The following is a 72089-nucleotide window of genomic DNA, read 5'->3' on the forward strand; positions in this document are numbered from 1 at the left end:
TGAATAACGCAAAATACGGCAAAACAATGGAAAATGTCGCTAAGCGAAAAAATATTGTATTAGTAAAATAATATAAAACCCGACAAAATTCGCCAGGCTTTAGGCTACGCATAGCTAGACATGATTTCCAAAGCGTTGAAATATTCGGAACAGATATTGCAGCGATTGAATCGACGCCATCATGTATGATAAACCAATATACATAGGAGTTGCTGTTTTAGAATTATCTAAATGGTTAATGGTTGAATTATATTCTAATTTTCTATTACTAAAATCAAGAACGGAAGTTAACTTCGGCAAGCCAAAGTTTTTATACCCTTGCAGTTAAAAGAAATAATCAACTTTAGTAACACCATGGAAAATTTTTAAGGATTGTTGCTGACTTTAGTGATATAAGACACTAGACGAGTCGATCTAGCCATGTCCGTCTATAATTAAGCTAGAAATCATTCCAGCTTCCTATGAATATAAGAGCTCGAAATGCACCTCTAAATTTACGGAATATTTACGTATTTGGTTTCAAGTGGTGCATACTAGCATTTATAGCAATATAGCACTATAGCACAAAAAAAATATTCACGAGAGAAAATGACAATGCCCACAACTTATCTCATTAATATTAAAAATAAAATAATTGTGTATGGCGGAACTAGATTTGATTTTTCAGGAATCTAGTTTCCAATCAAAAATAAAGGAATTTTAATTTCTAGAAAAATAACAAAGATTTTAGTGTGATGATGACAAAATTATTCGTCCAACGTTCAGAACTAAATGTATTCGGTTAGTTCGAACATAAATATGTGAAAGAAATTATTCATTACGCTTACATTACAAGTGTGAAAAGACTATGCTACTAACAGCATTCCAAAGCCAAATCTGGAGGATATTTTTGTTATAAATGCTTACAGTTTTTCACAGCCAACAACAAGACCCACAACAAACTCGAATACGGAAAAGTAGCTTCTTTTTACCAAAAACTATAACTTCATTTAAGGGCTTTCACCAAAAATTTTCTCCTATGGTGGTGATATATGCCGATATTGAGGCTGTTATTGAAAACTACACAGCATGGCTAAATTCGTCTTCAACTTCATCGATAACAAAAGTGCAGAAGCATGCAGTATGCTTGTATCTTTTGTAGCATATCTTTTTATGTAGCACATAAATATAATTCTGATCTAAACGAATTGTGGACACATGAAGGTATGCCAAAAACAAACAAGAAAATAATTTTTTACTATTTTAAAAACAAATTTTAATTTTGTATATTTTTATAGGCGCTGACTGTATACAAAAGTTCTATAAATCACTCAAGGAAAAAACTACGGGTGCTAGCACAATCCACGGCCATGAACAGGAAGGCAACTGCTGTGCCTTTGAAAAGGAAATCAACCCTGACGACCTGGAAAAATATGTTGATCAATTTTCTGGAAAGCACATGGGTCCTATTTATAACAAATGTAAGCCAAAGTATGAATTAAGCGATCCTTTTTTACCTGTAGTATTTCATAACTTACCCAATATGACATACATTTATTCATTACTGAGTTAGAAGGAGACTAAAGCCCCATACTCTGTACAAAAGAGCTTTATATAGCGCTTACTTAAATAGAATAATATATATCAATTCGATTAGATTTTTAATTTCAAGTTTAGAGAAACTATTCAGCTAGATGGAGACCGAAGATTTTAAAATTCTAAGTACTAAATTTCATGCAGAAAAATGTAAGCAAATGAGTAGGAAAGGTGTTTTTCCTTACGATTAATTATACAGTTAGAAAAATTTGAGAATACCCAGCTTCCTGACATTGATAGTTTTTATAATTCTCTCAGTAAAGAAAAGTGAAGTATAGATGATTACAATTTTGCCCAAAAGGTTTGGAAAGCATTCAATTGTAATTGTAATACCATATTTAACTTTATTTAGAAAGTGACGTATTAATTTTGACCGACGTTTTAGAAAATTTTAGAAAAATTTGTCAGAAAATTTATAAGTTAGACCCTATTAACTATGTTACAGCACCGTCAACATCTTGGGATGCTATGCTTAAGTATACTAATGTACATTTATAACTTATTAGCGACGGAGACATGTACAACTTTTAAAAAGTGCGGTTCGAGGTGGGTTAACTCAATGTACTCACAGAATTTCTATAGCTTATAAAAAATACATAAATAACTTTGATTTAAGTAAGCCCAATAACTTTCTAAGCGATATTGATGCAAATAATTTATAAGGTTGGGCAATGAGTCAATCCTTCCCGCTCTCAGGATTTAAATTTTTTAGAAATAATCAATAAGAATCGTTCGACAGAAATAACTTATAGCTGACTTAACGAATAAGAGCGAATACATTATCCATTTAAAACAGCTTCAACATTGTATTCAGCATAATTTAGTTGCAAAAAAACATAGGGTTTTGTCTTTTACACAATCATGCTGGTTAAAGCCTTATATTGTTTAAAAACTGATCAAAAAAACTAGCCGAAAATGATTTTGAACAAAATTTTCTTAAGTTCATGAATAACGCAAAATACGGCAAAACAATGGAAAATGTCGCTAAGCGAAAAAATATTGTATTAGTAAAATAATATAAAACCCGACAAAATTCGCCAGTCTTTAGGCTAAGCATAGCTAGACATGATTTCCAAAGCGTTGAAATATTCGGAACAGATATTGCAGCGATTGAATCGACGCCATCATGTATGATAAGCCAATATACATAGGAGTTGCTGTTTTAGAATTATCTAAATGGTTAATGGTTGAATTATATTCTAATTTTCTATTACTTAAAAGTCCTTCTTCGAAAATAATTAAAATGGATACAGACTTATTTATTTTATCTTTAGGGGAAGACTTTTACAAAACTTTAAAAGAAAATCCCTTACGATACCTCAAGTAACAAAATAGAAAACCAATTTAATATAGTTCAAGCTAATAATAGGGAGCTTGGAAAAATAAAGGATGAGCATGCAGGTAGGGTTATGACTTCTTTTGCAGGACTTAAAGCTAAAACATACTCTTGTTTAGTTGATAAGGAAAGAAATGAAAACAAATGTATAAAATCAAGAACGGAAGTTAACTTCGGCAAGCCAAAGTTTTTTTACCCTTGCAGTTAAAAGAAATAATCAACTTTAGTAACACCATGGACCATTTTTAAGGATTGTTGTTGACTTTAGTGATATAAGACACTAGACGAGGCGATCTAGCCATGTCCGTCTATAATTAAGCTAGAAATCATTCCAGCTTCCTATGAATATAAGAGCCCGAAATGCACCTCTAAATTTACGGAATACTTACGTATTTTGTTTCAAGTGGTGTATACTAGCATTTATAGCAAAATAGCACTACAGCACAAAAAAAATATTCACGAGAGAAAATGACAAAGCCCACAACTTATCTCATTAATATTAAAAATAAAATAATTGTGTATGGCGGAACTAGATTTGATTTTTCAGGAATCTAGTTTCCAATCAAAAATAAAGGAATTTTAATTTCTAGAAAAATAACAAAGATTTTAGTGTGATGATGACAAAATTATTTGTCCAACGTTCAGAACTAAATGTATTCGAACTAACCACATAAATATGTGAAAGAAAGTATTCATTAAGCTAACATTACAAGTGTGAAAAGACTATGCTACTAACAGCATTCCAAAGCCAAATCTGGAGGATATTTTTGTTATAAATGCTTACAGTTTTTCACAGCCAACAATAAGACCCACAACAAAATCGAATACGGAAAAGTAGCTTCTTTATACCAAAAACTATATCTTCATTTAAGGGCTTTCACCAAAAATTTTCTCCTATGGTGGTGATATATGCCGATATTGAGGCTGTTATTGAAAACTACACAGCATGGCTAAATTCGTCTTCAACTTCATCGATAACAAAAGTGCAGAAGCATGCAGTATATTTCTGATCTAAACGAATTGTGGACACATGAAGGTATGCCAAAAACAAACAAGAAAATAATCTTTTTACTATTTTAAAAACAAATTTTAATTTTGTATATTTTTATAGGCGCTGACTGTATACAAAAGTTCTATAAATCACTCAAGGAAAAAACTACGGGTGCTAGCACAATCCACGGCCATGAACAGGAAGGCAACTGCTGTGCCTTTGAAAAGGAAATCAACCCTGACGACCTGGAAAAATATGTTGATCAATTTTCTGGAAAACACATGGGTCCTATTTATAAAAAATATAAGCCAAAGTATGAATTAAGCGATCCGTTTTTCCCTGTAGTATTTCATAACTTACCCAATATGACATACATTTATTCATTACTGAATTAGAAGGATACTAAAGCCCCATACTCTGTACAAAAGAGCTTTATATAGTGCTTACTTAAATAGAATAAGATATATCAATTCGATTAGATTTTTAATTTCAAGTTTAAAGAAACTATTCAGCTACATAGAGACCGAAGATTTTAAAATTCTAAGTACTAAATTTCATGCAGAAAAATGTAAGCAAATGTGTTTTCCCTTACGATTAATTATATAGTTAGAAAAATTTGAGGATACCCAGCGCCCTGACAATGATAGTTTTTATAATTCTCTCAGTGAAGAAAAGTGAAGTATAGATGATTACAATTTTGCCCAAAAGGTTTGGAAAGCATTCAATTGTAATACCATAAAAGATTATATTTAACTTTATTTACGACGTTTTAGAAAATTTATAAGTTAGACCCTATTAACTATGTTACAGCACCGTCAACATCTTGGGATGCTATGCTTAAGTATACTAATGTACATTTATAACTTATTACCGACGGAGACATGTAGAACTTTTTAAAAAGTGCGGTTCGACGTGGGTTAACTCAATGTACTCAAAGAATTTCTATAGCTCACAAAAAATACATAAATAACTTTGCTTCAAGTAAGCCCATTCAACTAAGCGATATTAATGCAAATAATTTATACGGTTGGGCAATGAGTCAATCCTTCCCGCTCTCAGGATTTAAATTTTTTATAATAATAAGAATCGTTCGATTATAAAAATACTTCTGTTGTGGGAAGTGTAGGATATATATAAGAAGTGTAGGAATATATTGATTTAGAATACCCTACTGATCGACATGATTTACATAACTACTTGTCTTTCTGTCCAGAAAACAAATTTCCGCTTGGAGGTAAACAGAAAAAACTTATAGCTGACTTAACGAATAAGAGCGAATACATTATCCATTTAAAACAGCTTCAACTTTGTATTCAGCATAATTTAGTTGCAAAAAAACATAGGGTTTTGTCTTTTACACAATTATGCTGGTTAAAGCCTTATATTGTTTAAAACTGATAAAAAAAAAACTAGCCGAAAATGATTTTGAACAAAATTTTCTTAAGTTCATGAATAACGCAAAATACGGCAAAACAATGGAAAAAGTCGCTAAGCGAAGAAATATTGTATTAGTAAAATAATATAAAACCCGACAAAATTCGCCAGGCTTTAGGCTACGCATAGCTAGACATGATTTCCAAAGCGTTGAAATATTCGGAACAGATATTGCAGCGATTGAATCGACGCCATCATGTATGATAAACCAATATACATAGGAGTTGCTGTTTTAGAATTATCTAAATGGTTAATGGTTGAATTATATTCTAATTTTCTATTACTAAAATCAAGAACGGAAGTTAACTTCGGCAAGCCAAAGTTTTTATACCCTTGCAGTTAAAAGAAATAATCAACTTTAGTAACACCATGGAAAATTTTTAAGGATTGTTGCTGACTTTAGTGATATAAGACACTAGACGAGTCGATCTAGCCATGTCCGTCTATAATTAAGCTAGAAATCATTCCAGCTTCCTATGAATATAAGAGCTCGAAATGCAACTCTAAATTTACGGAATACTTACGTAGTTTGTTTCAAGTGGTGCATACTAGCATTTATAGCAAAATAGCACTATAGCACAAAAAAATATTCACGAGAGAAAATGACAATGCCCACAATTTATTACATTAATATTAAAAACAAAATAATTGTGTATGGCGGAACTAGATTTGATTTTTCAGGAATCTAGTTTCCAATCACAAATAAAGGAATTTTAATTTCTAGAAAAATAACAAAGATTTTAGTGTGATGATGACAAAATTATTCGTCCAACGTTCAGAACTAAATGTATTCGGTTAGTTCGAACATAAATATGTGAAAGAAAGTATTCATTACGCTAACATTACAAATATGAAAAGACTATGCTACTAACAGCATTCCAAAGCCAAATCTGGAGGATACTTTTGTTTTAATTCTTACAGTTTTTCACAGCCAACAACAAGACCCACAACAAACTCGAATACCGAAAAGTAGAATTTAAGGGCTTTCACCAAAAAGTTTCTCCTATGGTGGTGATATATGCCGATATTGAGGCTGTTATTGAAAACTACACAGCATGGCTAAATTTTTCTTCAACTTCATCGATAACAAAAGTGCAGAAGCATGCAATATGCTTATATCTTTTGTAGCATATCTTTTTATGTAGCACATAAATATAATTCTGATCTAAACGAATTGTGGACACATGAAGGTATGCCAAAAACAAACAAGAAAATAATTTTGTACTATTTTAAAAACAAATTTTAATTTTGTATATTTTTATAGGCGCTGACTGTATACAAAAGTTCTGTTCTGTTCCATGAACAGGAAGGCAACTGCTGTGCCTTTGAAAAGGAAATCAACCCTGACGACCTGGAAAAATATGTTGATCAATTTTCTGGAAAACACATGGGTCCTATTTATAAAAAATATAAGCCAAAGTATGAATTAAGCGATCCGTTTTTCCCTGTAGTATTTCATAACTTACCCAATATGACATACATTTATTCATTACTGAATTAGAAGGATACTAAAGCCCCATACTCTGTACAAAAGAGCTTTATATAGCGCTTACTTAAATAGAATAAGATATATCAATTCGATTAGATTTTTAATTTCAAGTTTAAAGAAACTATTCAGCTACATAGAGACCGAAGATTTTAAAATTCTAAGTACTAAATTTCATGCAGAAAAATGTAAGCAAATGTGTTTTTCCTTACGATTAATTATATAGTTAGAAAAATTTGAGGATACCCAGCGCCCTGACATTGATAGTTTTTATAATTCTCTCAGTGAAGAAAAGTGAAGTATAGATGATTACAATTTTGCCCAAAAGGTTTGGAAAGCATTCAATTGTAATACCATAAAAGATTATATTTAACTTTATTTACGACGTTTTAGAAAATTTATAAGTTAGACCCTATTAACTATGTTACAGCACCGTCAACATCTTGGGATGCTATGCTTAAGTATACTAATGTACATTTATAACTTATTAGCGACGGAGACATGTAAAACTTTTTAAGAAGTGGGGTTCGAGGTGGGTTATCTCAATGTACTCAAAGAATTTCTATAGCTTATAAAAAATACATAAATAACTTTGATTCAAGTAAGCCCAATAACTTTCTAAGCGATATTGATGCAAATAATTTATACGGTTGGGCAATGAGTCAATCCTTTCCGCTCTGAGGATTTAAATTTTTTAGAAATAATCAATAAGAATCGTTCGATTATAAAAATACTTCTCTTGTGGGAAGTGTAGGATATATATTAGAAGTTGATTTAGAATACCCTACTGATCGACATGATTTACATAACTACTTGTCTTTCTGTCCAGAAAACAAAGTTCCTCCTGGAGGTAAACAGAAAAAACTTATAGCTGACTTAACGAATAAGAGCGAATACATTATCCATTTAAAACAGCTTCAACTTTGTATTCAGCATAATTTAGTTGCAAAAAAACATAGGGTTTTGTCTTTTACACAATCATGCTGGTTAAAGCCTTAAATTGTTTAAAAACTGATAAAAAAAAAACTAGCCGAAAATGATTTTGAACAAAATTTTCTTAAGTTCATAAATAACGCAAAATACGGCAAAACAATGGAAAATGTCGCTAAGCGAAGAAATATTGTATTAGTAAAATAATATAAAACCCGACAAAATTCGCCAGGCTTTAGGCTACGCATATCTAGACATGATTTCCAAAGCGTTGAAATATTCGGAACAGATATTGCAGCGATTGTATCGACGCCATCATGTATGATAAACCAATATACATAGGAGTTGCTGTTTTAGAATTATCTAAATGGTTAATGGTTGAACTATATTCTAATTTTCTATTACTTAAAAGTCCTTCTTCGAAAATAATTAAGATGGATACAAACTTATTTATTTTATATTTAGGGGAAGACTTTTACAAAACTATAAAAGAAAATCCCTTACGATACCTCAAGTAACAAAATAGAAAACCAATTTAATATAGTTCAAGCTAATAATGGGGAGCTTGGAAAAATAAAGGATGAGCATGTAGGTAGGTTTATGACTTCTTTTGCAGGACTTAAAGTTAAGGCATACTCTTGTTTAGTTGATAAGGAAGGAAATGAACACAAATGTATAAAATCAAGAACGGAAGTTAGCTTCGGCAAGCCAAAGTTTTTTTACCCTTGCAGTTAAAAGAAATAATCAACTTTAGTAACACCATGGACCATTTTTAAGGATTGTTGCTGACTTTAGTGATATAAGACACTAGACGAGGCGATCTAGCCATGTCCGTCTATAATTAAGCTAGAAATCATTCCAGCTTCCTATGAATATAAGAGCCCGAAATGCACCTCTAAATTTACGGAATACTTACGTATTTGGTTTCAAGTGGTGCATACTAGCATTTATAGCAAAATAGCACTATAGCACAAAAAAAATATTCACGAGAGAAAATGACAATGCCCACAACTTATCTCATTAATATTAAAAACAAAATAATTGTGTATGGCGGAACTAGATTTGATTTTTCAGGAATCTAGTTTCCAATCACAAATAAAGGAATTTTAATTTCTAGAAAAATAACAAAGATTTTAGTGTGATGATGACAAAATTATTCGTCCAACGTTCAGAACTAAATGTATTCGAACTAACCACATAAATATGTGAAAGAAAGTATTAATTACGCTTACATTACAAGTGTGAAAAGACTATGCTACTAACAGCATTCCAAAGCCAAATCTGGAGGATATTTTTGTTATAAATGCTTACAGTTTTTCACAGGCTTTTCACCATAGTTTAAGGGCTTTCACCAAAAATTGTCTCCTTTGGTGGTGATATATGCCGATATTGAGGCTGTTATTGAAAACTACACAGCATGGCTAAATTTTTCTTCAACTTCATCGATAACAAAAGTGCAGAAGCATGCAATATGCTTATATCTTTTGTAGCATATCTTTTTATGTAGCACATAAATATAATTCTGATCTAAACGAATTGTGGACACATGAAGGTATGCCAAAAACAAACAAGAAAATAAATTTTTACTTTTTTAAAAACAACTTTTAATTTTGTATATTTTTATAGGCGCTGACTGTATACAAAAGTTCTGTTCTGTTCCATGAACAGGAAGACAACTGCTGTGTCTTTGAAAAGGAAATCAACCCTGACGACCTGGAAAAATATGTTGATCAATTTTCTGGAAAACACATGGGTCCTATTTATAAAAAATGTAAGCCAAAGTATGAATGAAGCGATCCGTTTTTCCCTGTAGTATTTCATAGCTTACCCAATATGACATACATTTATTCATTACTGAATTAGAAGGAGACTAAAGCCCCATACTCTGTACAAAAGAGCTTTATATAGCGCTTACTTAAATAGAATAATATATATCAATTCGATTAGATTTTTAATTTCAAGTTTAGAGAAACTATTCAGCTAGATGGAGAACGAAGATTTTAAAATTCTAAGTACTAAATTTCATGCAGAAAAATGTAAGCAAATGGGTTTTTCCTTACGATTAATTATATAGTTAGAAAAATTTGAGGATACCCAGCGCCCTGACATTGATAGTTTTTATAATTCTCTCAGTGAAGAAAAATGAAGTATAGATGATTACAATTTTGCCCAAAAGGTTTGGAAAGCATTCAATTGTAATACCATAAAAGATTATATTTAACTTTATTTAGAAAGTGACGTATTAATTTTGACCGACGTTTTAGAAAATTTTAGAAAAATTTGTCAGAAAATTTATAAGTTAGACCCTATTAACTATGTTACAGCACCGTCAACATCTTGGGATGCTATGCTTAAGTATACTAATGTACATTTTTAACTTATTAGCGACGGAGACATGTAAAACTTTTTAAGAAGTGGGGTTCGAGGTGGGTTATCTCAATGTACTCAAAGAATTTCTATAGCTTATAAAAAATACATAAATAACTTTGATTCAAGTAAGCCCAATAACTTTCTAAGCGATATTGATGCAAATAATTTATACGGTTGGGCAATGAGTCAATCCTTCCCGGTCTCAGGATTTAAATTTTTTAGAAATAATCAATAAGAATCGTTCGATTATAAAAATACTTCTCTTGTGGGAAGTGTAGGATATATATTAGAAGTTGATTTAGAATACCCTACTGATCGACATGATTTACATAACTACTTGTCTATCTGACCAGAAAACAAAGTTCCTCCTGGAGGTAAACAGAAAAAACTTATAGCTGACTTAACGAATAAGAGCGAATACATTATCCAGTTAAAACAGCTTCAACTTTGTATTCAGCATAATTTAGTTGCAAAAAAACATAGGGTTTTGTCTTTTACACAATCCTGCTGGTTAAAGCCTTATATTGTTTAAAAACTGATAAAAAAAACTAGCCGAAAATGATTTTGAACAACATTTTTTTAGGTTCATGAATAACGCAATATACGGCAAAACAATGGAAAAAGTCGCTAAGCGAAGAAATATTGTATTAGTAAAATAATATAAAACCCGACAAAATTCGCCAGGCTTTAGGCTACGCATATCTAGACATGATTTCCAAAGCGTTGAAATATTCGGAACAGATATTGCAGCGATTGTATCGACGCCATCATGTATGATAAACCAATATACATAGGAGTTGCTGTTTTAGAATTATCTAAATGGTTAATGGTTGAATTATATTCTAATTTTCTATTACTTAAAAGTCCTTCTTCGAAAATAATTAAGATGGATACAGACTTATTTATTTAATATTTAGGGGAAGACTTTTACAAAACAATAAAAGAAAATCCCTTACGATACCTCAAGTAACAAAATAGAAAACCAATTTAATATAGTTCAAGCTAATAATAGGGAGCTTGGAAAAATAAAGGATGAGCATGTAGGTAGGGTTATGACTTCTTTTGCAGGACTTAAAGCTAAGGCATACTCTTGTTTAGTTGATAAGGAAGGAAATGAAAACAAATGTATAAAATCAAGAACGGAAGTTAACTTCGGCAAGCCAAAGTTTTTATACCCTTGCAGTTAAAAGAAATAATCAACTCTCAGTTTTCTTGCTATCGCGTTGAAACTTTTCCAAAAGTCTTCTTTCTACCCATATCATCCAACTATGGAACTGACAATTTGCCTGCCCTGCTCTGATACCCTCTCTGCTTTAGTTTCTCCAACTAAAATGAGATGTTTTCGTAAATGTAACTATAATAAACTTAACTATATGATTTCTCATTATAATTTGACAGACTTGTACAATTGTACAGACATTGAAAGTGCCACTGAACTATTCTATTCAGTCTTAAATACGTTTTTAATGAATGCGTACCTGATCGGTTTCTTTCAAGCCTAAACAGACCTCCTTGGTTTACCAATGCGCTTCAAAGACTTAAAAACCTTAAATTTAACACTTATAAAAAGTATAAAAAATCGGGTAGACCAGCAGATTTTTTGAAATATGTTGTGGCTTGAACAGATTTTAATGTTCTCAACAGTCATTGCTACTCTATGTATCTAAGTCGATGTAAATTAGAATTTTCAAACGATCCGAAACAGTTTTAAAATTTTGTTAATGCCAAGCGTAAGGCATCGGCATTGCCTTCATCGGTACGTCTAAACTCAATGGAGGCATCGACGGATTCTGAAATTGCTGTACAATTGTACAGACATTGAAAGTGCCACTGAACTATTCTATACAGTCTTAAATACGTTTTTTAATGAATGCGTACCTGATTGGTTTCTTTCAAACCTAAACAGACCTCCTTGGTTTACCAATGCGCTTCAAAGACTTAAATCTAACACTTATAAAAAGTATAAAAAATCGTGTAGACCAGCAGATTTTTTGAAATATGTGCACAGATTTTAATGTTCTCAACAGTCATTGTTATTCTATGTATCTAAGTCGATGTACATTTGAAATTTCAAACGATCCGAAACAGTTTTACAACTTTGTTAATGCCAAGCGTAAGTCATCGGCATTGCCTTCATCGGTACGTCTAAACTCAATGGAGGCCTCAACGGATTCTGAAATTGCTGATTTCTTTGCTGAGTTTTTCCAAACTACTTATAATTTGACGGCTTGGTCAAATTCTAACTACCCTAATCCCTTAAATAGGGCAAATTGTATTTTCTTTTCTGTAATCACCGAAAGCTCTCTGGTAAGAGGTTTAGCAACAACAACGCCAACTTGTTCTCCCGGTCCAGATGGACTTCCTGGATGTGTCCTTATTGTTTGTGCATCAACCATTTGTAAACCGATTCTTAAACTTTTTAATTTGTCTATTTCATCATCAGTTTTTCCTTCTATCTGGAAGGACTCTTTTATTATTCCAATTTTTAGTAAGGCCTTTGACTCGTTAACCATTCACTTCTTTTATTTAAATTAGATCAGCTTGAGTTTCCTGGTAATCTATTATCTTGGATTTCATGTTACTTGAATGGTAGGACTCAGAGGGTTATATTCAAGAATGCTGTTTCAAAATTGATCTACGTGATATCTGGAGTGCCTCAGGGTAGTCATTTGGGCCCTTTGCTGTTTACTTTGTTTATTAACGATCTTCCCTCAATCATAACACATTCTCGTGTACTAATGTATGCTGATGATGTTAAGCTTTGTTTATCATAAAATGATATAGCGTCGGGATTTAACTTACAGTCGGATATTGATTGTTTTCATGGATGGTGTGAGTACAACCTTTTAAATTTGAACTGCCTAAAATGCAACGTTATTACTTTTTATAGGGGTACTCCTACGTTTATCAGTTACTTTCTTAAAAATACGGCATTTGACCGTATATATTCAGTTATCGATTTCGGTGTTATACTTGACCCTAAACTTAAATTTGACTGCCACATTATGTCCACTGTTAACAAAGCCATGAGTGTTCTTGGGTTTATAAAGCGTTGGTCAAAAGAATTTGATGACCCTTATACGACCAAATTATTATTTATCTCCCTTGTCCGTCCTATTTTGGAATATTGTTCGTCGGTTTGGAGTCCACAATATCAAGTGCACTTCGACCGTATTGAGTCGGTACAAAAAAAATTTCTCTTATTTGCCTGCGTAGTTTTAACTGGAATCAAAACGTAAGGCTTCCTTCCTATGAGAGTAGTTTACAATTGCTTAATTTACCTACACTTGTAAATCGTAGAACAATGCTTGGTACTATTTTTATACAAAATCTTATAAGAGGTGACATTGTTTCTGTTTAACTTTTAAACCGCCTAACATTCGACGTTCCCGTTAGACTAACACGAAATTATTATCCTCTAAATTTGCCACTCTGTACATCAAATTTTTGTCTGCACAATCCCTTTCGCTTTCTATGTAATAACTATAATAAACTTTATCATTTAATTTGCATTTCAATATCTATCCCGGTATTGAAAACTTATATTTTAACTCATTTTCATATTCAATTTAGCGTCGCTTGTGAGCAGCTGTGTTTACTTTTGTGCTCCGAGTTTTTGTCTTTTCCAGTGATTTTTGTGCGAGTGTTCTGTGTGTATTTACTTACAAAGATTAGCCTAACAATTGTGCTAGTAATTCTAAATAGATCTCCCAGTAACGGGTACGTGGTAATAGTTATTTTAACATTTCTATTGGATTTGTTTAATCCCATAGCTTTGTTTTTGTAACTTACGCTCCTAAACTTGCTAAAACTCTTTTACTCTCTCTCAATCTTCCTCGCTCTATTTTATAACTGTAACCTGCTCTCTATGCACCCGCTGAATTTCTAGTAGACTTTTTCGGTGCTATTTTCTGAAACTCTCTCTTCTCTCTCTCTTGCTTGATTCTCTTTGTATTTGTTCGTACTAAAAATTGTTAGTGTCGCACAAGCCACGCTCAGTCGATAGAATATTTTTTCTCTCTCGTGCTCTCTTACGTTTTGATAAATTTTCGCGATCTCGCGCTCTTATTTTTTTTTTTTTTTTGTGTTTTGTGCTTTTGTGACATTTGAATTTGATATTTTATTTTATTTGTTTGTCTTATATTGGCCCTTGTCTGTTCCAAGAAAAACTGCACACTTTCGTCTTCAACGAAAGACCTCGTTATTTTTTGCTGGCTCTGCGATTCGATGATGCACGTCAAATGTGCAGGATTCACCGGCAGAGTTAAAGATTTTATTGATCTTAACTCTGGTCTTATGCGGTCAAGTGGTTCCTGCAAAGAAATGGTGGTTCAGATGAGCGGCTTTATGAAGCAGACTCGAGACAGCCTGTTGAATATCTCGGGTGCTTTTAGGCAACTCAATGAGGGGTTTAATACCGTCTGTGCCCAGTTTAACAATAAAAAATTATTAACCAAGTCGCCTAAACGCAAAAAAGCCAGCTTAAACGCCGTTAATACCACCATGGAATCCAACCCAAATCCGAACTTGGTAGCAGCAGTTCCTGTCGACACAGGGTTAAGCGTACAAACTGTGCGCATGGATACAGCTAGCTCGAGTTTAGCCCATGTTTCCGGACTGAAAGCTTCTGTACTGGCTAAGTCAAAGAAATCGGTGCCGACCGTTCCTATAGGTACTGTGGGTGAGGTTCAGACTGCTGCTGGGGAGCGTAAGAAACTTTCAGTTGTTCCACAAAGGAAGCAATTATTTGTTTCTAGATTCACCCCAGATACCACATCTGAGGATGTTCTGGAATTTATACGTGAAAAATCCGAAGATATTGCAGTTGAACAATTTCGATTTTCATATGCTCGTAGGATATCTTCTTTTAAAATATTTGCTCCGCCTGACATTTTTAATGTTTTACTTTCTGAAAGCTTTTGGCTTAATGATGGTTTAGTAATTAAAGAATTTGTCCCAAATAAACCGAGAACAAATAACAGGCCCTCCACTGTGTCAAAAAACAAAAAGTTTAATGTTGGCGTATCAAAATGTTAGGAGATTCAATATGAAGCTACCCAAGCTTTATGCTGACTCCTCTGCATTTACAGAAGATATTTTAGCTTTTACGGAATCTTGGCTGAAACCAGGGATATCCGACTCTGAAGTTCTGGCTAATAACTTTAATACTTATAGGACCGATCGCCACTCACGTAGGGGGGACGGTGTCCTGATTGCCGTTATCTCTAGCCTAACATCTGAAAGGATTCTCATTCGTATACCTAATGATATTGAATTTCTGAGTGTAAAAGTTTCTTTGCAATCGTTATCTGTTTTTGTTACATGTTTTTATATTCCACCTGGCTCTGACCTAGTAATTTATGAGCACCATCTGTCTGCAATAAAATCTCTTTTATCCCTTCTTTCTATCAGAGACTTTTTGATTGTTTTAAGTGACTTTAACCTACCTGATATTTCATTTGTCGCTATGCCGTTATCCGCCCATGATTTTGTGGATGGCCTTTTAGAATTATCGTTACAGCAAGTAATTTTTATAAAAAATTCCTTAAGAAGACAATTAGATCTTGTGTTTGTTTCAGACCCGTCTGAAATCACAGTATGTAGAATTGACGCTCTTGTTGTACCTGAAGACCCATATCATCCAACTATGGAACTGACAATTTGCCTCCCCTGCTCTGATACCCTCTCTGCTTTAGTTTCTCCAACTAAAATGAGATGTTTTCGTAAATGTAACTATAATAAGCTTGTAAACTAATATAATAAACGATATGATTTCTCATTATATTTGGACAGACTTGTACAATTGTACAGACATTGAAAGTGCCACTGAACTTTTCTATACAGTCCTATATACGTTTTTTAATGAATGCGTACCTGATGGGTTTCTTTCAAACCTTTCAATCTAACACTTATAAAAAGTATATAAAATCGGGTAGACCAGCAGATTTTCGAAATATGTTGTGGCTCGAACAGATTTTAATGTTCTCAACAGTCATTGCTACTCTTGTATCTAAGTCGATGTAAACGATCCGAAACAGTTTTACAATTTTGTTAATGCCAAGCATAAGGCATCGGCATTGCCTTCATCGGTACGTCTAAACTCAATGGAGGCATCGACGGAATCTGAAATTGCTGATTTAATTGCTGAGTTTTTCCAAACTTCTTATAGTTCGACAGCTTGGTCAAATTCTAACTACCCTAATCCCTTAAATAGGGCAAATTGTATTTTCTCCCCTGTAATCACCGAAAGCTCTCTCGTAAGAGATTCAGCAACAACAACGCCAACATGTTGTCCCGGTTCAGATGGATTTCCTGGATGTGTGCTTTAGTTTTGTGCGTCAACCATTTGTAAACCGATTTTTAAACTTTTTAATTTGTATATTTCATCATTAGTTTTTCCTTCTATCTGGAAGGACTCTTTTATTATTCCACTCCATAAAAAAGATGCGAAAGCAGATGCCCAAAAATATAGAGGTATTTCTAAATTGTCGGCAATTCCTAAAGCATTTGAACGTATTATCACTTCTTATTTGCAACATTTATGTTCCTCGCTTATATCACCGTGTCAGCATGGTTTTGTTAAGCGAAGATCGACCACCACCAACTTTCTTGAATTGTCATCTATTGTAATAAATGGGTTTAAAAAAAAATCCAGACTTAGTTAGGCCTTTGACTGCGTTAACCACTCAATTCTTTTATTTAAATTAGATCTGCTTGGGTTTCCTGGTAATCTATTATCTTGGATTTCAAATTACTTGAATGTTAGGACTCAGAGGGTTATATTCAAGAATGCTGTTTCAAAATTGATCTACGTGACATCTGGAGTGCCTCAGGGTAGTCATTTGGGCCCTTTGCTGTTTACTTTGTTTATTAACGATCTTCCCTCAATCATAACACATTCTCGTGTACTAATGTATGCTGATGATGTTAAGCTTTGTTTATCATAAAATGATATAGCGTCGGGATTTAACTTACAGTCGGATATTGATTGTTTTCATGGATGGTGTGAGTACAACCTTTTAAATTTGAACTGCCTAAAATGCAACGTTATTACTTTTTATAGGGGTACTCCTATGTTTATCAGTTACGTTCTTAAAAATACGCCACTTGGCCATATTTATTCAGTAAACGATTTAGGTGTTCTTCTTGACCCTAAACTTAAATTTGACTGCCACATTATGTCCACTGTTAACAAAGCCATGAGTGTTCTTGGGTTTATAAAGCGTTGGTCAAAAGAATTTTATGACCCTTATACGACCAAATTATTATTTACCTCCCTTGTCCGTCCTATTTTGGAATATCGTTCGTCGGGTTGAAGTTTACAATACCAAGGGCAAAGGGACCGTATTGAAAAAAAAATTCTCCTATTTGCCCTGCGTAGTTTGAACTGGGATCAAAACGTAAGGCTACCTTCCTACCAGAGAAGATTACAAATGCTTAATTTACCTACACTTGTAAATCTTAGAACAATGCTTAGTACAATTTTTTATATAATCCTATAGGAGGTGACAATGATTCTGCAGATCTTTTAAATCGTCTAACATTGGATGTTCCTGTTAGACTAATTCGAAATTATTATCCTCTAAATTTCCCACTTTGTACATCAAATTTTTGTCTGCACGAGCCTTTTCGCGTTTTATGTAATAACTATAATAAACTTCATAATTTAATTTGCATTTCAACATCTATCCCGATATTAAAAACTAACATTTTAACTCATTTGCTTAATTCTTAGTTGTGCCTTTTATTTTCATTTGTGCCCCGTCTCTATTTGTTTTATGTATGTATCTTCCTCGCGAACTCGCATTTTTTGCCCAAAAGGGTAAGGATAAGGATAAAAGGGCCCCGCGCGTAACAAGCACGTGCTTGGTGTCGTTGGGTCACTTGTTTGTACTGTTCGAAGTGCATCAACGACCATGCATATAATTTAATTTATTGCAGGTAGTATATAAGTCGGCACCAGCCGGATCGGACAACTATATATTATAACTCCCATTGGAACTATCGTAGAAAAATTTATATACTTTATGGGGTCGAAAACGTCTCCTTCACTGCGTTGCAAACTTCTGAAGTCTGAAGTAGTCAAGAAATCAGTTATGAAAAAACTGAATCTTAACGATTACATAGAATGTATAAAATATAAAAAAAAACATTTTATGGAGCCCAACTGAAATTATAAAAATAAAGTAAATGAAATAAAAAATAGAAATGTTTATATTATAAGAATAACAATTTGTAAATAAATAAATTCAAAATTAAATTTATTATTATTGCGTTTTATTACTTTAGCAGACAAACAAACTCCTTTAGTTTTTAGTTTCCAAATCAGTGTGTTTGGTATTCCACGGATCCCTCCCGATTTATTGCATTTCAAATATTGTGACCCCTCGTTATCTTCTGAGAATGAGCAGGAGAAAGTGAACGTGCGTACCCACGAACCCGAATCTCACCCCCTACCCTCGAGTCCTTGCTCATGACTGCTTGTGCGCGAAGGTGTGAAATTTTAATTTTGTGAGTTTTTTTCAAAATGTGCAGTTTTTATTAACATAACAGAGAAAATTATACCATTGGAAAGGGCTTGAAAAATGCTTTCCAAGTGAGGGGGTATACTATTTTGGTATCGGAGGTCATCGTCGTTATTACATATTATATGCTGGCGTGTAGTTTTTCTAAGCCCGACTTTTATTGAGAGGAGTGAGCAAATCCTTACATCTCCAAAGCTTGCGAATTCAAATAATTTTATCGCACAAAACGCCAGCACTTCGAGTAGTACACCTAAAATAAAACCCCCATCGTCCCGAATATGGGCAGTGGGGGTAGCAACATTTATTTGGGATTTCTTTTACGACTAAAAATTTTAAATATACATCTATACAAGTGATGAATATAAGATTTTTGGCGAAATAAATGTCAATATGCAAACTTTCAAACTCCTTTAGTTTTTGGAATAAGTTAGGCCAAATATAGCCTATTAATTTGTTTATAATTTTTATCAAGCCCTCTGTGTGCTCGACAATGCGTTTCTGTTATTATAAGCGATTTGTCTTCAGCGTTTTCTAAGTCTTAGACAAATATTCTAGTAAATAAAAATTTATTTATAAAATTATCTTTTATTGTTTTTTGAATAACATAAAGGCCTTCCTTTCATTAATTTAATTAATTATAATTAATTGCTTTAATTACTCTATTATATGTCTATTATTTCCGAACACGTTAATCGACTCATGTATTGTATACCTCCACGTTGCAATTAACAATTTTTGCTTAAACTGGTTTAAGGGTTTTCGGGTTTCTTGTATAACATTCTCAAAACTACTCTCTGCTGAATGCTCAGTGTTTTGATCTGAGACCGACTCGATACTTTCTGTTAAGTTATTAATTTATATCTTAGATAATGCATCTGCAACAACATTTGTTGCTCCTGGCTTATAATTAATTTTTGGAGAATAACATTCATTGAAAGAATACCATCTTTTCATTTCGATATTAGGGTTCTTTTGAGAAACTGAAAATAAAAGAGGTTGATGATCTGTGTAGATTTCAATGTTGTTAACTCCATATAAATAATTTAGTAAATTTTTAAAAGCCCAAACTATAGCTAGAAGTTCCTTCTTTTTAAAAGCATATAATTGTTCAGTTTCTGGAAGTTTTCGAAAAACTGCCCTAAACTACTTACAACTTTCTGTCACTATTTACACAGAACTATAAATAGGGATTCGAATGCAATTTGAGTGTTAAAGCAAAGTTCATCCAATTTCTGATCATCAATAATATTGTGTAATGACAGGCTAGTCGCCAAACTAAACTGAGAATTGAATTTTAATGTAATGTTTTTAAAATCGTAATTTATTCGGATTTTTAAGTAGTTTTTTAAAAATCGATCAATAGAGATGCATATATATTTGTTCTTCTGAGTGGGTTAAGAAGCGTATTTTGTTTGGGTTTACTACGGGGAGGTGAATTAAAGTTGATCTGAAAAATATGCATATAAATTGTTATATATAAACAAAGGTCTATGAAACTTTTTTATATTACCTTTAAGTCCGTTCTTTAATTTTAAATTGATGTTCTAATTTTAATTCAATTTTTTTGTTATTCTAAAGTGATCCAAGTTCCCGAGCTTTTTCCACTAGAAAACACCACCAAGGCCGGCCTTCCCCCGCCCAATTCCAGCCCGACTGGGCGTTGCAATGCGGCTGGCAGGCCGAGTTGGCCACAACAATCCAGTATTTAGTGACCAGTTGTGCATCGAGGCGAGTGGAGGAGCAACAGCAGCGAAAATTGCGCAATTGTTTACAATTAAGGACCGCGAGGCAGAAAGCTAAGAGAGCGAAAAGCTGGCGAAGAGAGCCAAAGCTTTTCCGCAGCATCCTTTCCTCCCTCTCGACGTTGCTCGAGTGAGGAACAGATGCAAAATTTTCAAAGTAAACAAGAAAACTATCAGAAACAATTGTGAAAAATTCAAAATCGATCCAAAAAATTGATAAAATAGCGGAGCAGAATGCGGGGCGAGGGAACACAACCATACGCACCGTGGACTCCACTTCCACATACCTGCCCGTGATGAGTCCTGCGGGGTGAGTGTTTCGCGGGGTGGGCGGAGGGGATGGCAGCAATTAGGGGCGCAAGGCGTGCCGGGACTCTTGAGCGTTCCATGACTGTCGCCTCGAAATCGATTTTTATCTCGGGCTGCAGCTGATTTTCAGATACGGATATACTATATGCGACAGCCAGAGCGACCTTCGCTTGTGGCTTTCCTCTGGATTTTTGGATTGTGGCGCTGAGAGTTGACAACCCCCTCAAGGCCCCCTGATTGCGGTGATCTCAAATGTATGCTAAACTTCTACGGATCCCCGATTGCAGGCCAACTCGAGGACCGGCTTTCTGCGCCCGCATGCAAGCCCGCCATTAAATTACATTGCCGGCAAATTATTAAGAACCCGCTGCCATTTGAGTAAATACTCGGGCATACATAAGTGAGTGAACCGCCTTGCTTTCCCAGAAATCGATGGAGTCTTGAGCCAGAAGCTAGCGTGCATTGACCACAGTCCGTTAATACATAGTTGGGTAATACGAGGAGTTTATCGTTGGGGAGGGATCGAATTATGGATGTCCTATAAATATGTTATTACTTCCTGTAGGAAGGAGGTGAAAATGTAAAAACAGAGTATAAGAATGCAAACGAAGAGCTTTTCTAAAAATCCCTTCCAAAAGATTAAACTTTAAAGCCACAGCTGAGAACAATTTACGTTACTCAAATAATATACTAATTTAATTAATTAAAGCAGTCCCATTTGGAATCCCTTTTGATATTGTTAACGTTCTTTTTGTCATACTTAAGAATAATACTTTAATCAGTTGTGTTTTATTATTAGTTAGGTATAACTAAGACTTATTTGTTTTTTTTATTCAAAACTTGGAAATGCCTCGCTATTAAGTACTTATAATTCCGCAGGTTGCACTGCCGATCCGATCACTGTTTCGCTATGTTTCCCTCCAAGTTGTGCTACCCTTTGCCTGTAAATGACCATGATTGAAACCGCCCCCAGCAGCGCCCAGGCGAAACTTCCTTTAACCTCAATTCGCATTCACATAGACGCACACCAGCAACTGGGAAAACTACCCGGTACGGAATGTGTGGTGGTCGCCTTTGTTGTGGACGCGTCGTCCAGTCGAGCGGTCAGTTGGTCTGCAACCCTTGAGTCGTCAGGTGGACAGCTCGTCTCCTCGGGTCGCGTTTCGAATTTCTATTGGAAGCCAATCGAGGGGTCCGGGCGGGGACTGTCAGAAGCCAAGTTTCCGCTCGAGCATAATCGCGTGTGTTTTTAAATTCCAAGTGAAGTGTCTGCCTCTTTGTTATCCGTCTGACGCCGGCACGGCGCCATGTTCAACACCAGTGCCCAGAATTGGTTCGGCATGGGCCAGACATCGGTGGCTCCGGCCGGAGGTGTTGCCCAGTTGCTCAACAACAACTCGAATCTGTACAACCAGCCGCAGCAGACGCCACATCCCTTCATGCGCCAGCGATCGTTGACCAGCTCCAATCCCGCCCTGGAGCGTTCAAACGCCATTGCAGTGCGACCGCAGTCGCCTCCCAATGTCCAGATGGAGTACTAGGTGGCGGTGCCCTTCGTATCCGCCTATCGGCACACCCCGTATCACTCACTCTGGGATCTGCACCAGTGGTAAGGGTAGTGGAAATTCTTGGCCCAAGACAACTAGCCGACTTAGGAGCTCCAAAAGCTAGGAGCACTTAAATGGTGTTCAAAAGTGTGCTATGAAAATTAGTCATATCTATTTACTCTTTGGATATATATCGCCGTATACTTCGAAAATGTTTCAGGTTTCTTTAAATTAAAGTGATTTCCTTATATACCACTCTAGTAATATCCTTTTCCTTAAACCATATATACCTATTTTAAAACGGACACTTTTATAAACGTGTACAATTAATAACTTCAGTTCAACGGGGCATTTGAATATCAAGAGATTAATTGAAAAACAGTGAAGGGAAAATACAAAATTGTTTTTGAATCCCTTGACCTACCTTTTAGTGTAGGCACCTCCTTGGTTATAATTATGTACCTTAAAGGATTTTCTTAGTGGCATGCAGCGCAAGTTTCCTCGTCGAATGTGTTTCTGCCAGTCATAATTGCCACTGGCTGTAATTTGCATAGGGCTAAACGCTGTGCTCTGCTGGGCCAATGGCTTTATCGAGCAGGAATTAGCATAAACACCTTTTGGTGACGCGGATTTTAAAGAGGCCCATCATAACTTAAAGTCATGGAAGTCCGCCACTGGACTTTGCCTAGTTATTTTCCACGCTCGCGCCGGCCTTGTACCACTTTGCCAATCAATCAATCGCTCAATTAAAATGCAAGTGGCTCCCAGATTAAGGCCCCCTGATTCTTGAATAGTAAATAGGGCAAATAAGCCTGGCCTAGTTAGCCGCTCGACTAATCAGTTCCATCAGGAATCGGAAATCATGGGCGGGCACATAGGAAACATTAACGCAAATTCGAACGAGTACAGCGCACAGTGTAAATACCGTGCGATTAAATTATTTTTGAGCTCGTTGAAAGCTCTTACAGCTGGCTCATCCAACTGTACAGAAGTTTTGCGAGATGCCTTTTTTGATACTTTGCCATTTTGGCCTTTTTAATATTTCTTTAATGGTTTAGCAATTTTGGTGTAATTTTGAACAAATTTTCTGTAGTATCCAGTAAGGCATAGAAAGCTTCTAAGCTCTCGAATATTTTTAGGGATTGAATATTTTACGATTGTGGAAATTTTTCGGGATCGGTTTTGATTACATTGTGAGAAACAACGTAGCCGAGAAAGTTTGTTTCCAATTTGAAGAACTTTGATTTTTCCATCGAAATTTTCATGTTTGCGTTCAGCAAACTTTTAATTAAATCTTTATCTTTCAATTGTTTTTGAGAAAATAATAATGTCATCCATATAGACATGACACGTTTTTCCAACTTGTTCTCTCAAAATATCATCCATCGCTCTTTGGAATATTCTAGGGGCGTTTGTTAACCCAAATGGCTTTCTTAGGAATTCGTATTTTCCATTATTTAATGAGAATGAGGTTTTTTGAATGACTGTTTCATTCATGAGAATTTGGTGGAATCATGATTCCAAATCAGTGTGTTTGGTATTCCACGGATCCCTCCCGATTTATTGCATTTCAAATATTGTGACCCCTCGTTATCTTCTGAGAATGAGCAGGAGAAAGTGAACGTGCGTACCCACGAACCCGAATCTCACCCCCTACCCTCGAGTCCTAGCTCATGACTGCTTGTGCGCGAAGGTGTGAAATTTTAATTTTGTGAGTTTTGTTAAAAATGTGCAGACAGAATAAAAAAAACATTTTGGGACATCATATAAATCTGTATACTAAAATGAAAGCATTATCGATGAACTTAATATTGCAGTAGATAGCTTACTAGCATCGAGCAGTGAGTTTCAAGAAAAAGACTCTGGTTGGGCAATAAAAAATTTCACTAATTTTGAAATTACTATAATAAAGCTAGAAAACATTCCTGCTAGCGGATACATACCCGAAGCATATAAGAGCCCGAAATGCACTTATAAACGTACAGAACACTGACGTATTTTGTTTCAAATGGTGCATACTGGCATTCATAGCTAACAAAACTCATGAGAGTGCTTACAACAGCAAAGCAAAAAAAGTTTTCACGAGAGAAAATGACAAAGCCCACAACTTACCACATTAATATTAATAATGAAATAATTGTATATGACGGAATAAGATTGGATTTTTCAGGATTCGAGTTTCCAATAACGAATAAAAAGGGATTATCCATTTCGAGAAAAATAATAAAGACTTCAGTATAAATGTTTATGAGATCGACGCTGATGGTGATAAAATTATCGGTCCAACGTTTAGAACCAAATGTATTCAACCTAACCACATCAATATATTGGGAATAAATAACGTAAACCAAGACCATATGCATTACGCTTACATTACAAGTGTAAAAAGATTATGCTACTCACAGCATTCCAAGGCAAAATCAGGAGGATATTTTTGTGATAACTGTCTACAGTTTTTCATAGTTAATAATACTACCCACAACAAACTTGAATGCGGAAAAGTGGCCTCATTTTACCCTGAACCAAACACTACAACTTTATTCAAGGGCTTTCATAAAAAATTATCTCCTCCGGTGGTGATATATGCCGATATTGAGGATGTTCTTGAAAACTATAGAACATGCCTTCGTCTTTAACAACAAAAGTGCAGAAGTATACTGCATGTGCCGTATCATTTTATATAGCACATAAATATTATCCGGATCTTAACGAATTGTGGACATATGAAGGTATGTAAAAAACAATAAATAATTAATTTCTTAGTATTTTAAAAACTAATTCAAATTTTGTATAGTTTTTTAGGCGCTGACTGCACACAAAAATGCAAATCACTAAAGGAAAAAACTACCAGCTTGTTTTACATGTACTGGTCGACCCCCAAAAACCCGATAGCTAGCACAATCCATGAACGGGAAGGAAATTGCTGTGCCTGTGAAAAGAAAATAAACGCTGACGACCTGGACAAATATTTTGATCAATTTTCTGGAAAATACATGGGTCCCATTCATAAAAATTGTAAGCCAAAGTACAAATTAAGTGATCCCTTCTTTCCTGTAGTATTTCATTACTTATCTAAATATGACATACATTTATTCATTCCTGAATTAGAAGGAGACTTAAGCCCTATACCCTGTAATAAAGAGCTTTACATAGCGCTAACGCAGACAATTAAAATATATGCATCAAATAGATATAAAATAAGATATATCGATTCGATTAGATTTTTAAATTCTAGTTTAGAAAAACTATCAAGCTACATGGAGGACAAAGATTTTAAAATTCTAAGTACTAAATTTCAGGGAGAAAAATTTAAGCAAATGCGTAGGAAGGGTGTTTTCCCTTACGACTATTTAGATAGTTTTGAAAAATTTGAGGATACCCAGCTTCCTGACATTGATAGTTTTTACTATTCTCTCAGCGAAGAAAATTGTAGTATAGATGATTACAATTTTGCACAAAAGGTTTGGAAAACTTTCAACTGTAATACTATAAAAGATTATATAAAACTTTATTTAGAAAGTGATGTTTTAATTTTGACCGATGTTTTCGATAATTTTAGAAAAATTTGTCAGAAGATTTATAAGCTTGACCCTATTAACTACGTTACAGCACAGTCAATATCTTGGGACGCTATGCTCAAGTATATTTATGTAAATTTAGAACTTATTAGTGACGGAGACATGTACAACTTTTTAAAGAGCGATAAGGGGTGGGTTAACTCAATGTACCCAAAGAATTTCTATAGCTAATAATAAATATATAACTAACTTCGATTCAAGTAAACCAAATAACTACCTCAGCTATATTGATGCAAATAATTTATACGGTTGGGCAATGAGTCCACCCCTCACCGCTTTCAGGATTTAAATTTTTAAGTAATGATCCATTAGAATCTTTCGATTACAAAAATATTTCTGCTGAGGGAAATGTAGGATATATATTAGAAGTGGATTTAGAATATCCTACTGATCGGCATGACTCACATAACTACTTGCCATTTCGTCCAGAAAACAAAGTTCCTCCAGGAGGTAAGCAGAAAAAACTTATAGCTGATTTATCGAATAAAAGAGAATACATTATCCACTTAAAACAGCTTCAACTTTTTATACAGCATGGTTTAATTGTAAAAAAAATACATAGTGTTTTGTCTTTTACACAATCATGCTAGTTAAAGCCCTATATTGATTTAAACACTGATCAAAGAAAACTAGCCGAAAATGATTTTGGAAAACATTTTTTTGAGTTAATGAATAATGCAGTATACGGCAAAACAATGGAAAATGTCGCCAAGCGTAGAAATATAGTATTAGTAAAACATTATAAACCAAGACAAAAGTCGCAAGGCTTCAGGCAACGCATAGCTAGACATGACTTCCATAGCGTTGAGATATTTGGGACAGATCTTGCAGCGATTGAATCAACACTATCAAAAATTATGTATGATAAGCCAATATACATAGGAGTTGCTGTTTTAAAATTATCTAAATGGTTAATGTATGTATTTTATTATAATTTTCTATTACTTAAAAGCCCTTCTTCGAAAATAATTTATATGGATACAGATTCATTTATTTTATCTTCAGAGGAAGACTTTTACGAAACTATAAAAGAAAATCCTGAACGATTTGATACCTCAAATTATAAACTAGAAAACCAATTTAATATAGTTCAAGCTAATAATAGGGAACCTGGCAAAATGAAGGATGAACATGCAGGTAGGGTTATGAATTCTTTTGCTGCACTTAAGGCTAAGGCATACTCTTGTTTAGTTGATAAGAAAGGAAACGAAAACGAATGTATACAAAAATTAAAGGAGTTAAGAAATCAGTTATTAAAAAACTGAATCATGAAAATTATATAGAACGTATAAAATAAAAAAAAAAAACATTTTATGGATCCCAGCGAGTTATTCGAAGTAGGTCGCACATCCTCTATACTGAAATTATGAATAAAATAAGTCTTAATTATAAGGATGATAAGAGATATATTTTACCAGATAATTGTAATACATTGGATCATGGTCATTATAACATTGAACATAAACGTCAAAATTAAACCCGTTATTAAGTAAATGTTTATATGTTTATATTATAAGAATAAAAATTTGTAAATAAATAGATACAAAATTAAACTTGTTATTGTTGCGTTTTATTACTTAAGCAGGTCATTTACAGATATCCATGAGTTGTGGCTGGAATCGAAACCGCTCCATTTTACAAGCACTTGATTATTTTTCCTTTTTAGTATTTTCTCTACTAGGAAAGCATTTTTGTCTTTCACTTTTTGAAGTTCCTCTTCATAAAATGACCCATTAATAGGGGTACCCATATAATCTTGTATTTCATATGTTACGGGGTATGTAGACTTGACTTTTAAAACTTTAAAAACTTCTGTGTGTGCTCCCTTGTATTTACTTATTCTAACAAAATCACCTACTTAAAATTTATGTTTTGGAAATATTTTCGGTATATTATATACCGATTTAAAATAAGCATATTAATTGTTCGGTGATATGAAATATTGTATTGATTTACGAGATAATTGATGTTATGAATCCACTTATATTTACCCTGCGTACTAAACATTTTCCACATACGACTTTTTAATGTTCTATTAAAGCGTCACATATAGAAGCCTTGAGATGCGTATAAGTATGACAATGATTTATATCAAATTTATCCATTAATTTCCTAAAAGTGGAATTAAAAAATTCTTTCCCTTGAAACAAGTTACAAACAAGTTTTCGTTAAGGAGCTGGCGTTTATGCCTGCTGGAACTGTTATACCTAATTTTTTCCATTTCAAACCGCCATATAACATAAAATAATTGGATAATAGAGCTCTTAAGCAGCAGCACCTTAACCAGCAGAACGTAAACGGATTGGATTGGTTAGCTAGAGATATTCCATACACAAGTCTTGAAGAAATACTCACACCACTAAATAAGTATCACACAGTTCTTGTTCGTGGTATAATTAAAAAGAATTTTTTAATCAAGTATTTATCAACAAACATTATCGATATAGATATTGGAAGAAGTTTAACTCAACTACCCAATTTTTTTTACGAATTGTTGAATACACAAGAAAAAACTTCCACTTCGATGTTCATTAAATAATTTATTTAAGCTGTTTGTATTCTTAGAAAACACCAATTATGAAATATATAGTAATGGTGACACATGTGCTTAAAATTTAGTAAAAACAAATTCATGGTCCCATCAGGTTGTCTCTTATTTTGGATTCTTTTAAGAGATTTTTTGGAAATGATCCCCGTAAAAATGGATACACGCAACTTATTTATTGTAATTATTGCGGATCTGATACTCATTTAAACCTAGTATAAATTAAAAACTTATATAAGCAATTAGTAATAATATAATATATTAAAATTCATTCCGAATAAAATACATTTTTTTAATAAAAAATATTTACACAATTTATACATCCTTTTACAATGCTTATTTGTAGACCCTCAGGATCGGGAAAAACAACCTTTTTAGAAAATCTAATCACCAAAAAGAATGATCCTTTTAATATTTCAATAGATCGAATTATTTGGTGTTATGCAGAGGAGAGTGCTAAGCCATTTCGAAAAGATTGAATATTTTAAAGGAGTCCGTGAAATAGTTGAAAATGAAACGAATGAACCAATTCTTTTAATATTGGATGACTTGATGATGGGAGCCTTTAATAAAAATGTGTGTGAGCTGTTTACAAAAGGATCACACCATAGGAATTTATCAGTAATAGCGGTAACTCAGAACATATTTCATAAATCTTCGCACACCAGAGATATTTCAATAAATACCAAATACATTGTTGATTTCAAAAATCATCGTGATAAGCTTAAATTTCAATGTTTAGCAAGACAAATTTACCCAGAAAACCCCACAGAGCTATTTAGAATACATAAAGAAGTAACGGAGCAACCTCACGGATATTTGCTTATTGATCTCACTCAGGGCATTAACGATCTTTTAAGATTTAGATCTGACATTTTTAATTCAGAATATTCTGTGTGCTATTCAAATGAAATTGGTTTACAAAAATAGCCTAAATCGCTTGAAAGCGAACAAACACTTATTGTATGTGCTCAAAAAGGCCGACAATAGACTACGTAAGACAATTATAAGCAATAGTAATAGTGACCTGGTAAGAACAATAGTAGAGATTGTATTGAACACATTACAGGAAAACTATAAAGTTACTAAATTCCATCTTAATGCTCTAAAAAAGTATAAAAATGCATTGCGCTACCTTTCGTGCCCAAAGCGTACATTAAGCTCTAAGAGAAAAGTCGTCATTCAAAAAGAGGGATTTCCACCGATTCTAATAACTTCATTGTTTTCTGGAATTTTTGGAAAACTATTAAAAAATGATTAAGAATAAACATAATTTAAGCAAAGTAATTTAAATGCATCCTAACAGCTATCAGAAATTGATAAACAATGATAGAGGAAATGAATTAATAAATATACAAAGAATACATTATCCACTTAAAACAGCTTCAACTTTGTATACAGCATGGTTTAATTGTAAAAAAAAATACATAGTGTTTTGTCTTTTACACAATCATGCTAGTTAAAGCCCTATATTGATTTAAACACTGATCAAAGAAAAAAACTAGCCGAAAATGATTTTGGAAAAATTTTTATTGAGTTAATGAATAATGCAGTATACGGCAAAACAATGGAAAATGTCGCCAAGCGTAGAAATATAGTATTAGTAAAACATTATAAACCAAGACAAAAGTCGCAAGGCTTCAGGCAACGCATAGCTAGACATGACTTCCATAGCGTTGAGATATTTGGGACAGATCTTGCAGCGATTGAATCAACACTATCAAAAATTATGTATGATAAGCCAATATACATAGGAGTTGCTGTTTTAGAATTATCTAAATGGTTAATGTATGTATTTTATTATAATTTTCTATTACTTAAAAGCCCTTCTTCGAAAATAATTTATATGGATACAGATTCATTTATTTTATCTTCAGAGGAAGACTTTTACGAAACTATAAAAGAAAATCCTGAACGATTTGATACCTCAAATTATAAACTAGAAAACCAATTTAATATAGTTCAAGCTAATAATAGGGAACCTGGCAAAATTAAGGATGAACATGCAGGTAGGGTTATGATTTCTTTTGCTGCACTTAAGGCTAAAGCATACTCTTGTTTAGTTGATAAGAAAGGAAACGAAAACGAATGTATACAAAAATTAAAGGAGTTAAGAAATCAGTTATTAAAAAACTGAATCATGAAGATTATATAGAACGTATAAAATATAAAAAAAAAACATTTTATGGATCCCAGCGAGTTATTCGAAGTAGGTCGCACATCCTCTATACTGAAATTATGAATAAAATAAGTCTTAATTATAAGGATGATAAGAGATATATTTTACCAGATAATTGTAATACATTGGCTCATGGTCGTTATAATATTGAACATATATTAAGTAGTAGTCAAAATTAAACCCGTTATTAAATAAATGTTTATATGTTTATATTATAAGAATACAAATTTGTAAATAAATAGATACAAAATTAAACTTGTTATTGTTGCGTTTTATTACTTAAGCAGGTCATTTACAGATATCCATGAGTTGTGGCTGGAATCGAAACCGCTCCATTTTACAAGCACTTGATTATTTTTCCGTTTTAGTATTTTTTCTGCTAGGAAAGGATTTTTGTCTTACACTTTTTGAAGTTTCTCTTCATAAAATGATCCATTAATAGGGGTACCCATGTAATCTTGTATATCATATGTTACGGGGTATGTAGACTTGACTTTTAAAACTTTAAAAACTTCTGTGTGTGCTCCCTTGTATTTACTTATTCTAACAAAATCACCTACTTAAAATTTATGTTTTGGAAATATTTTTGGTATATTATATACCGATTTAAAATAAGCATATTAATTGTTCGGTGATATGAAATATTGTATTGATTTACGAGATAATTGATGTTATGAATCCACTTATATTTACCCTGCATACTAAACATTTTCCACATACGATTTTTTAATGTTCTATTAAAGCGTCACATATAGAAGCCTTGAGATGCGTATAAGTATGACAATGATTTATATCAAATTTATCCATTAATTTCCTAAAAGTGGAATTAAAAAATTCTTTCCCTTGATCTGACTGAATATTCTTGGGTGTACTTTTACTCTTTTTAAAAACAGATTTCATTGTCTCTTCTACATCCAGGGCAGACTTCGACTTAACTGCCTCGGCGTATGCATACTTTGAGAACGTGTCAATAACGGTCAGTAAATATCTAAAACCCTTATTTTCTTTCGAAAATGGTATCATTTCAACTAAATCAATTTGCCATGTGTCATTTATCCCTTTTTGAACAAACTGTCGCCGTATAAAGTTTTTTTCGCGTTGCCTTATGAATTTCATCGACAACTTGTTGTTTGCTCATCTTAAAATGTTGATTTATTAGTGTTATTTTTTTATTTGATGACGATGGTTGCTTAGTCAATAATGCTTGCTTATATACAAGAACATCCCTTTTGATTTCTGAACGCATCTTTTTTGAAATCTATTTGCACATCCTTATCATAGGTACCTTCTAAATCAGATAGTTGAATATCAAATCAAACATCAAGCAGTTGCATCCATTCGTCTTTGTCAAATCCAATGAAATTATTTTTACTTTGCTGCATCCAAACCATCGGCAAAAACTTTCGAGTAGTTGACAGACCACATTTCAATTTTAAGTTATGAACAACATAATACTCGAATGCAAAAATGACTTCGTGGTCCTGTTTCTTTCGAGAAGTTATATTTCTTTTAGTTACACACATGTCCATCAGGTAAGACTACTTTAAATAAACTGTAAATATGTTCTAGTCTTACCGGTATATAAAGGAGAAAGCCCTAGCAAGCACACCCTCAGTTGATTAAAAAATCTCAACCAATGATGAACACAGTCGATCGTAATTTAAGCATTATAGTAGATTTTCAATATGTACTTGGTAACAACAAACAAGTTTTCGTTAAGGAGCTGGCGTTTATGCCTGCTGGAACTGTTATACCTAATTTTTTCCATTTCAAACCGCCATATAACATAAAACAATTGGATAGTAGAGCTCTTAAGCAGCAGCACCTTAACCAGCAGAACGTAAACGGATTGGATTGGTCAGCTAGAGATATTCCATACACAAGTCTTGAAGAAATACTCACACCACTAAATAAGTATCACACAGTTCTTGTTCGTGGTGAAATTAAAAAGAATTTTTTAATCAAGTATTTATCAACAAACATTATCGATATAGATATTGGAAGAAGTTTAACTCAACTACCCAATTTTTTTTACGAATTGTAGAATACACAAGAAAAAACTTCCACTTCGATGTTCATTAAATAATATTTTTTAAGCTGTTTGTATTCTTAGAAAACACCAATTATGAAATATATAGTAATGGTGACACATGTGTTTAAAATTTAGTAAAAACAAATTCATGGTCCTATCAGGTTATCTCTTATTTTGGATTCTTTTAAGAGATTTTTTGGAAATGATCCCCGTAAAAATGGATACACGCAACTTATTTATTGTAATTATTGCGGATCTGATACTCATTTAAACCTAGTATAACTTAAAAACTTATATAAGCAATTAGTAATAATATAATATATTAAAATTCATTCCGAATAAAATACATTTTTTTAATAAAAAATATTTACACAATTTATACATCCTTTTACAATGTTTATTTGTAGACCCTCAGGATCGGGAAAAACAACCTTTTTAGAAAATCTAATCACCAAAAAGAATGATCCTTTTAATATTTCAATAGATCGAATTATTTGGTGTTATGCAGAGGAGAGTGCCAAGCCATTTCGAAAAGATTGAATATTTTAAAGGAGTCCGTGAAATAGTTGAAAATGAAACGAATGAACCAATTCTTTTAATATTGGATGACTTGATGATGGGAGCATTTAATAAAAATGTGTGTGAGCTGTTTACAAAAGGATCACACCATAGGAATTTATCAGTAATAGCGGTAACTCAGAACATATTTCATAAATCTTCGCACACCAGAGATATTTTAATAAATACCAAATACATTGTTGATTTCAAAAATCATCGTGATAAGCTTAAATTTCAATGTTTAGCAAGACAAATTTACCCAGAAAACCCCACAGAGCTATTTAGAATACATAAAGAAGTAACGGAGCAACCTCACGGATATTTGCTTATTGATCTCACTCAGGGCATTAACGATCTTTTAAGATTTAGATCTGACATTTTTAATTCAGAATATTCTGTGTGCTATTCAAATGAAATTGGTTTACAAAAATAGCCTAAATCGCTTGAAAGCGAACAAACACTTATTGTATGTGCTCAAAAAGGCCGACAATAGACTACGTAAGGCAATTATAAGCAATAGTAATAGTGACCTGGTAAGAACAATAGTAGAGATTGTATTGAACACATTACAGGGAAACTATAAAGTTACTAAATTCCATCTTAATGCTCTAAAAAAGTATAAAAATGCATTGCGCTATCTTTCGTGCCCAAAGCGTACATTAAGCTCTAAGAGAAAAGTCCTCATTCAAAAAGAGGGATTTCCACCGATTCTAATAACTTCATTGTTTTCTGGAATTTTTGGAAAACTATTAAAAAATGATTAAGAATAAACATAATTTAAGCAAAGTAATTTAAATGCATCCTAACAGCTATCAGAAATTGATAAACAATGATAGAGGAAATGAATTAATAAATATACAAAGAATACATTATCCACTTAAAACAGCTTCAACTTTGTATACAGCATGGTTTAATTGTAAAAAAAAAATACATAGTGTTTTGTATTTTACACAATCATGCTATTTAAAGCCCTATATTGATTTAAACACTGATCAAAGAAAACTAGCCGAAAATGATTTTGGAAAAAATTTTTTTGAGTTAATGAATAATGCAGTATACGGCAAAACAATGGAAAATGTCGCCAAGCGTAGAAATATAGTATTAGTAAAACATTATAAACCAAGACAAAAGTCGCAAGGCTTCAGGCAACGCATAGCTAGACATGACTTCCATAGCGTTGAGATATTTGGGACAGATCTTGCAGCGATTGAATCAACACTATCAAAAATTATGTATGATAAGCCAATATACATAGGAGTTGCTGTTTTAGAATTATCTAAATGGTTAATGTATGTATTTTATTATAATTTTCTATTACTTAAAAGCCCTTCTTGGAAAATAATTTATATGGATACAGATTCATTTAATTTATCTTCAGAGGAAGACTTTTACGAAACTATAAAAGAAAATCGTGAACGATTTGATACCTCAAATTATAAACTAGAAAACCAATTTAATATACTTCAAGCTAATAATAGGGAACCTGGCAAAATGAAGGATGAACATGCAGGTAGGGTTATGACTTCTTTTGCTGCACTTAAGGCTAAGGCATACTCTTGTTTAGTTGATAAGAAAGGAAACGAAAACGAATGTATACAAAAATTAAAGGAGTTAAGAAATCAGTTATTAAAAAACTGAATCATGAAGATTATATAGAACGTATAAAATATAAAAAAAAAACATTTTATGGATCCCAGCGAGTTATTCGAAGTAGGTCGCACATCCTCTATACTGAAATTATGAATAAAATAAGTCTTAATTATAAGGATGATAAGAGATATATTTTACCAGATAATTGTAATACATTGGCTCATGGTCGTTATAATATTGAACATATATTAAGTAGTAGTCAAAATTAAACCCGTTATTAAATAAATGTTTATATGTTTATATTATAAGAATACAAATTTGTAAATAAATAGATACAAAATTAAACTTGTTATTGTTGCGTTTTATTACTTAAGCAGGTCATTTACAGATATTCATGAGTTGTGGCTGGAATCGAAACCGCTCCATTTTACAAGCACTTGATTATTTTTCCGTTTTAGTATTTTTTCTGCTAGGAAAGGATTTTTGTCTTACACTTTTTGAAGTTTCTCTTCATAAAATGATCTATTAATAGGGGTACCCATGTAATCTTGTATATCATATGTTACGGGGTATGTAGACTTGACTTTTAAAACTTTAAAAACTTCTGTGTGTGCTCCCTTGTATTTACTTATTCTAACAAAATCACGTACTTAAAATTTATGTTTTGGAAATATTTTTGGTATATTATATACCGATTTAAAATAAGCATATTAATTGTTCGGTGATATGAAATATTGTATTGATTTACGAGATAATTGATGTTATGAATCCACTTATATTTACCCTGCATACTAAACATTTTCCACATACGATTTTTTAATGTTCTATTAAAGCGTCACATATAGAAGCCTTGAGATGCGTATAAGTATGACAATGATTTATATCAAATTTATCCATTAATTTCCTAAAAGTGGAATTAAAAAATTCTTTCCCTTGAAACAAGTTACAAACAAGTTTTCGTTAAGGAGCTGGCGTTTATGCCTGCTGGAACTGTTATACCTCATTTTTTCCATTTCAAACCGCCATATAACATAATATAATTGGATAATAGAGCTCTTAAGCAGCAGCACCTTAACCAGCAGAACGTAAACGGATTGGATTGGTTAGCTAGAGATATTCCATACACAAGTCTAGAAGAAATACTCACACCACTAAATAAGTATCACACAGTTCTTGTTCGTGGTATAATTAAAAAGAATTTTTTAATCAAGTATTTATCAACAAACATTATCGATATAGATATTGGAAGAAGTTTAACTCAACTACCCAATTTTTTTACGAATTGTAGAATACACAAGAAAAAACTTCCACTTCGATGTTCATTAAATAATTTATTTAAGCTGTTTGTATTCTTAGAAAACATCAATTATGAAATATATAGTAATGGTGACACATGTGCTTAAAATTTAGTAAAAACAAATTCATGGTCCCATCAGGTTGTCTCTTATTTTGGATTCTTTTAAGAGATTTTTTGGAAATGATCCCCGTAAAAATGGATACACGCAACTTATTTATTGTAATTATTGCGGATCTGATACTCATTTAAACCTAGTATAACTTAAAAACTTATATAAGCAATTAGTAATAATATAATATATTAAAATTCATTCCGAATAAAATACATTTTTTTAATAAAAAATATTTACACAATTTATACATCCTTTTACAATGCTTATTTGTAGACCCTCAGGATCGGGAAAAACAACCTTTTTAGAAAATCTAATCACCAAAAAGAATGATCCTTTTAATATTTCAATAGATCGAATTATTTGGTGTTATGCAGAGGAGAGTGCCAAGCCATTTCGAAAAGATTGAATATTTTAAAGGAGTCCGTGAAATAGTTGAAAATGAAACGAATGAACCAATTCTTTTAATATTGGATGACTTGATGATGGGAGCCTTTAATAAAAATGTGTGTGAGCTGTTTACAAAAGGATCACACCATAGGAATTTATCAGTAATAGCGGTAACTCAGAACATATTTCATAAATCTTCGCACACCAGAGATATTTTAATAAATACCAAATACATTGTTGATTTCAAAAATCATCGTGATAAGCTTAAATTTCAATGTTTAGCAAGACAAATTTACCCAGAAAACCCCACAGAGCTATTTAGAATACATAAAGAAGTAACGGAGCAACCTCACGGATATTTGCTTATTGATCTCACTCAGGGCATTAACGATCTTTTAAGATTTAGATCTGACATTTTTAATTCAGAATATTCTGTGTGCTATTCAAATGAAATTGGTTTACAAAAATAGCCTAAATCGCTTGAAAGCGAACAAACACTTATTGTATGTGCTCAAAAAGGCCGACAATAGACTACGTAAGGCAATTATAAGCAATAGTAATAGTGACCTGGTAAGAACAATAGTAGAGATTGTATTGAACACATTACAGGGAAACTATAAAGTTACTAAATTCCATCTTAATGCTCTAAAAAAGTATAAAAATGCATTGCGCTATCTTTCGTGCCCAAAGCGTACATTAAGCTCTAAGAGAAAAGTCCTCATTCAAAAAGAGGGATTTCCACCGATTCTAATAACTTCATTGTTTTCTGGAATTTTTGGAAAACTATTAAAAAATGATTAAGAATAAACATAATTTAAGCAAAGTAATTTAAATGCATCCTAACAGCTATCAGAAATTGATAAACAATGATAGAGGAAATGAATTAATAAATATACAAAGAATACATTATCCACTTAAAACAGCTTCAACTTTGTATACAGCATGGTTTAATTGTAAAAAAAAATACATAGTGTTTTGTCTTTTACACAATCATGCTATTTAAAGCCCTATATTGATTTAAACACTGATCAAAGAAAACTAGCCGAAAATGATTTTGGAAAAAATTTTTTTGAGTTAATGAATAATGCAGTATACGGCAAAACAATGGAAAATGTCGCCAAGCGTAGAAATATAGTATTAGTAAAACATTATAAACCAAGACAAAAGTCGCAAGGCTTCAGGCAACGCATAGCTAGACATGACTTCCATAGCGTTGAGATATTTGGAACAGATCTTGCAGCGATTGAATCAACACTATCAAAAATTATGTATGATAAGCCAATATACATAGGAGTTGCTGTTTTAGAATTATCTAAATGGTTAATGTATGTATTTTATTATAATTTTCTATTACTTAAAAGCCCTTCTTGGAAAATAATTTATATGGATACAGATTCATTTAATTTATCTTCAGAGGAAGACTTTTACGAAACTATAAAAGAAAATCGTGAACGATTTGATACCTCAAATTATAAACTAGAAAACCAATTTAATATACTTCAAGCTAATAATAGGGAACCTGGCAAAATGAAGGATGAACATGCAGGTAGGGTTATGACTTCTTTTGCTGCACTTAAGGCTAAGGCATACTCTTGTTTAGTTGATAAGAAAGGAAACGAAAACGAATGTATACAAAAATTAAAGGAGTTAAGAAATCAGAAAAAACTGAATCATGAAGATTATATAGAACGTATAAAATATAAAAAAAAAACATTTTATGGATCCCAGCGAGTTATTCGAAGTAGGTCGCACATCCTCTATACTGAAATTATGAATAAAATAAGTCTTAATTATAAGGATGATAAGAGATATATTTTACCAGATAATTGTAATACATTGGCTCATGGTCGTTATAATATTGAACATATATTAAGTAGTAGTCAAAATTAAACCCGTTATTAAATAAATGTTTATATGTTTATATTATAAGAATAAAAATTTGTAAATAAATAGATACAAAATTAAACTTGTTATTGTTGCGTTTTATTACTTTAGCAGGTCATTTACAGATATCCATGAGTTGTGGCTGGAATCGAAACCGCTCCATTTTACAAGCACTTGATTATTTTTCCGTTTTAGTATTTTTTCTGCTAGGAAAGGATTTTTGTCTTACACTTTTTGAAGTTTCTCTTCATAAAATGATCCATTAATAGGGGTACCCATGTAATCTTGTATATCATATGTTACGGGGTATGTAGACTTGACTTTTAAAACTTTAAAAACTTCTGTGTGTGCTCCCTTGTATTTACTTATTCTAACAAAATCACCTACTTAAAATTTATGTTTTGGAAATATTTTTGGTATATTATATACCGATTTAAAATAAGCATATTAATTGTTCGGTGATATGAAATATTGTATTGATTTACGAGATAATTGATGTTATGAATCCACTTATATTTATCCTGCATACTAAACATTTTCCACATACGATTTTTTAATGTTCTATTAAAGCGTCACATATAGAAGCCTTGAGATGCGTATAAGTATGACAATGATTTATATCAAATTTATCCATTAATTTCCTAAAAGTGGAATTAAAAAATTCTTTCCCTTGAAACAAGTTACAAACAAGTTTTCGTTAAGGAGCTGGCGTTTATGCCTGCTGGAACTGTTATACCTCATTTTTTCCATTTCAAACCGCCATATAACATAATATAATTGGATAATAGAGCTCTTAAGCAGCAGCACCTTAACCAGCAGAACGTAAACGGATTGGATTGGTTAGCTAGAGATATTCCATACACAAGTCTAGAAGAAATACTCACACCACTAAATAAGTATCACACAGTTCTTGTTCGTGGTATAATTAAAAAGAATTTTTTAATCAAGTATTTATCAACAAACATTATCGATATAGATATTGGAAGAAGTTTAACTCAACTACCCAATTTTTTTACGAATTGTAGAATACACAAGAAAAAACTTCCACTTCGATGTTCATTAAATAATTTATTTAAGCTGTTTGTATTCTTAGAAAACACCAATTATGAAATATATAGTAATGGTGACACATGTGCTTAAAATTTAGTAAAAACAAATTCATGGTCCCATCAGGTTGTCTCTTATTTTGGATTCTTTTAAGAGATTTTTTGGAAATGATCCCCGTAAAAATGGATACACGCAACTTATTTATTGTAATTATTGCGGATCTGATACTCATTTAAACCTAGTATAACTTAAAAACTTATATAAGCAATTAGTAATAATATAATATATTAAAATTCATTCCGAATAAAATACATTTTTTTAATAAAAAATATTTACACAATTTATACATCCTTTTACAATGCTTATTTGTAGACCCTCAGGATCGGGAAAAACAACCTTTTTAGAAAGTCTAATCACCAAAAAGAATGATCCTTTTAATATTTCAATAGATCGAATTATTTGGTGTTATGCAGAGGAGAGTGCCAAGCCATTTCGAAAAGATTGAATATTTTAAAGGAGTCCGTGAAATAGTTGAAAATGAAACGAATGAACCAATTCTTTTAATATTGGATGACTTGATGATGGGAGCCTTTAATAAAAATGTGTGTGAGCTGTTTACAAAAGGATCACACCATAGGAATTTATCAGTAATAGCGGTAACTCAGAACATATTTCATAAATCTTCGCACACCAGAGATATTTCAATAAATACCAAATACATTGTTGATTTCAAAAATCATCGTGATAAGCTTAAATTTCAATGTTTAGCAAGACAAATTTACCCAGAAAACCCCACAGAGCTATTTAGAATACATAAAGAAGTAACGGAGCAACCTCACGGATATTTGCTTATTGATCTCACTCAGGGCATTAACGATCTTTTAAGATTTAGATCTGACATTTTTAATTCAGAATATTCTGTGTGCTATTCAAATGAAATTGGTTTACAAAAATAGCCTAAATCGCTTGAAAGCGAACAAACACTTATTGTATGTGCTCAAAAAGGCCGACAATAGACTACGTAAGACAATTATAAGCAATAGTAATAGTGACCTGGTAAGAACAATAGTAGAGATTGTATTGAACACATTACAGGAAAACTATAAAGTTACTAAATTCCATCTTAATGCTCTAAAAAAGTATAAAAATGCATTGCGCTACCTTTCGTGCCCAAAGCGTACATTAAGCTCTAAGAGAAAAGTCGTCATTCAAAAAGAGGGATTTCCACCGATTCTAATAACTTCATTGTTTTCTGGAATTTTTGGAAAACTATTAAAAAATGATTAAGAATAAACATAATTTAAGCAAAGTAATTTAAATGCATCCTAACAGCTATCAGAAATTGATAAACAATGATAGAGGAAATGAATTAATAAATATACAAAGAATACATTATCCACTTAAAACAGCTTCAACTTTGTATACAGCATGGTTTAATTGTAAAAAAAAATACATAGTGTTTTGTCTTTTACACAATCATGCTAGTTAAAGCCCTATATTGATTTAAACACTGATCAAAGAAAAAAACTAGCCGAAAATGATTTTGGAAAAATTTTTATTGAGTTAATGAATAATGCAGTATACGGCAAAACAATGGAAAATGTCGCCAAGCGTAGAAATATAGTATTAGTAAAACATTATAAACCAAGACAAAAGTCGCAAGGCTTCAGGCAACGCATAGCTAGACATGACTTCCATAGCGTTGAGATATTTGGGACAGATCTTGCAGCGATTGAATCAACACTATCAAAAATTATGTATGATAAGCCAATATACATAGGAGTTGCTGTTTTAGAATTATCTAAATGGTTAATGTATGTATTTTATTATAATTTTCTATTACTTAAAAGCCCTTCTTCGAAAATAATTTATATGGATACAGATTCATTTATTTTATCTTCAGAGGAAGACTTTTACGAAACTATAAAAGAAAATCCTGAACGATTTGATACCTCAAATTATAAACTAGAAAACCAATTTAATATAGTTCAAGCTAATAATAGGGAACCTGGCAAAATTAAGGATGAACATGCAGGTAGGGTTATGATTTCTTTTGCTGCACTTAAGGCTAAAGCATACTCTTGTTTAGTTGATAAGAAAGGAAACGAAAACGAATGTATACAAAAATTAAAGGAGTTAAGAAATCAGTTATTAAAAAACTGAATCATGAAGATTATATAGAACGTATAAAATATAAAAAAAAAACATTTTATGGATCCCAGCGAGTTATTCGAAGTAGGTCGCACATCCTCTATACTGAAATTATGAATAAAATAAGTCTTAATTATAAGGATGATAAGAGATATATTTTACCAGATAATTGTAATACATTGGCTCATGGTCGTTATAATATTGAACATATATTAAGTAGTAGTCAAAATTAAACCCGTTATTAAATAAATGTTTATATGTTTATATTATAAGAATACAAATTTGTAAATAAATAGATACAAAATTAAACTTGTTATTGTTGCGTTTTATTACTTAAGCAGGTCATTTACAGATATCCATGAGTTGTGGCTGGAATCGAAACCGCTCCATTTTACAAGCACTTGATTATTTTTCCGTTTTAGTATTTTTTCTGCTAGGAAAGGATTTTTGTCTTACACTTTTTGAAGTTTCTCTTCATAAAATGATCCATTAATAGGGGTACCCATGTAATCTTGTATATCATATGTTACGGGGTATGTAGACTTGACTTTTAAAACTTTAAAAACTTCTGTGTGTGCTCCCTTGTATTTACTTATTCTAACAAAATCACCTACTTAAAATTTATGTTTTGGAAATATTTTTGGTATATTATATACCGATTTAAAATAAGCATATTAATTGTTCGGTGATATGAAATATTGTATTGATTTACGAGATAATTGATGTTATGAATCCACTTATATTTACCCTGCATACTAAACATTTTCCACATACGATTTTTTAATGTTCTATTAAAGCGTCACATATAGAAGCCTTGAGATGCGTATAAGTATGACAATGATTTATATCAAATTTATCCATTAATTTCCTAAAAGTGGAATTAAAAAATTCTTTCCCTTGATCTGACTGAATATTCTTGGGTGTACTTTTACTCTTTTTAAAAACAGATTTCATTGTCTCTTCTACATCCAGGGCAGACTTCGACTTAACTGCCTCGGCGTATGCATACTTTGAGAACGTGTCAATAACGGTCAGTAAATATCTAAAACCCTTATTTTCTTTCGAAAATGGTATCATTTCAACTAAATCAATTTGCCATGTGTCATTTATCCCTTTTTGAACAAACTGTCGCCGTATAAAGTTTTTTTCGCGTTGCCTTATGAATTTCATCGACAACTTGTTGTTTGCTCATCTTAAAATGTTGATTTATTAGTGTTATTTTTTTATTTGATGACGATGGTTGCTTAGTCAATAATGCTTGCTTATATACAAGAACATCCCTTTTGATTTCTGAACGCATCTTTTTTGAAATCTATTTGCACATCCTTATCATAGGTACCTTCTAAATCAGATAGTTGAATATCAAATCAAACATCAAGCAGTTGCATCCATTCGTCTTTGTCAAATCCAATGAAATTATTTTTACTTTGCTGCATCCAAACCATCGGCAAAAACTTTCGAGTAGTTGACAGACCACATTTCCATTTTAAGTTATGAACAACATAATACTCGAATGCAAAAATGACTTCGTGGTCCTGTTTCTTTCGAGAAGTTATATTTCTTTTAGTTACACACATGTCCATCAGGTAAGACTACTTTAAATAAACTGTAAATATGTTCTAGTCTTACCGGTATATAAAGGAGAAAGCCCTAGCAAGCACACCCTCAGTTGATTAAAAAATCTCAACCAATGATGAACACAGTCGATCGTAATTTAAGCATTATAGTAGATTTTCAATATGTACTTGGTAACAACAAACAAGTTTTCGTTAAGGAGCTGGCGTTTATGCCTGCTGGAACTGTTATACCTAATTTTTTCCATTTCAAACCGCCATATAACATAAAACAATTGGATAGTAGAGCTCTTAAGCAGCAGCACCTTAACCAGCAGAACGTAAACGGATTGGATTGGTCAGCTAGAGATATTCCATACACAAGTCTTGAAGAAATACTCACACCACTAAATAAGTATCACACAGTTCTTGTTCGTGGTGAAATTAAAAAGAATTTTTTAATCAAGTATTTATCAACAAACATTATCGATATAGATATTGGAAGAAGTTTAACTCAACTACCCAATTTTTTTTACGAATTGTAGAATACACAAGAAAAAACTTCCACTTCGATGTTCATTAAATAATATTTTTTAAGCTGTTTGTATTCTTAGAAAACACCAATTATGAAATATATAGTAATGGTGACACATGTGTTTAAAATTTAGTAAAAACAAATTCATGGTCCTATCAGGTTATCTCTTATTTTGGATTCTTTTAAGAGATTTTTTGGAAATGATCCCCGTAAAAATGGATACACGCAACTTATTTATTGTAATTATTGCGGATCTGATACTCATTTAAACCTAGTATAACTTAAAAACTTATATAAGCAATTAGTAATAATATAATATATTAAAATTCATTCCGAATAAAATACATTTTTTTAATAAAAAATATTTACACAATTTATACATCCTTTTACAATGTTTATTTGTAGACCCTCAGGATCGGGAAAAACAACCTTTTTAGAAAATCTAATCACCAAAAAGAATGATCCTTTTAATATTTCAATAGATCGAATTATTTGGTGTTATGCAGAGGAGAGTGCCAAGCCATTTCGAAAAGATTGAATATTTTAAAGGAGTCCGTGAAATAGTTGAAAATGAAACGAATGAACCAATTCTTTTAATATTGGATGACTTGATGATGGGAGCATTTAATAAAAATGTGTGTGAGCTGTTTACAAAAGGATCACACCATAGGAATTTATCAGTAATAGCGGTAACTCAGAACATATTTCATAAATCTTCGCACACCAGAGATATTTTAATAAATACCAAATACATTGTTGATTTCAAAAATCATCGTGATAAGCTTAAATTTCAATGTTTAGCAAGACAAATTTACCCAGAAAACCCCACAGAGCTATTTAGAATACATAAAGAAGTAACGGAGCAACCTCACGGATATTTGCTTATTGATCTCACTCAGGGCATTAACGATCTTTTAAGATTTAGATCTGACATTTTTAATTCAGAATATTCTGTGTGCTATTCAAATGAAATTGGTTTACAAAAATAGCCTAAATCGCTTGAAAGCGAACAAACACTTATTGTATGTGCTCAAAAAGGCCGACAATAGACTACGTAAGGCAATTATAAGCAATAGTAATAGTGACCTGGTAAGAACAATAGTAGAGATTGTATTGAACACATTACAGGGAAACTATAAAGTTACTAAATTCCATCTTAATGCTCTAAAAAAGTATAAAAATGCATTGCGCTATCTTTCGTGCCCAAAGCGTACATTAAGCTCTAAGAGAAAAGTCCTCATTCAAAAAGAGGGATTTCCACCGATTCTAATAACTTCATTGTTTTCTGGAATTTTTGGAAAACTATTAAAAAATGATTAAGAATAAACATAATTTAAGCAAAGTAATTTAAATGCATCCTAACAGCTATCAGAAATTGATAAACAATGATAGAGGAAATGAATTAATAAATATACAAAGAATACATTATCCACTTAAAACAGCTTCAACTTTGTATACAGCATGGTTTAATTGTAAAAAAAAAATACATAGTGTTTTGTATTTTACACAATCATGCTATTTAAAGCCCTATATTGATTTAAACACTGATCAAAGAAAACTAGCCGAAAATGATTTTGGAAAAAATTTTTTTGAGTTAATGAATAATGCAGTATACGGCAAAACAATGGAAAATGTCGCCAAGCGTAGAAATATAGTATTAGTAAAACATTATAAACCAAGACAAAAGTCGCAAGGCTTCAGGCAACGCATAGCTAGACATGACTTCCATAGCGTTGAGATATTTGGGACAGATCTTGCAGCGATTGAATCAACACTATCAAAAATTATGTATGATAAGCCAATATACATAGGAGTTGCTGTTTTAGAATTATCTAAATGGTTAATGTATGTATTTTATTATAATTTTCTATTACTTAAAAGCCCTTCTTGGAAAATAATTTATATGGATACAGATTCATTTAATTTATCTTCAGAGGAAGACTTTTACGAAACTATAAAAGAAAATCGTGAACGATTTGATACCTCAAATTATAAACTAGAAAACCAATTTAATATACTTCAAGCTAATAATAGGGAACCTGGCAAAATGAAGGATGAACATGCAGGTAGGGTTATGACTTCTTTTGCTGCACTTAAGGCTAAGGCATACTCTTGTTTAGTTGATAAGAAAGGAAACGAAAACGAATGTATACAAAAATTAAAGGAGTTAAGAAATCAGTTATTAAAAAACTGAATCATGAAGATTATATAGAACGTATAAAATATAAAAAAAAAACATTTTATGGATCCCAGCGAGTTATTCGAAGTAGGTCGCACATCCTCTATACTGAAATTATGAATAAAATAAGTCTTAATTATAAGGATGATAAGAGATATATTTTACCAGATAATTGTAATACATTGGCTCATGGTCGTTATAATATTGAACATATATTAAGTAGTAGTCAAAATTAAACCCGTTATTAAATAAATGTTTATATGTTTATATTATAAGAATACAAATTTGTAAATAAATAGATACAAAATTAAACTTGTTATTGTTGCGTTTTATTACTTAAGCAGGTCATTTACAGATATCCATGAGTTGTGGCTGGAATCGAAACCGCTCCATTTTACAAGCACTTGATTATTTTTCCGTTTTAGTATTTTTTCTGCTAGGAAAGGATTTTTGTCTTACACTTTTTGAAGTTTCTCTTCATAAAATGATCTATTAATAGGGGTACCCATGTAATCTTGTATATCATATGTTACGGGGTATGTAGACTTGACTTTTAAAACTTTAAAAACTTCTGTGTGTGCTCCCTTGTATTTACTTATTCTAACAAAATCACGTACTTAAAATTTATGTTTTGGAAATATTTTTGGTATATTATATACCGATTTAAAATAAGCATATTAATTGTTCGGTGATATGAAATATTGTATTGATTTACGAGATAATTGATGTTATGAATCCACTTATATTTACCCTGCATACTAAACATTTTCCACATACGATTTTTTAATGTTCTATTAAAGCGTCACATATAGAAGCCTTGAGATGCGTATAAGTATGACAATGATTTATATCAAATTTATCCATTAATTTCCTAAAAGTGGAATTAAAAAATTCTTTCCCTTGAAACAAGTTACAAACAAGTTTTCGTTAAGGAGCTGGCGTTTATGCCTGCTGGAACTGTTATACCTCATTTTTTCCATTTCAAACCGCCATATAACATAATATAATTGGATAATAGAGCTCTTAAGCAGCAGCACCTTAACCAGCAGAACGTAAACGGATTGGATTGGTTAGCTAGAGATATTCCATACACAAGTCTAGAAGAAATACTCACACCACTAAATAAGTATCACACAGTTCTTGTTCGTGGTATAATTAAAAAGAATTTTTTAATCAAGTATTTATCAACAAACATTATCGATATAGATATTGGAAGAAGTTTAACTCAACTACCCAATTTTTTTACGAATTGTAGAATACACAAGAAAAAACTTCCACTTCGATGTTCATTAAATAATTTATTTAAGCTGTTTGTATTCTTAGAAAACATCAATTATGAAATATATAGTAATGGTGACACATGTGCTTAAAATTTAGTAAAAACAAATTCATGGTCCCATCAGGTTGTCTCTTATTTTGGATTCTTTTAAGAGATTTTTTGGAAATGATCCCCGTAAAAATGGATACACGCAACTTATTTATTGTAATTATTGCGGATCTGATACTCATTTAAACCTAGTATAACTTAAAAACTTATATAAGCAATTAGTAATAATATAATATATTAAAATTCATTCCGAATAAAATACATTTTTTTAATAAAAAATATTTACACAATTTATACATCCTTTTACAATGCTTATTTGTAGACCCTCAGGATCGGGAAAAACAACCTTTTTAGAAAATCTAATCACCAAAAAGAATGATCCTTTTAATATTTCAATAGATCGAATTATTTGGTGTTATGCAGAGGAGAGTGCCAAGCCATTTCGAAAAGATTGAATATTTTAAAGGAGTCCGTGAAATAGTTGAAAATGAAACGAATGAACCAATTCTTTTAATATTGGATGACTTGATGATGGGAGCCTTTAATAAAAATGTGTGTGAGCTGTTTACAAAAGGATCACACCATAGGAATTTATCAGTAATAGCGGTAACTCAGAACATATTTCATAAATCTTCGCACACCAGAGATATTTTAATAAATACCAAATACATTGTTGATTTCAAAAATCATCGTGATAAGCTTAAATTTCAATGTTTAGCAAGACAAATTTACCCAGAAAACCCCACAGAGCTATTTAGAATACATAAAGAAGTAACGGAGCAACCTCACGGATATTTGCTTATTGATCTCACTCAGGGCATTAACGATCTTTTAAGATTTAGATCTGACATTTTTAATTCAGAATATTCTGTGTGCTATTCAAATGAAATTGGTTTACAAAAATAGCCTAAATCGCTTGAAAGCGAACAAACACTTATTGTATGTGCTCAAAAAGGCCGACAATAGACTACGTAAGGCAATTATAAGCAATAGTAATAGTGACCTGGTAAGAACAATAGTAGAGATTGTATTGAACACATTACAGGGAAACTATAAAGTTACTAAATTCCATCTTAATGCTCTAAAAAAGTATAAAAATGCATTGCGCTATCTTTCGTGCCCAAAGCGTACATTAAGCTCTAAGAGAAAAGTCCTCATTCAAAAAGAGGGATTTCCACCGATTCTAATAACTTCATTGTTTTCTGGAATTTTTGGAAAACTATTAAAAAATGATTAAGAATAAACATAATTTAAGCAAAGTAATTTAAATGCATCCTAACAGCTATCAGAAATTGATAAACAATGATAGAGGAAATGAATTAATAAATATACAAAGAATACATTATCCACTTAAAACAGCTTCAACTTTGTATACAGCATGGTTTAATTGTAAAAAAAAATACATAGTGTTTTGTCTTTTACACAATCATGCTAGTTAAAGCCCTATATTGATTTAAACACTGATCAAAGAAAAAAACTAGCCGAAAATGATTTTGGAAAAATTTTTTTTGAGTTAATGAATAATGCAGTATACGGCAAAACAATGGAAAATGTCGCCAAGCGTAGAAATATAGTATTAGTAAAACATTATAAACCAAGACAAAAGTCGCAAGGCTTCAGGCAACGCATAGCTAGACATGACTTCCATAGCGTTGAGATATTTGGGACAGATCTTGCAGCGATTGAATCAACACTATCAAAAATTATGTATGATAAGCCAATATACATAGGAGTTGCTGTTTTAGAATTATCTAAATGGTTAATGTATGTATTTTATTATAATTTTCTATTACTTAAAAGCCCTTCTTCGAAAATAATTTATATGGATACAGATTCATTTATTTTATCTTCAGAGGAAGACTTTTACGAAACTATAAAAGAAAATCCTGAACGATTTGATACCTCAAATTATAAACTAGAAAACCAATTTAATATAGTTCAAGCTAATAATAGGGAACCTGGCAAAATGAAGGATGAACTTGCAGGTAGGGTTATGACTTCTTTTGCTGCACTTAAGGCTAAGGCATACTCTTGTTTAGTTGATAAGAAAGGAAACGAAAACGAATGTATACAAAAATTAAAGGAGTTAAGAAATCAGTTATTAAAAAACTGAATCATGAAGATTATATAGAACGTATAAAATATAAAAAAAAAACATTTTATGGATCCCAGCGAGTTATTCGAAGTAGGTCGCACATCCTCTATACTGAAATTATGAATAAAATAAGTCTTAATTATAAGGATGATAAGAGATATATTTTACCAGATAATTGTAATACATTGGCTCATGGTCGTTATAATATTGAACATATATTAAGTAGTAGTCAAAATTAAACCCGTTATTAAATAAATGTTTATATGTTTATATTATAAGAATAAAAATTTGTAAATAAATAGATACAAAATTAAACTTGTTATTGTTGCGTTTTATTACTTAAGCAGGTCATTTACAGATACCCATGAGTTGTGGCTGGAATCGAAACCGCTCCATTTTACAAGCACTTGATTATTTTTCCGTTTTAGTATTTTTTCTGCTAGGAAAGGATTTTTGTCTTACACTTTTTGAAGTTTCTCTTCATAAAATGATCTATTAATAGGGGTACCCATGTAATCTTGTATATCATATGTTACGGGGTATGTAGACTTGACTTTTAAAACTTTAAAAACTTCTGTGTGTGCTCCCTTGTATTTACTTATTCTAACAAAATCACCTACTTAAAATTTATGTTTTGGAAATATTTTTGGTATATTATATACCGATTTAAAATAAGCATATTAATTGTTCGGTGATATGAAATATTGTATTGATTTACGAGATAATTGATGTTATGAATCCACTTATATTTACCCTGCATACTAAACATTTTCCACATACGATTTTTTAATGTTCTATTAAAGCGTCACATATAGAAGCCTTGAGATGCGTATAGGTATGACAATGATTTATATCAAATTTATCCATTAATTTCCTAAAAGTGGAATTAAAAAATTCTTTCCCTTGATCTGACTGAATATTCTTGGGTGTACTTTTACTCTTTTTAAAAACAGATTTCATTGTCTCTTCTACATCCAGGGCAGACTTCGACTTAACTGCCTCGGCGTATGCATACTTTGAGAACGTGTCAATAACGGTCAGTAAATATCTAAAACCCTTATTTTCTTTCGAAAATGGTATCATTTCAACTAAATCAATTTGCCATGTGTCATTTATCCCTTTTTGAACAAACTGTCGCCGTATAAAGTTTTTTTCGCGTTGCCTTATGAATTTCATCGACAACTTGTTGTTTGCTCATCTTAAAATGTTGATTTATTAGTGTTATTTTTTTATTTGATGACGATGGTTGCTTAGTCAATAATGCTTGCTTATATACAAGAACATCCCTTTTGATTTCTGAACGCATCTTTTTTGAAATCTATTTGCACATCCTTATCATAGGTACCTTCTAAATCAGATAGTTGAATATCAAATCAAACATCAAGCAGTTGCATCCATTCGTCTTTGTCAAATCCAATGAAATTATTTTTACTTTGCTGCATCCAAACCATCGGCAAAAACTTTCGAGTAGTTGACAGACCACATTTCAATTTTAAGTTATGAACAACATAATACTCGAATGCAAAAATGACTTCGTGGTCCTGTTTCTTTCGAGAAGTTATATTTCTTTTAGTTACACACATGTCCATCAGGTAAGACTACTTTAAATAAACTGTAAATATGTTCTAGTCTTACCGGTATATAAAGGAGAAAGCCCTAGCAAGCACACCCTCAGTTGATTAAAAAATCTCAACCAATGATGAACACAGTCGATCGTAATTTAAGCATTATAGTAGATTTTCAATATGTACTTGGTAACAACAAACAAGTTTTCGTTAAGGAGCTGGCGTTTATGCCTGCTGGAACTGTTATACCTAATTTTTTCCATTTCAAACCGCCATATAACATAAAACAATTGGATAATAGAGCTCTTAAGCAGCAGCACCTTAACCAGCAGAACGTAAACGGATTGGATTGGTCAGCTAGAGATATTCCATACACAAGTCTTGAAGAAATACTCACACCACTAAATAAGTATCACACAGTTCTTGTTCGTGGTGAAATTAAAAAGAATTTTTTAATCAAGTATTTATCAACAAACATTATCGATATAGATATTGGAAGAAGTTTAACTCAACTACCCAATTTTTTTTACGAATTGTAGAATACACAAGAAAAAACTTCCACTTCGATGTTCATTAAATAATATTTTTTAAGCTGTTTGTATTCTTAGAAAACACCAATTATGAAATATATAGTAATGGTGACACATGTGTTTAAAATTTAGTAAAAACAAATTCATGGTCCTATCAGGTTATCTCTTATTTTGGATTCTTTTAAGAGATTTTTTGGAAATGATCCCCGTAAAAATGGATACACGCAACTTATTTATTGTAATTATTGCGGATCTGATACTCATTTAAACCTAGTATAACTTAAAAACTTATATAAGCAATTAGTAATAATATAATATATTAAAATTCATTCCGAATAAAATACATTTTTTTAATAAAAAATATTTACACAATTTATACATCCTTTTACAATGCTTATTTGTAGACCCTCAGGATCGGGAAAAACAACCTTTTTAGAAAATCTAATCACCAAAAAGAATGATCCTTTTAATATTTCAATAGATCGAATTATTTGGTGTTATGCAGAGGAGAGTGCCAAGCCATTTCGAAAAGATTGAATATTTTAAAGGAGTCCGTGAAATAGTTGAAAATGAAACGAATGAACCAATTCTTTTAATATTGGATGACTTGATGATGGGAGCCTTTAATAAAAATGTGTGTGAGCTGTTTACAAAAGGATCACACCATAGGAATTTATCAGTAATAGCGGTAACTCAGAACATATTTCATAAATCTTCGCACACCAGAGATATTTTAATAAATACCAAATACATTGTTGATTTCAAAAATCATCGTGATAAGCTTAAATTTCAATGTTTAGCAAGACAAATTTACCCAGAAAACCCCACAGAGCTATTTAGAATACATAAAGAGGTAACGGAGCAACCTCACGGATATTTGCTTATTGATCTCACTCAGGGCATTAACGATCTTTTAAGATTTAGATCTGACATTTTTAATTCAGAATATTCTGTGTGCTATTCAAATGAAATTGGTTTACAAAAATAGCCTAAATCGCTTGAAAGCGAACAAACACTTATTGTATGTGCTCAAAAAGGCCGACAATAGACTACGTAAGGCAATTATAAGCAATAGTAATAGTGACCTGGTAAGAACAATAGTAGAGATTGTATTGAACACATTACAGGGAAACTATAAAGTTACTAAATTCCATCTTAATGCTCTAAAAAAGTATAAAAATGCATTGCGCTACCTTTCGTGCCCAAAGCGTACATTAAGCTCTAAGAGAAAAGTCCTCATTCAAAAAGAGGGATTTCCACCGATTCTAATAACTTCATTGTTTTCTGGAATTTTTGGAAAACTATTAAAAAATGATTAAGAATAAACATAATTTAAGCAAAGTAATTTAAATGCATCCTAACAGCTATCAGAAATTGATAAACAATGATAGAGGAAATGAATTAATAAATATACAAAGAATACATTATCCACTTAAAACAGCTTCAACTTTGTATACAGCATGGTTTAATTGTAAAAAAAAATACATAGTGTTTTGTCTTTTACACAATCATGCTAGTTAAAGCCCTATATTGATTTAAACACTGATCAAAGAAAAAAACTAGCCGAAAATGATTTTGGAAAAATTTTTTTTGAGTTAATGAATAATGCAGTATACGGCAAAACAATGGAAAATGTCGCCAAGCGTAGAAATATAGTATTAGTAAAACATTATAAACCAAGACAAAAGTCGCAAGGCTTCAGGCAACGCATAGCTAGACATGACTTCCATAGCGTTGAGATATTTGGGACAGATCTTGCAGCGATTGAATCAACACTATCAAAAATTATGTATGATAAGCCAATATACATAGGAGTTGCTGTTTTAGAATTATCTAAATGGTTAATGTATGTATTTTATTATAATTTTCTATTACTTAAAAGCCCTTCTTCGAAAATAATTTATATGGATACAGATTCATTTATTTTATCTTCAGAGGAAGACTTTTACGAAACTATAAAAGAAAATCCTGAACGATTTGATACCTCAAATTATAAACTAGAAAACCAATTTAATATAGTTCAAGCTAATAATAGGGAACCTGGCAAAATGAAGGATGAACTTGCAGGTAGGGTTATGACTTCTTTTGCTGCACTTAAGGCTAAGGCATACTCTTGTTTAGTTGATAAGAAAGGAAACGAAAACGAATGTATACAAAAATTAAAGGAGTTAAGAAATCAGTTATTAAAAAACTGAATCATGAAGATTATATAGAACGTATAAAATATAAAAAAAAAAACATTTTATGGATCCCAGCGAGTTATTCGAAGTAGGTCGCACATCCTCTATACTGAAATTATGAATAAAATAAGTCTTAATTATAAGGATGATAAGAGATATATTTTACCAGATAATTGTAATACATTGGCTCATGGTCGTTATAATATTGAACATATATTAAGTAGTAGTCAAAATTAAACCCGTTATTAAATAAATGTTTATATGTTTATATTATAAGAATACAAATTTGTAAATAAATAGATACAAAATTAAACTTGTTATTGTTGCGTTTTATTACTTAAGCAGGTCATTTACAGATATCCATGAGTTGTGGCTGGAATCGAAACCGCTCCATTTTACAAGCACTTGATTATTTTTCCGTTTTAGTATTTTTTCTGCTAGGAAAGGATTTTTGTCTTACACTTTTTGAAGTTTCTCTTCATAAAATGATCTATTAATAGGGGTACCCATGTAATCTTGTATATCATATGTTACGGGGTATGTAGACTTGACTTTTAAAACTTTAAAAACTTCTGTGTGTGCTCCCTTGTATTTACTTATTCTAACAAAATCACCTACTTAAAATTTATGTTTTGGAAATATTTTTGGTATATTATATACCGATTTAAAATAAGCATATTAATTGTTCGGTGATATGAAATATTGTATTGATTTACGAGATAATTGATGTTATGAATCCACTTATATTTACCCTGCATACTAAACATTTTCCACATACGATTTTTTAATGTTCTATTAAAGCGTCACATATAGAAGCCTTGAGATGCGTATAAGTATGACAATGATTTATATCAAATTTATCCATTAATTTCCTAAAAGTGGAATTAAAAAATTCTTTCCCTTGATCTGACTGAATATTCTTGGGTGTACTTTTACTCTTTTTAAAAACAGATTTCATTGTCTCTTCTACATCCAGGGCAGACTTCGACTTAACTGCCTCGGCGTATGCATACTTTGAGAACGTGTCAATAACGGTCAGTAAATATCTAAAACCCTTATTTTCTTTCGAAAATGGTATCATTTCAACTAAATCAATTTGCCATGTGTCATTTATCCCTTTTTGAACAAACTGTCGCCGTATAAAGTTTTTTTAGCGTTGCCTTATGAATTTCATCGACAACTTGTTGTTTGCTCATCTTAAAATGTTGATTTATTAGTGTTATTTTTTTATTTGATGACGATGGTTGCTTAGTCAGTAATGCTTGCTTATATACAAGAACATCCCTTTTGATTTCTGAACGCATCTTTTTTGAAATCTATTTGCACATCCTTATCATAGGTACCTTCTAAATCAGATAGTTGAATATCAAATCAAACATCAAGAAGTCATACTGCTCCAGTTTCAACTGAATAAATTCCTTATACGTAAGCAGTTGCATCCATTCGTCTTTGTCAAATCCAATGAAATTATTTTTACTTTGCTGCATCCAAACCATCGGCAAAAATTTTCGAGTAGTTGACAGACCACATTTCAATTTTAAGTTATGAACAACATAATACTCGAATGCAAAAATGACTTCGTGGTCCTGTTTCTTTCGAGAAGTTATATTTCTTTTAGTTACACACATGTCCATCAGGTAAGACTACTTTAAATAAACTGTAAATATGTTCTAGTCTTACCGGTATATAAAGGAGAAAGCCCTAGCAAGCACACTCTCAGTTGATTAAAAAATCTCAACCAATGATGAACACAGTCGATCGTAATTCAAGCATTATAGTAGATTTTCAATATGTACTTGGTAACAACAAACAAGTTTTCGTTAAGGAGCTGGCGTTTATGCCTGCTGGAACTGTTATACCTAATTTTTTCCATTTCAAACCGCCATATAACATAAAACAATTGGATAATAGAGCTCTTAAGCAGCAGCACCTTAACCAGCAGAACGTAAACGGATTGGATTGGTCAGCTAGAGATATTCCATACACAAGTCTTGAAGAAATACTCACACCACTAAATAAGTATCACACAGTTCTTGTTCGTGGTGAAATTAAAAAGAATTTTTTAATCAAGTATTTATCAACAAACATTATCGATATAGATATTGGAAGAAGTTTAACTCAACTACCCAATTTTTTTTACGAATTGTAGAATACACAAGAAAAAACTTCCACTTCGATGTTCATAAAATAATATTTTTTAAGCTGTTTGTATTCTTAGAAAACACCAATTATGAAATATATAGTAATGGTGACACATGTGTTTAAAATTTAGTAAAAACAAATTCATGGTCCTATCAGGTTATCTCTTATTTTGGATTCTTTTAAGAGATTTTTTGGAAATGATCCCCGTAAAAATGGATACACGCAACTTATTTATTATAATTATTGCGGATCTGATACTCATTTAAACCTAGTATAACTTAAAAACTTATATAAGCAATTAGTAATAATATAATATATTAAAATTCATTCCGAATAAAATACATTTTTTTAATAAAAAATATTTACACAATTTATACATCCTTTTACAATGCTTATTTGTAGACCCTCAGGATCGGGAAAAACAACCTTTTTAGAAAATCTAATCACCAAAAAGAATGATCCTTTTTTTATATTTCAATAGATCGAATTATTTGGTGTTATGCAGAGGAGAGTGCCAAGCCATTTCGAAAAGATTGAATATTTTAAAGGAGTCCCTGAAATAATTGAAAACGAAACGAATGAACCAATTCTTTTAATATTGGATGACTTGATGATGGGAGCCTTTAATAAAAATGTGTGTGAGCTGTTTACAAAAGGATCACACCATAGGAATTTATCAGTAATAGCGGTAACTCAGAACATATTTCATAAATCTTCGAAAACCAGAGATATTTTACAAAATACCAAATACATTGTTGATTTCAAAAATCATCGTGATAAGCTTAAATTTCAATGTTTAGCAAGACAAATTTACCCAGAAAACCCCACGGAGCTATTTAGAATACATAAAGAAGTAACGGAGCAACCTCACGGATATTTGCTTATTGATCTCACTCAGGGCATTAACGATCTTTTAAGATTTAGATCTGACATTTTTAATTCAGAATATTCTGTGTGCTATTCAAATGAAATTGGTTTACAAAAATAGCCTAAATCGCTTGAAAGCGAACAAACACTTATTGTATGTGCTCAAAAAGGCCGACAATAGACTACGTAAGGCAATTATAAGCAATAGTAATAGTGACCTGGTAAGAACAATAGTAGAGATTGTATTGAACACATTACAGGGAAACTATAAAGTTACTAAATTCCATCTTAATGCTCTAAAAAAGTATAAAAATGCATTGCGCTACCTTTCGTGCCCAAAGCGTACATTAAGCTCTAAGAGAAAAGTCCTCATTCAAAAAGAGGGATTTCCACCGATTCTAATAACTTCATTGTTTTCTGGAATTTTTGGAAAACTATTAAAAAATGATTAAGAATAAACATAATTTAAGCAAAGTAATTTAAATGCATCCTAACAGCTATCAGAAATTGATAAACAATGATAGAGGAAATGAATTAATAAATATACAAAGAATACATTATCCACTTAAAACAGCTTCAACTTTGTATACAGCATGGTTTAATTGTAAAAAAAAATACATAGTGTTTTGTCTTTTACACAATCATGCTATTTAAAGCCCTATATTGATTTAAACACTGATCAAAGAAAACTAGCCGAAAATGATTTTGGAAAAAATTTTTTTGAGTTAATGAATAATGCAGTATACGGCAAAACAATGGAAAATGTCGCCAAGCGTAGAAATATAGTATTAGTAAAACATTATAAACCAAGACAAAAGTCGCAAGGCTTCAGGCAACGCATAGCTAGACATGACTTCCATAGCGTTGAGATATTTGGGACAGATCTTGCAGCGATTGAATCAACACTATCAAAAATTATGTATGATAAGCCAATATACATAGGAGTTGCTGTTTTAGAATTATCTAAATGGTTAATGTATGTATTTTATTATAATTTTCTATTACTTAAAAGCCCTTCTTGGAAAATAATTTATATGGATACAGATTCATTTATTTTATCTTCAGAGGAAGACTTTTACGAAACTATAAAAGAAAATCGTGAACGGTTTGATACCTCAAATTATAAACTAGAAAACCAATTTAATATACTTCAAGCTAATAATAGGGAACCTGGCAAAATGAAGGATGAACATGCAGGTAGGGTTATGACTTCTTTTGCTGCACTTAAGGCTAAGGCATACTCTTGTTTAGTTGATAAGAAAGGAAACGAAAACGAATGTATACAAAAATTAAAGGAGTTAAGAAATCAGTTATTAAAAAACTGAATCATGAAGATTATATAGAACGTATAAAATATAAAAAAAAAACATTTTATGGATCCCAGCGAGTTATTCGAAGTAGGTCGCACATCCTCTATACTGAAATTATGAATAAAATAAGTCTTAATTATAAGGATGATAAGAGATATATTTTACCAGATAATTGTAATACATTGGCTCATGGTCGTTATAATATTGAACATATATTAAGTAGTAGTCAAAATTAAACCCGTTATTAAATAAATGTTTATATGTTTATATTATAAGAATAAAAATTTGTAAATAAATAGATACAAAATTAAACTTGTTATTGTTGCGTTTTATTACTTTAGCAGGTCATTTACAGATATCCATGAGTTGTGGCTGGAATCGAAACCGCTCCATTTTACAAGCACTTGATTATTTTTCCGTTTTAGTATTTTTTCTGCTAGAAAAGGATTTTTGTCTTACACTTTTTGAAGTTTCTCTTCATAAAATGATCCATTAATAGGGGTACCCATGTAATCTTGTATATCATATGTTACGGGGTATGTAGACTTGACTTTTAAAACTTTAAAAACTTCTGTGTGTGCTCCCTTGTATTTACTTATTCTAACAAAATCACCTACTTAAAATTTATGTTTTGGAAATATTTTTGGTATATTATATACCGATTTAAAATAAGCATATTAATTGTTCGGTGATATGAAATATTGTATTGATTTACGAGATAATTGATGTTATGAATCCACTTATATTTACCCTGCATACTAAACATTTTCCACATACGATTTTTTAATGTTCTATTAAAGCGCCACATATAGAAGCCTTGAGATGCGTATAAGTATGACAATGATTTATATCAAATTTATCCATTAATTTCCTAAAAGTGGAATTAAAAAATTCTTTCCCTTGATCTGACTGAATATTCTTGGGTGTACTTTTACTCTTTTTAAAAACAGATTTCATTGTCTCTTCTACATCCAGGGCAGACTTCGACTTAACTGCCTCGGCGTATGCATACTTTGAGAACGTGTCAATAACGGTCAGTAAATATCTAAAACCCTTATTTTCTTTCGAAAATGGTATCATTTCAACTAAATCAATTTGCCATGTGTCATTTATCCCTTTTTGAACAAACTGTCGCCGTATAAAGTTTTTTTCGCGTTGCTTTATGAATTTCATCGACAACTTGTTGTTTGCTCATCTTAAAATGTTGATTTATTAGTGTTATTTTTTATTTGATGACGATGGTTGCTTAGTCAATAATGCTTGCTTATATACAAGAACATCCCTTTTGATTTCTGAACGCATCTTTTTTGAAATCTATTTGCACATCCTTATCATAGGTACCTTCTAAATCAGATAGTTGAATATCAAATCAAACATCAAGAAGTCATACTGCTCCAGTTTCAACTGAATAAATTCCTTATACGTAAGCAGTTGCATCCATTCGTCTTTGTCAAATCCAATGAAATTATTTTTACTTTGCTGCATCCAAACCATCGGCAAAAATTTTCGAGTAGTTGACAGACCACATTTCAATTTTAAGTTATGAACAACATAATACTCGAATGCAAAAATGACTTCGTGGTCCTGTTTCTTTCGAGAAGTTATATTTCTTTTAGTTACACACATGTCCATCAGGTAAGACTACTTTAAATAAACTGTAAATATGTTCTAGTCTTACCGGTATATAAAGGAGAAAGCCCTAGCAAGCACACCCTCAGTTGATTAAAAAATCTCAACCAATGATGAACACAGTCGATCGTAATTCAAGCATTATAGTAGATTTTCAATATGTACTTGGTAACAACAAACAAGTTTTCGTTAAGGAGCTGGCGTTTATGCCTGCTGGAACTGTTATACCTAATTTTTTCCATTTCAAACCGCCATATAACATAAAATAATTGGATAATAGAGCTCTTAAGCAGCAGCACCTTAACCAGCAGAACGTAAACGGATTGGATTGGTCAGCTAGAGATATTCCATACACAAGTCTTGAAGAAATACTCACACCACTAAATAAGTATCACACAGTTCTTGTTCGTGGTGAAATTAAAAAGAATTTTTTAATCAAGTATTTATCAACAAACATTATCGATATAGATATTGGAAGAAGTTTAACTCAACTACCCAATTTTTTTACGAATTGTAGAATACACAAGAAAAAACTTCCACTTCGATGTTCATTAAATAATTTATTTAAGCTGTTTGTATTCTTAGAAAACACCAATTATGAAATATATAGTAATGGTGACACATGTGTTTAAAATTTAAGTAAAAACAAATTCATGGTCCTATCAGGTTGTCTCTTATTTTGGATTCTTTTAAGAGATTTTTTGGAAATGATCCCCGTAAAAATGGATACACGCAACTTATTTATTGTAATTATTGCGGATCTGATACTCATTTAAACCTAGTATAACTTAAAAACTTATATAAGCAATTAGTAATAATATAATATATTAAAATTCATTCCGAATAAAATACATTTTTTTAATAAAAAATATTTACACAATTTATACATCCTTTTACAATGCTTGTTTGTAGACCCTCAGGATCGGGAAAAACAACCTTTTTAGAAAATCTAATCACCAAAAAGAATGATCCTTTTTTTATATTTCAATAGATCGAATTATTTGGTGTTATGCAGAGGAGAGTGCCAAGCCATTTCGAAAAGATTGAATATTTTAAAGGAGTCCGTGAAATAGTTGAAAATGAAACGAATGAACCAATTCTTTTAATATTGGATGACTTGATGGGAGCCTTTAATAAAAATGTGTGTGAGCTGTTTACAAAAGGATCACACCATAGGAATTTATCAGTAATAGCGGTAACTCAGAACATATGTATGATGTATGAACATCTTCGCATTAAAATTTCACTAAATACCAAATACATTGTTAATTTCAAAACAAATTTACCCAGAAAACCCCACGGAGCTATTTAGAATACATAAAGAAGTAACGGAGCAACCTCACGGATATTTACTTATTGATCTCACTCAGGGCATTAACGATCTCTTAAGATTTAGACTGACATTTTTAATTCAGAATATTCTGTGTGCTATTCAAATGAAAATGGTTTACAAAAATAGCATAAATCGCTTGAAAGCGAACAAACATTTATTGTATGTGCTCAAAAAGGCCGACAATAGACTACGTAAGGCAATTATAAGCAATAGTAATAGTGACCTGGTAAGAACAATAGTAGAGATTGTATTGAACACATTACAGGGAAACCATAAAGTTACTAATTCCCATCTTAATGCTTTAAAAAACTATAAAAATGCATTGCGCTACCTTTCGTGCCCAAAGCGTACATTAAGCTCTAAGAGAAAAGTCCTTATTCAAAAAGAGGGATTTCTACCGATTCTAATAACTTCATTGCTTTCTGGAATTTTTGGAAAACTATTAAAAAATGATAAAACATAATTTAAGCAAAGTAATTTTAGTGCATCCTAACATCTATCAGAAATTGATAAACAATGATAGAGGAAATGAATTAATAAATATAACATTTTTACCAATATTAAATAATAACAAAATAAGTGATTTCGATAAATGGATCAAGAATTAAGTTGCTATCAAAATAAAAAACGTAATAAATCATGGAATTTTCAAAATGAACAAAAAGCGAATCCTATTACAACCAAAACAATTGAATCCCAAACCACTGATAAGATTGATATAAAACCCAGCACATCAAAATCAACATCAAAGTACGATCACTCACGTCCGGAAAAATTTGAGTTTCCCGATTTACCACCTGAAAGTGATAATGAGGATTTTAGTTCAAATAAAATAGAAAATGTTGTATCAGATAAACGAAAAGTGAGTGATACCTCTTTTTTAGATATTGAAACAGATAAAAAGAAAATGGGATTAGGGAAACTAGTGCTCTAAGTGAAGCTTAATGAACGACAACGCAAATTCAAAGCAAAACTACAAAAATTAAAAACGGAAACTTTACCTTATCAAAATTTTAAATATGTAACAGGACGTGAAAGGTTGATGCGATCGGTTAGAACAAAAAATCCAGTACAAACTGGTAAAAATAAATTAAATTGGATTTTGTATTATCAACTTCCATAAAAATCAAATATGGGTTATTTAAATAAGATTTTTATCACATTGTTAAGTAATGACTCAATGAATGTATTTCCTGACAACGTAAAGTGTGCATTTACAAACATTGTTAACATTCCAGAAGACATAAACGATGATTGGGAAGTCGGTATTTCAGACATATATTTGAATAATTACATTAAATATACACCTAACCAAGATAAAAATGTCGTTGAAGAAACCGAGTTTGTTAGTCTTGTAAATGCTGAAACATTTAGGTATAAAAATGTATCCGTTCAAACGAATATTCCTGAAAATGGATTGATTTGTTTTTACACTGACATAATAAAACCAAGGTCAATAGGTAGTAAAAGACCGCGAAGTCTTCGTGTAATGCATTATAATGAAGAGGAAAAAAATATTCAATTTAAAAATATTGAATGAAAATCTCAATACTATTTACTAAATCCAATGGATATAAGGTATCATTTGAAACTTCAGCTGTTCCGATTTTCGCTACTCTTCACTTAAGAAGAAGAAGAAGGCCAGGACTATAAATAATGCATACCCAAATATTATTTATTTAGAACCAAAATAGTCATAATGGTGAAATCTTATCAGGATTATTATGTAAATCAGTGTGGTGGGGGCTTAAGCAACATCGGAAGTCTTTACATATCTCCGCATATAGTGCAACAAGGACGAGGAATCGGAAATTTTTTTAGCGGTCTTTTTAATTACATAAAACCACTTTTTCCTTCGGGCATAACTGCTATAAAAAATCAGACTGCTGAGACTGGTAAGGCTGTAATCAATGAATTTGGGAGAAAGCCTTTAAGAAATATAATTCAAGAACAAAGTAAAATTGCTTTACAAAATCTTTCAAATAAAGCAATTGATAAAACTACCCGTTTTCAAAGTGGAAGTGGAAAAAGAAATAAAAGGCTAGGTAATAGGAAAAAACGACTTCATTATACATCTAAACGACAACGTAAACATACCCAAACGTAACATAAAAAAAAAAATCAACAAGAAAATTAAATATTAAAGATATTTTTTCTAAAGCAAAATGAGTACGCATATCGAATGTATGAAAAGTGAATTAGATTTGTTTGCGGCACACCCCACGCAAAGTTATATTCTAAGAACTGAAGAAGTCTCATACAACCCAATTGCTTCTTTGGACGGTGCCTCTTCAATCGAATTTGTTTGCTTGGGAAATGGTGAAACGTATCGAGATTTATCCAGTGTTTATTTACGACTTGTTGTGCAACTTAAAAAAAATGATAACAACAGCATTGAAGGAAATGCTGTTGGTGTTGTAAACAATATTCATTCAATATTTAGAAGTTCGTCAGTTTAGTTAAATAATATACTGGTATCGCAAAGTGATAATAATTATCACTATAGAGCGTATTTGCAAACAATTTTAAACTATGGGAGTGACGCCTCTGAAAGTCGCTTGGCCTCCCAAGGTTATTTTCCCAATTTTGGAAGAATAACAGCAGGGAAATATGTTTATCCGGACTCGAATGAAACCCTTAAAAATATGTTTCAAAATAGTAACAAGGTTGAGTTATTCGGAAAAGTTCATGGAGATATTTTCAATCAAACCAAACTGCTTGTTAACAATGTTGATTTAAGAATCAATTTCAATATTGAAAAAACATCGTTTTATTTAATGGAAACTGGTACTGAATCAAATTTAAAGATACTTGAAGCACAACTTTTCATGAACCACATAACAGTCAACCGAAGCATTTTATTGGCTCATCATCATGGTTTGCAAACAGAAAATGCTCTGTACCCATTCAGCAAGGTTGAAGTCAAATCATTTACAATATATCCGGGCAACAATACACTGTCGATAGAACACGCAGTTATTGGTCAAATACCAAATTTTCTGGCCTTGTGCATGGTTAAGCACCGCTCATACTCAGGAAACCGAGGCTTAGACCCATTTCAATTTGAACATTTTAAAATTCAACGCTTTAACCTATTGGTTAACGCAGTTCAAGTTCCTTCCCAGGCTCTGGAGTTCGATTACTCGAACGCTGAAAAGGTTCAAAGCTCAAGAGGTTATAATATGCTTTTTAGATTATGTGGAATTAAACATTACGATCGTGGACTACAAATTACCAAGGAAATGTTTGATTCAAACAGTTTTATATTAGCCTTTGACTTAACTGCTGATCAATCAAATTCAACTATATGTTCAAATTTAATCTCTCAAGGTACTAAAGAATCGAAGGAAGATTTTCGGAACCACTTGCTGAAGCAGTTACTTGCTTGGTATACTGTGAATACGATTCAATGATTGATATTGATAAGCATAGAAATATTCGTACGCTCTTTTAAAATGAATACTTTACAAATTGAACATTTTCTTTCTAAGCATTCAAAGACAAAATGTATTTTTAAAGGAGTTTTTCCTTCTGATAGGTTACCAAAAACTATTTTAAAGTATCCCGCACTAAAATTTGCCAATACCGACACTTCAGATCAACCTGGAACTCATTGGATTGCATTTTATTTTGATAGTCGTAGGTCAGCAGAATTTTTCGATTCATATGGTCAATATCCCCAGAAAAAATAATTTTTAAAATTTAAAAATAAATTTTAAAATTCTAACGCTTATAAATTTTGTTTTAATAAGCAACAACTGCAGGGATACTTTTCTAACACTTGCGGACATTATTGTATGCTGTTCGGTCTTTTTAAAAGTAAAAAGAAAACACTAAATTCTTTTTTAAGAAAATTCAAGAAAAACGACTATTCATTTAATGATTAATTAATAATAAAAATGTTTAAGAACCATTTTAAAAAATAAAAAACATATATATATATATTTAAGTAAAATTAATTCGTTTTATTTAGGGTTTTGGAGCAATACGTTTGTTTAACTTATAATATTTAATCATTAGACTAAGGGCTTCCTCTCTCAGTGCAGACAGCATATGACACTGACATGTGTCTGGTCCAGATGAAGCATCATCGTCGCTCCAGAGACAAAGTTTATAATGGAATCCGAACTTCGAATGGATCAACTCTTTTTCCTCTAAATCCTCCAAAGTAGCTTTTGGGAACTCCATCCTTTGTAGGTGTTGCTCGAAAAGCATGCCTTCAAATTGCATCAAAAATAGTTCTATCTGTTGAGCGTACATTTTTAAGGAAAACTATTTCTTTTTGAGACTGATTTAAGACTGTTGTTGGATTTAAAAACTCAGCTCTTTATATTGAAGAATCTTATTTACTTTACTTATTTAGTGATAAAAATTCAATTTGAGCACAACTAAATCTGTTCAGATCTGTTCCTTTATATACCATATGAGTTATTCCATTCTCATTTAATTTCCTAAATGGTGTCTTTGTAGAAAATTTGTTCACATAACTTTTAGGTAGAAATATCCAAACATCTTTATCGTCCTTATCAGTTAAATACAGAGCTATTTTAGTTCCATATGGTGTCTTTTTCAGCTTACATCCAGTGATCTTATACTCAAATCCAATACATAGATTTTAAATTTTTGTGTAGCCAATCACGTCATTTAAGGTCTCTAAGAAGTCCTATAAAATTCAACAAAATTAGGTGATAAAGTATTTACTTTTAATTTATATGCATACCATTTTTGATCAGCGTAAGATTGGATTCGTCGTAAACTAGTACCTAACCAGAAATTCATGGTCTTTTATATATACATCTTCTTTTAACTATACATTTCTATCAATTCATGTGGAGTAAATGAGATAACAATATGTCTTCATTATATGCACCAAAATACATATTAAAACAATGTAATACTTGAGAATATGTCAGTATGTCTGTCTCTTTTTATATTTATATAAATCTTTCAATCGTTAAAATAAAGTTAGTATATATATTTTTTATAGAAAAGTCAGTTTATTTTTAAAAACATCGAAATGGTGAAGTACCATTGCGAGTTGTGTTCAGAAACAAAATCCTTTACTACTCGCAGCGGTCTAAAAGCGCATACATTAAAAATACACAACTTCGCCTATCAGAAATCTAAATCCTCCTTTTATTATTGTTATTTCTGTCCTAAAGTACGAAAAATTTGGTTTCGATACGACTTTAATATGCATCGTCTATTGGCTCACAACGCAGAGCTAAAAAGTATTTGTAAGGCAAAGAAAAATTATTCAATAAATAAAAAAAAAAAAATTATAAGCCCTCAATTTTAAAATAGTTTTTAGTTTATTTTTCTTTATGCATGGTGTATTTATAATAAAAAAGTTCAGAATCTAGGTCAAATAAAACATCTAGTAATGCGTCGTCATCTCCATCATCCAGCAAAGTTAAATAATGGTTAGTCGGTGGCGGTTGAGGTCCCATAAGTTCTTCAAAGATGTGGTCGTCGTTAGGAAAAACCTCATCTTCTGGCCTGGATTGGTCGTCGTCCAATTGAAATTCCTGTGCACACTGAAATACATCTTCACCTTCTTCGTGTGTGATAAGGGATTCCAAGAAAGCCTGCGTAGTAGTCCCCAATGGAAACTGGCTCCATTCAAGAGACTCCAATCCTGGGTCCCTATTTTGGGTCGACGATGCAGCCGGTTGAAATACGCTTTGTAGAAGGCGATCAACCGAATCTTCTGCTTCGGAAACCTGCACAAGTTCCAGATCCGAGTCTTCGATTATTTCAAGATCAGAATCTTGCGTGGGTGGTAATCAATCTTGCGTGGTGGTGTCAATCTCAACCTTGTATTCCGAATCGATAAATTCTACGGTTAGATCCATAGGTATGCAGTACTTAGGCATTTGAAGAACTGATCCTGAGTAATTTCATTTTTATAGTCCAGAATGTTCACTTAACAGGATGACATCTACAGGGAGTTCATACAGGCATGTTGTACTCCTAAAACCAATCCGATTGGTTCTCGAACATAAGGAGCAGCCCAATACCCCATTAGAATGGTTATTAGAAGGAAAACGAACACAAGGATTGATAACAAGATACCGGGGGTGAACGTGGTGTAGGAGGGGTCTGGATGTATTGGATGGATTCGACATAGAATAAGGAAAGGCAATCTCTGTGTAAGTAAGACATGAATAAATGGTCAGTTAAAGTCGGGCCAGCATTGGCATAAGATGTCGCGATGCAACCATTCGAATTTCCTAAGCCTTAAGCTAAGAGTAGCTATTAAAAGCGGTTGCGAAAATACCATTGGAAAGGGCTTGAAAAATGCCTTCCAATGATACTAAATTTTTTTTAGTGAGGGGAGTATACTATTTAGGGTATCGGAGGTCATCGTCGTTTTTTGACTTTTTCAGCCAAGTAGTGGGAATATACGGGAGGAGGCAGAATTTGAAATTATGTACAATTTTCGGCTTCAGTACACCGTTTTCAGAAATTCTTAAAACTAAACTTCTTATCCTACACATAAATATTATTGGGTGGCCTTTAGTTATAAGCCCTGAAAAGTGTTCCCAATAAGAAATTTAAAACATAAACCTTAAAGTGATCCCACTAGCTAATTTTTCAATACACACCCGTCTTACTTTATCGTAGACACAAACAATTTCGATATCCTCAGCCCTGAAAAGTGATCCTATAAGTTATAATAAATAATATACCCCCTCACTAAAAAAAAAAAAAAAATTTGGTTTTCTCTGTTCTAAAATAAAAACTGCACATTTTGAACAAAACTCACAAAATTAAAATTTCACACTTTCGCGCACAAGCAGTCATGAGCAAGGACTCGAGGGTAGGGGGTGAGATTCGGGTTCGTGGGGACGCACGTTTACTTTCTCCTCCTCATTCTCGGAAGATAACGAGGGGTCACAATATTTGAAATGCAATAAAACGGGAGGGATCCCGAACACACTGATTATGGGATGAGAATACGCTTGCTATTAAAACAACTCATACAAAATACATTTAAAACCGCCTAAAATACCTCCACAACCGCTTTTAATAGCTACTTTTGTTCTCCAAATCTTTGATATGAGGATGAATTCTGTATATTGTTAATTTTTTTGGTTGGTACGACGGCGCGTGCAGGATTTTTGTATCCCAAAGTTTAATTTTTGTCTGCTACTCCGACTACGGGGTGTTCAGGATTTATGTTTCTCAAACTAAATTTACTTTGATTTCCCTCTTCAGATTCTTTTTATTATGAATTTTTTTAACGGAAGAATGGTATTTACATCTGTCAAAGAATGTTGGTTTATAATATTACCGTTATCGTAATTTAATTTTCCGTTAAACTTCATTACCCCTTTTACTGTATCAATCACAGCTCCGATTTTTTTCAATAGGTTGTATCCAACAAGTAAATCTGAGTCTAGCCCATCTATTTCATAAAAAGTATACCGCGTATCGAAAATAGGTACCATATGATAAAACTTAATTATTGTTTATCTATTCACTGTGGATACTCTTTTATATATTGGTAGTTTCTTTTTGTTCTTATAAATTCCTGTTTTAATATAACAAGAAGTTTTCCCTGTATCAATAAATATCTTTAATTTTTTATTTATTTTATTATCCTGTCTTATTATGAAGGGTAGGCCTACTTTTGAGTTTACCCTAAAAAATGGTCCTCTTCAATGTTGTTCAACCACATAGTCATGTTAGGCCGGTTGGTTAACAGTTACTGTTTGAACTCTTTTATTTTGAGGTTGCTCCTGTTATGTGTTTTGTGTTTCGATTCTTTTAGTTTGATTCAATTTATTTTGATAATTATTATATCCCTGATTATTACTGTTATGGGGTCTATTTGGCATCTGGATTGATTTATCAACATCCATTGGCTCTGGGTTATTTTGTTGTCTAAATGAGTTACGCTGATATTGTTGGTCATTATTAAATCTTCCAGGTATTGTTTCTGTTTTGATTAAAATTGTTATAAATTTTTCTGTTTTTTTATTTGCTTGATTAAACCTTAAGTTATTAGTATATTTTTGATTATTATTATTATTGTTATATTGTATTGGTCTGTTATTTCAGTTTTGTTGCCCATATAAGTTTAACTTATTAGTCTTGCGTTGTGATGATATAAAATTGTTCTCGAATTGGGCCCTCCAATTGTTGCTATCAAGTTCTTGTACTATTACCATTGCGTTCGGTAAATCGGGTGGATTCATTAAAAATATTACATCTGAGATATGGCTGTTAAGGCCAGCTCTTGGCTCAAAGTTGTTTATAAATTGGGCAAGGGCCCCTAAGTAATGTGTCATATAACTTGCAGCTTCTGTCGGAAAAGATAATGCGATAGACGTCATAGCAAAAGAACTTTGCAGACGATCAAAGTCGCGCAACAAAGTCTGCATTTTGCCAATGCCTAAATTGCCATTAAATTGAAAACTCCAACTCTGGCTATTACTAAAACCATGCAACTGATATTGATAAATATAGAGAAACTATTGTAAGTCAGTTGCATTTAAGCTAATAAACTTTTTCCTTTTCATTACCCTGTTCGGTTATTCACAGCCGTAATAAAAAACAAATCTATTTATATTATTGAATTTAACTTTAATTTTTATATTTCATTTTTTATAATTCCAAGAGCAATTTAGTTTCTTTAAATTTTATTAAACTCTCGAAATAAGAAAAAAATGGGTTTGTTTGGTTCAGCTGAACCAAAAGACGATACGGCCAATGCCTTAAATAATGTAAAAATAATAGACCAGCAAAGTAAAGATGCGCGCACTGTGACATTTGCTATTAATCGGCATGTTGCTGCTATCGACAATCCTCAGAGCCGAAAACAGACCGTGACCTGATTTTGCTTGCATTTTGCGACCGGACGACTTCGGTTGAATGTACCTTCTGCATGCCGCGCCGCTCCGCGTCGCACTGCTTCAGTGGGCGCGCACCTTAATGCCGCTTGAACAGTAGAAACTGGAAACGATCCAGAATCTAATTATTTACCATCAATTGATCAAGTGGAAACGGAAGACTCTGATTCAACAAACAATACAAATTAAAGAAAACGACCTTTAAAGCCTTACTATCACCAAATTGCGCATGCAGTTTAACGGGTAGAAAATAATCCTTCACAGATTCATTACGGCAGTTAGACCAATAAACATGATAAAGGGCCTAAATAAACCATTTGCCGTTGAGGAAATGAATTCCAAGATCATTGGATCAAATTGACAAAAAGCCAGAAACAAACCTACTATTGATGCAACCGTTAAAAAGGTGCAGGACATGCTTGCAGAAAAAACATTCGATGTAATAAGGGCTAAAATACCTAAAACATCGACCATTCTCGAAGCTGGTTACTTTACCACTATGAATTAAGACTTAACAGCATACCTACAGAGTATTACAGAAATTACAGGAAACCCTAACCTAATATTTGAATATAATTTTGAATATTGAGACAATAATCCTACCGACTTAACAAAAAAACGGATATAACCGAAACTATAACAATTACACAAATAGAGGCCGTAGAAGTTATAGAGACAATAATGAAAATAACAACAATAAAAATAATAGAAAAAATACAAACAGACATTACAATGTCCGTCCAATTCAGAAAAATGCTCAAACATCGACAGAAAACCAATGAATGCTCTTAAGATAAAAACAAACGTAAAACCAACGGTTCCCACTATTGAACATAACTTCAATCTCTACGTTTCACTCCGGAATGAAAAAACTTAAAAATTATATACCTTATTAGTTGGTACTCTTCATTAATAAAAAAAATGCAGATACATATCATGATATTGTTTTTTAAGTATTCTTATTTTTTCTTTCAACATCTAAGCCATTCCACATAATTTTCACTTTGTATTATAATTTGATCCGGTTTCATGTATTTATGAATAAAAGGCTCGAATGCATGAAAAAATATAATTGCCGAATATACAAAAAAAAGAGTGGCCTTTACTAAAGCCAGTCAGCCTCAATCGCACAATTAACATTCTAATAAATCATACTCTTCAAATCAAGTTGACATTCTACTAGCAAGGTCCGAAGTTGGCCGGAAAACTGCAATACACGCAACAAATACTTACAAAACCAAACATTTATACAAAACCAAGAAAGCGAAAACGAAGTATACATTTTTCTACATTTTAAGACTACAAACAACCTGGGTTGGCTTCATCAAAGTAAAAACAAATAAAGATTTAAAAATACAGAAATTTTTAAATGCATTGAATAAAAATTTTCCTTACCAAATTAAGACTATAGTTAATGAATAATGCACAAAATTCATGGACATATTTGGAATAAAAGCGAGTCTATATCAACAGTAAAAGATGATGATGATGAATTATGCCCCACCAATTCCAACGCGGCGGCTTCGCGTAGTAACTGCGCGGCAAAGGCGGTTGGAGAAAGAACTCTGAATGAGAGTTAGGAGACTAAGGTTGGAGGTGGAACTTAGAAAGGGAGTTTGGCGACCAAGGTGTGGAGAATAAGAGAGTGGAGATTTTGCGGGAAGAGAGTTAATTCCGTTTGCAAAAGGAAATAATGGACCTCCGCCGTGAACTTTAGACCAAGAAAGGAAAGGCTACATGCATCATGGGAACCAGGAGGGTAGCAAGAGCCAGAATTCCAGTTTAAAGCTGTGCGTGAAGGGCATGTGAGTCCAACAGGAACCAAGAACTTTTGACCTGGAATGTAGAGATTCTGCGGGCCGTGCGCAAAAGGGAAATAATGATTCTCGAAAGCCCAATATAAAGCAGCAGGGTGCTGGCAGCGGGATCAGTAAGTCACACGAAGTCAATCCGTCAAGATCAGTCAAGATATACCGGCGCGAGGAGAGTAGGTACAGGGGAAACTGAGCAGGAAAACCCTATGGCTTTGACTCGTGAAGTCCCGAATCAGCTTATGAGCCAAACCCCGAGTAACAGGTGCTGATAAAAAGTTAATCCACTAAAGAAAAATTAACATCATGAAGAAAACTGTACTCCGAACCTGCGAATCTGCCTGAGAGCTTACCAAATATCGGACTTGGGCACGCTAATGACCCTAGCAGACGAATTCGAAGAACTCAGAAGGATCGATCAATGGACATTTTACCACGACAAGGTCATCGGTGGCAACAGCACTGGGCCAACAGCAAGCTTCATAAGCGTAGAACTGGCGGAGAACCTGGCTGCCCTTGGGAAGATTATGAGAATAAGTCGGCAAGTTACGTTGGCAGACGGAAGACGCG

General features: G+C 32.1%; 1 long non-coding RNA gene across 4 annotated transcripts; it reads left to right on the forward strand.

Moving 5' to 3' along the window:
• The first annotated feature begins 20486 nt into the window (after positions 1-20486).
• Positions 20487-53889, forward strand: LOC127011791 (uncharacterized). 4 transcript variants are annotated; one of them, XR_007765105.1, is made up of 4 exons: positions 20498-20699; positions 24416-24974; positions 25040-26960; positions 53457-53889. It is a non-coding gene; the product is annotated as an uncharacterized LOC127011791 (long non-coding RNA). The 4 variants fall into 4 exon arrangements; XR_007765106.1 differs by lacking the exon at positions 53457-53889 and adding an exon at positions 49185-49613; XR_007765104.1 differs by lacking the exon at positions 53457-53889 and having other exon boundaries at positions 20487-20699; positions 25040-27383.
• Positions 53890-72089: the final 18200 nt, after the last annotated feature.

Source organism: Drosophila biarmipes, unplaced genomic scaffold (genome assembly GCF_025231255.1).
Source record: "Drosophila biarmipes strain raj3 unplaced genomic scaffold, RU_DBia_V1.1 ptg000008l, whole genome shotgun sequence".
NCBI classification, from domain to species: domain Eukaryota; kingdom Metazoa; phylum Arthropoda; class Insecta; order Diptera; family Drosophilidae; genus Drosophila; species Drosophila biarmipes.